The sequence below is a fragment of the Myotis myotis genome, unplaced genomic scaffold (genome assembly GCF_014108235.1).
Source record: "Myotis myotis isolate mMyoMyo1 unplaced genomic scaffold, mMyoMyo1.p scaffold_m19_p_7, whole genome shotgun sequence".
In the NCBI taxonomy this organism is placed as follows: domain Eukaryota; kingdom Metazoa; phylum Chordata; class Mammalia; order Chiroptera; family Vespertilionidae; genus Myotis; species Myotis myotis.
Genome location: NW_023416379.1, coordinates 52,811,744 through 52,883,352, shown reverse-complemented (window position 1 = coordinate 52,883,352; position 71,609 = coordinate 52,811,744). Strand labels below are relative to the sequence as shown.

The following is a 71,609-nucleotide window of genomic DNA, read 5'->3' as shown; positions in this document are numbered from 1 at the left end:
GTACCCCTGAAACGTCAGAGGGTACTTCTGGCCTTGGTTTTCCAATGTGTTTAATCTGTCAATTTTGTTGTTTAGCCGAAATCCTCTTGAATGACATTGAATGATTCTTTCCTTCCTCTTTAACTTTTGGGGGATTGTGTGAATGGATTAATGGCTTCTAGATGGCATTCACCATCTCTGAGACTTCCAGAGAGAAGTCAAAACTCGAACTGGCTACACAACTGAAACTGATTTGTTGGTATTTTGTGGTATAAATGTGGACCGTTTCTATCTGGATGAGACATAGGTCAAAAGTCCTGTCCTAGGATGTGAGAAAGGGAGGCCTCCACATCTGTTCCTGTCTGCTCAAGATCCCAAGACTGTAAAGGTACTTGTTCACTAAAAGGGTGTAAATGTTTATTTGATGTTTGTATGTCTACTTGGGTATAATTATTTGTTCATATAAATGTGGAAGTATATTCTGTGCTAGGTTGGGATTTTGGAATTCTGGGGTAGATTTAAAAGGTATTTGTGGCTTTTCTAATCTGATTGGGACATTTAAGGGTGGGGCTCACAGTTCCTCAGGGCAGAGATTCCATGGGCCCTTCCCCCTGCCTGTGCTGAATTAAATAATGCAGGCCAGTGTCATTTAGCTTGCTGGTTAAAGGAAAACAATGGGCCTTAGAATCTGTAAAGGTGGGCGGGAATGAAGCTGGTCTAATGTACCTGTTGCTGCTAGCAAAGGAGGGGCTGATACCCACTTCTAGCACACTCCCTTGAAAGAGGCCTGGTTGCTGCTCTGCCAAAAAGGGAACTGGTAGAAAGACAAGAAAGCAGAGCCCTGTAACTGATAAACAGGGTTCCATCAGGACTTTGAAGTTCTCCAAGAGAGGAGGACTCTTTCCTTGAGAGGGCTCCAGAGGGCGCACGAGGACATTTGGTCGCGCCTCCGCGCCATCTATGGGACCAGCCCAACCCCAACTCCTCATCAGCACAGACCAGGAGATTGGGTCTACATCAGAAGGTACTGCTGGGAGACCCTAGAGCCACGTTGGAAGGGTGTGGTGCTGAAGACCCCCACCGCTCTCAAGGTAGACGGCGTCACGACCTGGGTCCATCCGGAAAGACTTCATCACCAAATAGAGCGTCGATCGAGATCCACGCAACCCGCTCAAGCTCAAGCTACGGCGTGCTCGACCTGCGTGATGCTGGTAACATTAAATAGATTTAGATAATGCCTGCGCCTTCATGGACACGGCTCCAAAATGACAAGGACAATTCATAGGATCACATGTCTAGTATCATGTTTTATTGTATTGATATGTTATATTGACCTTTGATTCTTTTGCAGGTTTGACTGTATGTTGGCTGTCCTGGAAGGGAGCTGTGTGGGGTGACCCCCAAAAGTAAAGGGTGTCTAGCTGCCAAGAGGACAAGTGCCCAACTGGGCAGGGAAGGGTGCCCATCAGGTTTTGGTCTCTGTTGAGAGATAGCTAACAGTTGACAGCCTGTAATACTGTCTTGTAGGCCTGAGTCACCATGCCCATGTCAGGGGTAGTAAAGCTGGAAAAAGCCTGTTTAGACTAGAAAGTCCGAGGCATGGACCAACAATTACTGTTTTGTTTTAAATCCATGAAAAGAAATTAGCAAGGAAAGTCAGAAAATCTTAGAGTAAATCAGTATGTTTTTCTCCTTATGTAATTCCTCCGAAATCTGGCAATGCTAAGTAAGTACGTTTCTTTGCATAGATTCAGTAAGACTGGTGCCTAGTAGTGGTTTTATTAACGGAAAACTTTGACTGGAGTATCATGTTTTAAAGAGCCCTATCTGAGCTCTAAAGACTTGAAGCCACTAAGAATGCCACGAAGAAAGCCTGGTATCCTGCCTGGGAGCCCTGAAGACGGCTGGCGCTGGAGCGTCAGGCCCATGCCCTACCATCACTGGCGGTTGGTAAGAGTAGAAGGGGAGCAGTAAAGATGCCTCTGCATCCCTGCAGAACCCCCACACACTCTGGGCCGCAACGAGTAGGAGGGCTACTGAGATGGGCCTTAAAGCCTGGAGCATGGGCTCAGGTGGAGTTGCTACAGGTGAGGGATTCACCTAACTCAGCAGATACTGCAGGCAGGCCTGATGGCAGCTGGATGGCTTGGCTTCCTGGCCCTACGGGGCACATTAAGGTTCAACCATGAAATTCCAGCAAAGGTAGTCAGTTACCATTCTTGTTGTGTTTATGCAAACATCAGGACAGTATAATCTTTATTTGGCTTTTTAATAGCCATGGAGGAATTTTAAGAAGAAAAATCCTATTTCAATAGAAGTTGTTAAAGCTAAAATGGTTTCTTTCCCTTCCACCGGACCATTTGTTAAGTGTATAAAATAGCTCAGTTGATAGTTCTGTGTGCTCACTACGGGCCCCTAGCGACGGTGAAATAAAAGTGCAGTCCGTCTCATGATTGAGCCGGAAGTTCCAAGACAAGGGGGGAATGATGGGGCAGAGGCCATTTGCTCAGACTTGCGCCTGGCCAATCGGCAGGGTCACAGCCAGCTCCCCTCCCCTCACTATGAAAGCCCGGATTTTCACATGGGTCGCACTCGGTTTTCGGTCGCTGCGTCGACTGGAGGTCCGGGTCGGGTTAGCTAACTCAATAAAGGACCTCCTGCTTTTGCATCGGACTGACTCCCTGGCATGGTTTCTTGGGGATCTTGAATTCTGGGCATAACACCAGAAAGAAAGAAAAAAACATTATTGAGAGATATCAAGTGAGTCTATTTGAAACCAAGTGGAGTGCTTACAATACTAGTTTAGTAGGTGTCTTCCACCAGATACCTCATTTTAAAAGGTTTTTCCCATTAATAAGCAAAGGAGCATTTTCTACATGCAGTTGTAAATGGTTGTTTGCAACATTATTAAAATCATTTTTACTGCTGCTTTCTAAAAAATTATGTATTTTCTTGGAGATCCAATTTGCTACCATAGCTTTGAATTATCTGACTTTCCTTCCTTCCTCCCTCCCCCGCCCCCTCCCCCCCCAAAAATTACAGCTATTGGTATTAGGGATGAGGAACAAGAAACCTACTTTGTATTGTGCTTTTGCTTTATTTGCATGGATTACATTTCTTTTTTCCTTTTTTTTTTTTTTGTAATAAAGGTGTTTTAAAATTAGCAACAAAATTTACAACTCATATTTCTTACTCCTTAGTTCTGATGAACAGATGAGCGTGACAAGAGATATTTCAATTTCTAAATTTAGTCCTAAAGGAAACACCTGCAACTAAGATGAAACTGGGTTGCTCATTGGTGAAAGAACAGGTCCTTCATGATATACCAGCAGAAAGCTTGGGCACAGCTGTATCTTCTGCTCTCTCTGTCTGAGTCCTCTCCTAATAGCTCTTCTGTGCTACTCTGTTTATGCCTTTTTTGTGTCTCCATATCCTGTTGAAGTATGGTAGCAACCATCTCAGGTAGAAACTGTAGTTTAACTCTAATCCTGCTGTTTGGCTTAACAATAGAAAAGTTATTTTGATTTTCTGAATTGTATACATCATCCCATTCAATTGAATGACTATCCCATTGATTGTTATCTTACTGGTTTTAGAAGCACATTCCTCTGTACCTGGGAAACAGGATAGCACAATTATCCTAAATTGTCTTAGTGGACACAGATAATGTGTTCCAGTTGACTCAGTGGTCCCAAGACCAGGACAGCACAATTACTCTAAATTACCTCGATGGCTCTAGATAATGAGTTCCTGGCAACTCAGTGGTCTCAAGACCTGAGGGCTCTAGATAAGGTGTTCCTGTCAACCCAGAGGTCCCAGATACTGTGTTTCTATCAACTCAGCGATCCAGAGACCCAAAACTGTAATTAACATGTTTAATTCTGCTTCTGTAAACTGCTTTTTTGCGAACCAGGTTCCTCATTCCAAACCCTGGGATGTAATCAATACCTTTGTGATTTTTGCCTATATAAACCTGGTTTTTCGACCATCTTGTTACTATGAGATTTGGGAATGACCCCTCATAATCCCGGATTGCAATAAATGTGACTCTTTAATTTGACTTCTTGAGGCGTCCTTCTGTGATTCGCGGGGTACTTTACAACACTGTCACCCCAGAGAATTTGTCATTCTTTGGACTCTTTTTGTCCATTTGCTGATTGATGAAACTTGGTCACCTACTATTTAGCCTGAATAGCTTAGAACTATTCCCTACCTTCAAAGTAGTTTTAGTTTCTATCCATTGGAAAGGAAAATGCGAAATGACAAAAAACTAAGAGTTCAATACTTTTAAACAGGTTTGTATTTTATTTACCACAATAGCATCCACAAACTTCCAAAAAACAGTATTTCATAGATATGTGAAACATTCTTCAGTGTACAGAGAATGCTCAGGGCACACATAAATAATGGAACTTCTCAGAGTAATTCTGTAGCCACAGGGCATTTTGGCAATATTATTAATGTCTTTAGAACAAACAGTTCTACTGCTGCTTCCTCTTAAAATCCACTTTACAATACAGGCAAACTTTAAATAATAACCAGCTCATCAACTTCTAAAAAGCAGTCCTGGACTTTCCTACAATGTATTCTTGTAGCACAAAATAACCACAAAGTAGATGTATGCCACTCCATCTGCCTTCTAGCATCTTGTGAGAAAACTGAGACTGTCTAACTTCCCCGGGAGTTGAAGTTAGGTTTTGGTGCAGATGTTCTTAAATGGAAATATATACCTTATATGCCAGAATAGAGAGCAAACTTTTCCCAAATATATCATTCTTCAGGGAAAAAATAAAAGAGCTGCTTTATATTTTCGTCCTTATTTTGTGTTGTTTGAACAAAATGCTTCCCAAGAAGACAACGTTTTGAAGGCACCTCAAGCACTGGAGTTTTCTGTCTTATAAGGATCACATAATGAAATCAGGGGGACCGGTGAAGACATTTATTAATTATTCCTGAGGGTATGACCTTGGAGAACAAGCACTGGAGATTTTTACTAGTTGGCTTTTTAAAAGGTCACTGAAAAGAAGAATATAAGAAGTACTTATTTGTGGAAATTATGAATATGCAGGGGAGAAATCGTCATAATGTTTAAGAAATGGCTCTTGAGACTCAGTAAAATTGCCACCGACAGCATCTTACTCAATTTAAAACATGTTCTATATTAAATAACTAGAAGGGAACTGTTAGATGACTCACAATGTTGTTCTAAGGATGATTTAAAAAACCCTGCTACAGAAGATGCCTGAGAAGAATTTGAACGATTTGAGTGCGGAAAAAGCAACTTTTCTAAATTAATACCATTTTGTATAATTTGTGATATTAAATGTGAATAAGTATTTAAATATATAAATTAATAAGTGGTCTAAATATTCTTTTTAATTATTTAGTTTACATCCATAAAATTGTAGATTAAATAATGCCAATGTTAAAAGCTACATAATCACGTTGGAAAGCGACACTAATTACTTGAGGGTGTGTGTGTGTGAAGGAGAGGAGGAAGCTGACTACAATCCTAGTCCTACACCATTTGCCCTTACCATCCCTCTTAACAACTACAGGCCAAATAATGTCTCCCAAATTATAAGAATTCCCTAGGGTGCTTATTTAAATACAGATTCCCAGACCTCTGCCCAGAGATTCTGATTCAAGAAGACTGGGGTAGGTAGGAATTTGCATTTTTAAGCATCCACAATGACCCTTAGGATCAGGTAACTTTGTAAAACACTGGCCTAGGGCATTAAATTAAACCTTATGACATGAATCAGAAGTGCCATTTCTTATACATTATAAACCTGAGTTACTCCCTCTCCCATCAAGATAGAAAGACATACAGGACTGGTCTTCCCAGTCAGCCCTTTAATGACTGCTTCACATGGAGGGGAAGTGAAAGCCTGATTACCAAGACCACCTCATAGAGGTCTGGGAAAAGTCTGGAGTCCTGGTTATTGACTATCTAGTTGATGAAGGCAAGGCCAGAGGCAGAGAGAATTAGACAGCAGCGAAGGACTTAGGCAATAATGGAAGCTGGAAGCAAACAGAAACAGCTTGTAGGAATGGAATTCTCCATAGTGATGGTGAGGGTTAGCATGGAAGAATCTGAGTTCTTAATTGCTCTACTGTAGTTGGCTATTCAGGGAAGGGCCTTCATTTTTTGCTTTCAGTTTTGGGGGACTAGAAAAATCCCTCTAGCCTCAGCAGCTTCTTGGTATAGATTAAGAAAGCAGGTTGGTCAAGGCCTGAATTTTACTGCTCCCCTTCACCTCATTCCTCCACCCTGAATTTAGAGGCGAGGTCGGCTCCCTTTCTAGGTCGGGGAAGGGGCTTGTGCAGGTGGTTCTTGGGAGTGTCAGAATAGCACACAAGAGCAAACTTATGTGTTCTTGATATTTTATAAGACAAATGTCATCAAATTGACAAAGGATCCCATAGAAGTTAGATATGGACTCATAAGTTACTAAATTCCAAATAAATTATTTATTACTAGAGGCCCAGTGCATGAAATTTGTGCAGGGGGGGAGGTCCCTTCAGCCCAGCCTGCACCCTCTCTAATCCGGTACCAATCTGGTGCCAGCAGTTGGACATCCCTCTTACAATCCGGGACCACTGGCTCCTAAAGGCTCACTTGCCTGCCAGCCTGGTTGCCCCCAACTTCCCCTTCCTGTCGGCCTGGTCATTTCCAACTGCCCCCCCCCCCCCGGCCTGGTCACCCCTTACTGCCCCCCCTGCCAGCCTGGTCGCCCCCAGCTCCCCCCTCCTCCCCCCCCCCCCCAGCCGGCCTGGTCGCCCTTCACTGCCTCCCTGCCAGCCTGGTTGCTCCCAATTGCCCCCCCCTGCCGGCCAGATCACCCCACACAGCCTGCTGTTCAGTCATGCATATTTGCATATTCCTCTATTATTAGTATAGATAGTCAAGGACAGAGTCTATAGTAATAGGTGATCCTCTCAGGACTACACAGCGCACAGGATGCCTCCCACGTTTAATACAACCCAACATACAAAACATCCAAGGGATGGCAATGAAAAGAAAAACTGCTCTGTTAAACAGAGTAGAAAGCCCTAACCAAACGAAAGAAAAATTCAAGAACTTGATCAGCATTTCCCTTATGTTTCTTAAGATCTGAAAAGTAAGAGAAAGAAGGAAAATATTTTAGGCTAGAAAGAAAATCCTCAGGTATCTCTAATCTGGCTAGTGGGTTCACTCTAGCAGTGCTTTACAAATTGCAGGTCAAGACCCATTAGTGAGTTGTGAGATCTTCTTTAAAAGAGAAATGAATGAATTGAATGAATGAATCCTAGACTGGATTGCATGTAGAAAGGATAGTACTTCATGAGGCTTTTAAAAAGTAACATTTGCAAATATGAGTGTGTGATCGCTGGCAAAGTGAACTGTAGTTATTATGGTTCACAACAAAAAGTTTAAAATGCATTTCATAAAAGATTAACTCCTACAGTTCTGTCCCAGGGCAGTTATACCAGTCAAACACTGCTCTGAGTATAAGTTCACATGGTCATTTTGGTTTTTAAGGTAACTTATATTTAAAAAATTAAACACTGAGGACCAGACTCCATCTCAGCTTTAACTGCTAAATCATTTATTGAAATAAAAAACCATAATATTCTACAAAGAAGACCACTGATGGGTATTTACTGGGCTAGTATTAAGGATCTTATTTTGGATTTCGTTTTTGTTTATTTACTTATTTTTAATAATTTTGTTAATTTATATATATATAATTTAAATTTGCTTGTTTGTCTTTATGTAATTGAATTGTTCCTTGTAATAACATGAGAGAATTTGAAGTATCTTTAAAATTATGATAGGGACCATTAAAGCCTATATTTTCACTTTACCATGACATTTAAAAAAAAAAAACCAAAAAACTTCAAAGATACTGGTGGTACAGCTGAAATAAGATCACTGCCTCAACTTTACTTGAATTTATGATAAAAGAAGATATTCCTGAGGACTTGCTAGGCCAAGTTTGGCACATTTTAAAATATCATCCAATCTTTAAAAATTCTAAATGGTCTAAAAAGAAGGTCTGCATTAGCCCCATATTCTATATTCTTAGAAAACCAAGTGGCTATAGAAGGTAATGAAATCTGATTCTTCTCACATCTTCTGTGGTTCCTCATGTCAACATATTAAGAGAACATAAACTTCTTCCTTAAGCAGCACTCATAGTTCCTTGGGGCAAAAAAGATTGAAAAGAGGAGTAACAGTAAAATAAACTTTTAATTAAATCTAATTCTGGAAATGATATGTATTAAATTAACAAAGTATGAACATTAAAATAACTAACATTTTGTCCTAGCCGGTTTTGCTCAGTGGATAGAGCTTTGGCCTGCGGACTGAAGGGTCCTGGGTTTGAGTTCAGTCAAAGGCACATACCTTGCCCTAACCAGTTTGGTTCAGTGGATAGAGCATCGGCCTGCAGACTCAATGGTCCCAGGTTCAATTCCAGTCAAGGGCATGTACCTTGGTTGCGGCACATCCCCAGTAGGGGGTGTGCAGGCGGAAGCTAATCAATGTTTCTCTCTCATCGATGTTTCTAATTCTCTATCCCTCTCCCTTCCTCTCTGTAAAAAATCAATAAAATATATATATATTTTTTAAAGGCACATACCTTGGTTGCAGGCTCCCGGGGGCATTCTGGAGGCAACCAATGTGTCTCTTTCACATCAGTGTTTCTCTCTGTCTCTCCCTCTCCCTTCCACTCTAAAAAACAAAAAAAAAATTTAAAAAAATTAAAAGAAAATTCTCAAGTGAGGATTAAAATAACAAAATAACTAACACTTAAAACTCACACTTTCTAGCTAAGGCTGTGGTAAAGGTGTAACTTGTGAACTTGAGTTGGAGTACCATAATATCTGCAAGTGAAATTGGCACCACATGCTATCTGTATGTGTGTGTGTGTGTATATATATATATATATATATATATATATATATATATGCTTTTAACATAATTTATCTCTTTCCTTAATTACAAGGGAAGGCACTACAATAAACATTTTCACTTCCTCAACCTACTTCTTATAGTATTTAGTCTTACTGTAAATTAACAATATTAAATATAGCTATTGATCTGCTACTGGTTGAACAACTCAACTTCTCAGATGCTAGTTCTAGCTATCCATGGTTTTTGCTAGAGAGGGCAAGTCTTATAGATCTGTTGTGAAAACTATAAGGGCCTATCTAAAATTAAAGTAGTTTATTTTGTTATTTTTACATATTAAAATCCTTCCATCTCCAGTATCTGTCTTTTAGCTATTTTACTAAGTACAATATCTAGCATATAATAGCTGTCCTACTAATAACTGTTGAATGAAAGAAAATTATAATTTCCCTCAGAAAATGACTGACAAAGGAACCAAAATTCACAGATCCTCTTGTTTACCACACTGTGTAGGCATGCTGGTCCAGCTCTGTTAAGGGAGGATGAACCAAGGCTGGAGAGGGAGGTATGGACTGGGGAGACAGGGTCTTACACACTTTATTAAGGACTTTGGCTAATATCTATAATGGGGAGCAAGGAAGGGCATAAGCAAGCGATATGGTTAGAATTGTGGTGGTTTAGAAGGGTCATTCTGCATCTTGTATAGAGAATGGAATGGATGGGTGGATGAGTCGGAGTGACACTGTTAAGAGGCTACTGAGATTCAAATAAGAGGTGATGGTGGTCTAAACAGGATAGTGGCAGAAGAGATGGAGAGAAGAGATTCAATGGAGGTTTGTAAGGCTGAACTGAAAGAAGTAGAGGAGGAGGTGAGCAGGAAGGGGAGTCAAGAGGAATGTGTTTCTAGCAGGGGCTCGGGAGGATAGTCATGCATCACAGATTTAGCAAGAAAGAGGCCAGCTCAATTCTGGACGTTAGATCTGAGGGTCCTCTTACAGAAGAATCCAGCAGAAGCATGCTAGTAGCAATTTTAAATATAGGTCTGAAGGATTAGGATCAAAATGTATCTTTCTGAATTTTAATCCAGATCAGTATTTTATTTTCTATGTTATTGTTACATATATTAAAAACTCAAAGCAAAGGTTGAGTACAGCTGAGATCAACAGCTTATTCTCTCTTGATTTTCTTAGAAAACCAATGGCAGTAAAATGAATTTGAATTTTCTTCTGATATTTAAATACTCTGTTAATATTATTTTGGGCACTAGTTATTAACTGGATTTGTTGACTTTCTTCTCTTAGTGAAGCACATTTAGAAGACTGGTCCTATTGATTCTCATGTACGGAAAGGTATTTTAAATATCTCAGCACCTCAGCCTTCACAAACCCAGACAACAGTAAATCCTACAAAGCAAGTCCCCCTTTTCATATTTGTGAAAGGAGGGCATTTAAGGGGACATTTGATAAGGCTGCTTAGAGGAATAGTGGACTCTTGAGTCCGACTCCAGACCTTGTGTCTTACTAGTAATATGATCTTGACTAAATTATTTAATCTCTTTGGACTCAGTTACCTTATCTGTAAAATAGAAGTGATAATAGTACCTACCTCTTGGGTTTATAAGTTATGTAAACACACATAAGAGCAGCATTTGGTATACTGTGTGTACTCAATATCTAGTATCCTATCTAATAAAAGAGAAACATGGTAATTAGCGTACAACCGCTACCCTTCCCATTGGCTAATCAGGGCAATGTGCAAATTAACTGCCAGCCAAGATGGCGGCCGGCAGCCAGGCAGCTTAAAGCGAGCATGAGGCTTGCTTGCTTCAGTGACGGAGGACTCCAAGGTTCCCCGCCTGTCCCCGCCTGCCGCTGCAGGCCTCTGAGCTGCAACTCTAAGCAACTATGTTACAAATATAGAAGCTAAACAAAACCCCAGAAACCTGCTTCAGTCCAGTCGGGCTTCAGCCAGCAGGATCGCAACATTGTTTCAAATACAGAAGGTAAACAAAGGCCAGAAACCTGCTTTCAGCAGCGGAGGCCTAAGAGCTGGAGCCAAGCCTCAAAGCTAAAGCTGGCCCAGAATTAAAAAAAAAAAGGAGCGGTTGGGAGCTTCAGTCACCCGCCAGCCTGAAAACAGCCCTCAGCCCCTCACCCAGACTGGCCAGGCACCCCAGTGGGGACCCCCACACTGATCCAGGACACCCTTCAGGGCAAACCAGCCAGCCCCCCACCTGAGCACCAGGCCTCTATCCTATATAGTAAAAGGGTAATATGCTTCCCAGTACCGGGATCAGTGGAGCCGAGAGGCCTCCCGGCACCAGGATCAGTGTGACAGGGGGCAGCGCCCAAACCCCCTGATCGCCCTACGGCTCCATGTGTGACAGGGGGTGGGGCCACAACCTCCCTATCTGCCCTGCTCTGTTCGTGACAGGGTGCAGCGCCCCAACCCCCTGATCAGCCCTGCTGTGTGTGTGATGGGGGCAGCGCCCCAACCCCCTGATCGGCCCTGCTCTGTGACGGGGTAGAGCCATAACCTCCCCATTGGCCCTGCCCTGAGTGTGAGATTGGCAGCGCCCCAACCCCCTGATCGGCCCTGTTCTGTGGGTGATAGAGGGTGGTGCCCCAACCCCCTGATCCGCCCTGCTCTGTGTGTGACAGGGGGCGGGGCCACAATCTCCCTATCTGCCCTGCTCTGTTCGTGACAGGGGAAGGTGCCCCAACCCCCTGATCAGCTCTGCTCTGTGCCTGATAGGGGGAGCTCCCCATCCCCATGATCGCCCTGCGGCTCTGTGCGTGACAGGGTACGGAGCCCCAACCCTCCTGATGGGCCCTGCTCTGTGCGTGACAGGGTATGGAGCCCCAACCCCCCTGATGGGCCCTGCTCTGTGCGTGATAGGGGGCAGCGCCCCAACCCCCTGATTGGCCCTGCTCTGTGCATGACGGGGTGGCGCCGCAACCTCCCCATCAACCCTGCCTTGAGTGTGACAGGGGGTGGTGCCCCAACCCCCCAATTGGCCCTACCCTGAGCGTGACTGAGGGTGGCATCGCAACCTCCCAATCTGCCCTGCTCTGTGCATGACAGGGGGTGGCGCCCCAACTCCCCAATCGGCCCTGCTCTGAGCCCGACCAGGGGCTGCACCTAGGGATTGGGCCTGCCCTCTGCCACCCGGGAGCAGGCCTAAGCCAGCAGGTCGTTATCTCCTGAGGGGTCCCAGACTGCGAGAGGGCAGAGGCCGGGCTGAGGGATCCCCCCGCCCCCCCGAGTGCACAAATTTTTGTGCACCGGGCCTCTAGTCTATATAATAAAGAGCCAGGGTTATAATGACCGAAGGCTTGACCAGACCGGGTGCCCCGACCCAACACTGTCTAGGGGCTGTGGATCAGGCCTGGAGAGAGGCCTGCAGAAAGAGAGGCAGGGTCTGATCTGTAGCCTCTGTGGCAGCCATTGATCAGAACTTACCTCTCTTTCTCTCCCAGTCTGGCCAACAGCCACACATCCATTTCTCTCCAGGCCTCCACCGTGGCTGCTGATCAGCCTTGCCTTTCTGATCAGGCCCCATTGATAGGCCCAGAGATGCTGACTGGCATAGAAACTGACCAATCAGAACCAAATCTGAGTCAACTGTGAGCAGCCAATGGCTGCCTAGGAGGCGGAGCTTTTGACGCTGACTGGCATAGAAACTGACCAATCAGAAACAAATTGGCTGGCAGAGGAGGGTAGTTGGGGGTGAGATTAGGCCTGCAGGGGAGGGCAGTTAGGGGTGATCAGGCAGGCAGAGGCAGTCAGGGGTGATCAGGCTGGCAAAGGAGAGCAGTTAGGGGCGAGATCAGGCCAGCAGGGGAGGGCAGTTGGGGGCAACCAGACTGGCAAGGAAGGACAGTTAGGGGTGATCAGGTAGGCAGAGGCTGTTGGGGGTGAGATCAGGCTGGCAGGGGAGGGCAGTTTGGGGTGATCAGGCAGGCAGGCAGAGAGGTTAGGAGCAATCAGGCAGGCAGGCAGAGGGGTTAGGGGTAATCAGGCAGGCAGGCAGGTGAGTGGTTAGGAGCCAGCGGTCCCAGATTGTGAGAGGGGTGTCCAACCAGTGGCCAGACATCCCCCGAGGAGTCCCCGATTGGAGTGGGTGCAGGCTGGGCTAAGGGAACCCCCCTCCTCTGCGCACAAATTTCGTGCACCGGGCCTCTAGTTATTAAACAATTCTGTTAAGGACAATGTTTTCTTCCTCCTAAACTCAACATCACTACTGATTTAAAAACCTTGTAAATAATTACTTCAGATCAGGTTTTCCATCAGAAACAGGATTTCATATATAAGATATAACGCCTAATGTTAGCTCTAAGAACTCTTAGGTTATCTGTACAAGTCATGAAAGAGTGGAATCTTATTAAGCAAGGAGCGATAAGGTGCACTGTTAGGGAGAGAATTTCCGGAGATCTAAGGATCAGAGCCAGAGTAGCAGAATGAATATCTGAAGTTTACTGAAATAACAGTTCTATCATCTGCACAGGCAAATCACCATCAAAAATATAAAGAGATAAGAGGGTTTAAAACAATAAAAACAAAAGTGCAAATCCAATATAAATAGAGTGATTTATCCTCATTTCCACAAGCAAGGCCAATATAGCAGTAATATACATGTATGGTAAACAACCTCATAAATATGGAAGACCATACTTCCTTTTCACCAAAGAGACCATTCCACTCCCTGAAAGATTAGTTATGAATATGCTTAAAATAAAATGAGAGCTTAGCATAGCATGAGCATATGACACAAACTTTTAAGTCAGCAGTTAACATTTGTGAAAGCAATGATTTAACAATGGTTTATAAATGACTATCATTTAAAGTAAAACTTAATACTATATTTGATTATAAATTACACTCAGTCCATATAAGTTGAATGCATACCATACTTTAATAATCAAGACAGTTGGCTGTTTTTCTGAAGTACATTTCAAACAGTTAGCATATAACCCGTATATAACAATATTGCTGTGTTTTTAGTCATCTCATATTTAAGGGTCCAAAATACATTGTGTTCACAAAATAACACTGTCCATGAATGTCAACAGTTTTTTATTTATATTCCTTCAAAAACACTCTACCCTGGTCATTCACACTAATCTGCATAACTGGAAATAAGCAAAGATGCTAGGTAATTCACAGAGTCTCACCTCCACATAGAAGTTCTAACTGCCCTAGAAACCTATAGATCAAGTTGTCAACCTTTGAAAATGAGCAAAAATGTTCCAGAGCAGTCACTGTAGCCATGTATTTGGGCTTTATATTTATAGCATTGGATTTGTGACCTAAATGTGGCCATAGACATCACAGTAAGCTAAGTCCCATATCAAAAATAAAATGCAAGCCCTAGCAGGTTTGGCTCAGTGGATAGAGCATTGGCCTGTGGACTGAAGGGTCCCAGGTTCAATTCTGGCCAAGGGCACATGCCTGGGTTGCGGGCTTGATCCCCAGTAGGGGGCATACAGGAGGCAGCCAATCAATGATTCTCTCTCATCATTGATGTTTCTCTCCCTCTCCCTTCCTCTCTGCAGCCAACACAAAAATCTATTTTTTTTTAAATGCAAAAGTAATTGAGAGATTTTGTAATTTCAATAGCACAGACTTCAAAAAGTTGGACGCTGAGACATAACTCCTACATCTCTCTTTAAATAAGAGGTCACTGCCATACTTACAGGTTTGAGGCAGTCATCTATATATTAGTGTGTGATGAATCAAAGAGTACACTTAGTACCATGAACTTGGGTCCTTATGCCATAGCATTAATTTTGCCTTTCCCCCAAAGAATCATTTGCTCTTGAAGTAATAGGCTCTTAAGGCACATTTTAACAACAAAAAAAATCATAGCTTGGCCAGTGTGGCTCAGTGGTTGAATGCCAACCCATGAACCAAGAGGTCACCGGTTCAATTCCCAGTCAGGGCACATGCCTGGGTTGCTGGCTCGATCCACAGTAAGGGGTATGCAGGAGGCAGCTGATCGATGATGTTTCTATCTCTTTATCCCTTTCCCTTCCTCTCTCTCTAAAAATCAATAAAAATCTATTTTAAAAAACTCATGATATACCCAGCTCAAAAATGGAAGCTCCTCTTGGTTACAATAATATACATATGTACCTAAGTAATGTGTGATTTATCAGATAGGCAAATGTCTCTATCTTGAGGATAAAGTCACATTAGAAAAGCAATTCTTTGTTGCTTACTCTAAAAAGAAACATTATAAAAACGAGAGAATTAGATTTATAAGAATAATCCACCTATCGTATACCAGGCCTGTTGGCAAAGGTCAAACAGGATATAGGTCTGGAAATTAGAGAAAAAAACTTCCTTAGAACCCCAGGATACTATACACCCAATTTTCTGAGCAAAAATTATGAGGCAGTTGGTGCTCTTTCATGATTTTTAGAAGTTTTCTTCCAAAATGCACAGCCTCTTGGGAGGGCTCAAATCTTAAATCCCAAGCAGCTACCATTTTAAACTGCAGCTGCCAGCCTCAAAGGAACAGGACTTGAGGAGAGGAAGGAGAAAGGATAGAAAGAAGTCACAGGTAGAAGTGGGATCATTTCAAGGACAAGTTGCGCTAGGAACTTGATACATTTTGCTAGGAGCAGCTTTGATATCCCTATGAGCCTCTGATAAAAGAAAAGAATATTATTTTCTAATACCCACAAGCATGCCATAGGTACCAACCCTTGGGATAGACCCAGAATTATCTACTTGGATTATCTACTTGGAATGGTTTGGGGTGGGGGTAGATTTAGGAACCTCTTAACTTGCTATTAGTCTAAAGTAAATATAAGTGAGAGAATTTCACAAAAACAAATACATAGCTAACTGTAATGCCTCCTCTGGCCAGCCCCTTCCCACTGAACTTGAGGGCTTTTCAGCTGTGCAGAGCATGCTGCTGGCAAGCTGAGCTCTAGTTCAGCCGTAAGATAGGAACAGGCAGAGTCTACAAGGTACACTGTCACAAATGAGAACATTACTCAAGGTGACCAATGTGCCCAACAGGATTCAATTCTACGGTAGAGATCTGAGACGTCCTCTGTGATCATGGAGCAATAAAAATAGCTGGTCCTAAATAAACATTTCAAATGCTGCACAATAACAGGCCCATTTCACAGGGGCCAAACATACAGAATTGTGTATCTATTTTTATATCTGCAGTTGTCAATCACCTACATTTGGGAAACCACGTGTCCTCTGATGTTACTCTAGCCTGGGTGGCAGGTACAAAAAGCCTCCAGAGTCCCTGCAATTCAATGACATTCTTATTTGTCTCCAGTGATCGGCACCATTTTGGAAATCTGGTCCCAAAGGTACTAAAGAACAGTAATACAGCAAAAAGAAACCACCTCTCTGTATAAAATGATTATAGAGATGTGTGTTGAGGTAAAGAGCTTTGTAAAAACTGTTGAGTAGGGAAGCACTGCCAAAGCTATAGAAATTTTTAGATAAGTTTGGTGCTAATATTATTCATCAAAACTCCCGTTTAAGTATATTAGTTACAAACAAGGGACAGTTCTCATTGCTCCTACAGCTTGCTGCCCCAATCTGTACCATCTCCACTGAAAAATGATTTTTTTTCCTCAACAACTGGTAGCAAAGATTCCCAAGTTTATAAAAGTCATTGCTAATGCATTACTTTTTTAATTTCTGATTGCCATAGCTAAGAACTACAGTATGCATGTCCTTCACACCAAGTACAGAAAAAGCTTACAAAAGTTTTATCAAAGTTTAGTTCAATGAAAAAGTGCAAAATATATACAGTTCCTGGCAGTTCTCACACAGGATTGTTCTGACTACAGACCATAAAAGTGTACATTTATGTCATGAAATTACAGTGGATTTAACTTCACTATTAGTATACAAGTTTTTGCTTCAAAGTGCTTGCTTTATTTAAAAAAGAAAAGATCAAAAGGGTCACAGGATTTTTATTTTTACAACAAATTTATGTTCTGTGTCCCAATCTCTTCTTCCTCTTCCTTTAGTGCAACACAGTGCAGCAGCCTCACTGAAAGGCCTGATTTCAAAAGGTGTTCCTGAAACCTCACCTACAGCAGCACTCTAGGGGTCCCGTTGGGGGTGGTTCCTTTTTTCTTCTGCAGTTGATTCTGAACCTTTCTCGATTTCACCACCTTCATTCTCACCTCAAAAACTTCATGGATGGCCTTCCGGAAGCAATGAAAATTATAGTCAATAAGCCCTGGAGAAGAAAGCCAAAAATATTTAGCAATGTCACATAGAAAGAAATAATATCCATCTTTTCATGTCGACCATGACAAGGATCAACCAGTAGGGGGCAGTAGAGAAGCGGCCTTAACATAAGATCCAAAGACTGAATGGGGGAAGTCTGCAGCTGGTCCTCAGGAATCGCAGGCAAGATCTTGTGAATGTGTATTTTTCACTAAGAAAAGTTCCCAGAGTATATACCACATTTTCAAAGGTGTCTATGACCCAACACATTTGAAGAGCCAAGTGAACACATTTTTTTGACCTTTCAGAATTAAAGATTTTTTACAATGAAGTTATTATCTTCAATGAAATACTTATTACTTTTCCCTAGAAGGCATTATTAAATTGACTCTATGTGGAGGGAGACCCTGACTTGGAGTGTGGCTGAGATAACAAAGCCACTGTATCAATCAAGTAATCAATCAATATTTACGGGATGTATATTATAAGTAATCAATCAATATTTACGGGATGTATATTATAAGTAATCAATCAATATTTACGGGATGTATATTGTATTTAAACCATTGTCATAAGTCCTGGGGAAGGCCCAGTCCCTGGTTTTACCAGTAGAGTGATAGCAGTCAACTCAAGCTCAGGAATTCAACAACCAATGACACTCTCAGTTCTTCAATATCATGTAAATTTAAAATGGATAATACTTTCAACAATAAAGATTTTTTTTTAATGGAGAAACAGTAGGGTAGAATCTTACTGTATTTTCAGAAATTAATTAGTAGTACAAAAATAGAATAAAAGAGAATGCAAAGTCTTAAGTGTATTTTTCATCCTCACCACTAGTTTATTAGTGTTGTGGCTAATGTTTACACTAATTAAAATAGGCAGTTGGTCCTTATTTACTATCTTTAACTTATTAAAACAACTAGCCTAACCATTATTTCCATCCACTAAGGTGATGCTTCCAGAAACCCAAAGAAAGAATTGAAATTCCAGCCAAGGACTGAAACTTCAAACTAGTTATACAAGTGCGAGCGAACTGGAGGAACCCCCACCTCAGCTTCCAGGAGCAGGAAACCTTCGGAGCAGCGCCCTCTGCTGCTTCTGCAGTGGTAGTGGCCACGCATCCAGTTTGAGAAAAATAAAACCAATGAGGCAATAAGGCAGAAGTAAGAAACAAAGCAGCATAAGGCAGAAATGAAAAACAAAGCACAAAGAAGAGATGTTACTTAGTGGGAATTTGGAAATGAGATGTTAGAACAACCTTACAAATCTCTGCCTATCATATGTGCAACTAACTGCCTTAGGAAGAAAGCTCAGCTTGACTGCTTCAATGGGACGAGTGAATCAAATACTCAACGTGGGAAATTGCAGAGACATCCTATTGATAGTTTTTGACAAATCTTAACTTAGTCATCTTTGCACATTTTTAAATGTGCAAAATTTTAAAAACAGTAATCTTGCTGCATGTGGAGTTTTAAAAGTAAAATGGTAAAAATTCACAACTGGGGTTTTCAAAGGAAGTAAGCACTCAGAAAAAGAGTTTGCTATTTATTTCAACCCTTTCATTGAAAATACAAGAGTGACATGAACAGAATAAGGACTACCTTCCCCACCATACCCAGTTGTAGGATGGTCCCACACCTTTCTCTGGTTCAGTGGTTCTCACCCTAGCTGGGCATTAAAAATATCCAAGGAAGTTCAAAAATATTAACAAACCCCAGGCCTCCCTCCCAGGAATTCTATTCTAATTACATGGAAGAGGACCCAGATGTCCGTATTTTTTAACTGCCTCCCATCCCAAGGTGCCTATAATGTGCATCTAGGGCGGAGTGTCCTGCATCTGCTTTCAATTCTATCTCCTCTGCCAAAGCTGTCACAGGGACCCTTAATGAAAACTCAGATGAAGACAAACATGGAGAAAAGCTAATCACCAAGTGTTGATTATCAGCACCAATAGGACTCAGCAATACAAAATTAAAGCAACAAAATAAATCAAACTACTCCATGCATTTATAAGCCTAAGTTCTTTTTAAAGACAGCTGCCTAATAGATAAGATGTCCACCTCATCTGGTTTGCCCAGTTTTACTGGAGGTCTACTGTCCCATGAACCCCCATGGTCCCAGACAAACAGAGATGGTTGGTCACCGTAAAAAAAGCGTGCATGTTTAACATGATGGGGTTACACCCAGTCTGCCTATTTATTTACATTTATTAGTTATGACATTAACACCTAAGTTTCTATTTAGTTTAAGAAGTTCTACAAAGTCTGCCTAGCCACAGTGAAGGTTATAATTAGTGGGCAAGAGTGTGAGAAGAAACAGGAGTTGCACAGTTTGAAAGCATGTATTAATGACAAAGGGACAGGTAGGGAATTTCCAGTGGAAAAACTGGCAGAAACTACCTTAGCCAAGTCAACATCAGCGTCACCAGCAACAAGACACCATTAACCACTTGATGTGATGCAAAGAGAAAGACACACATCATTTCTGTGTGGTGTTTTTTAAATATACTTTTATTGATTTCAGAAAGGAAGGGAGAGGGAGAGAGAGAGAGAGAAACATCAATGATAAGAGAGAGAATCATCAATTGGCTGCCTCCTACATGACCCCCACTGGGGATCAAGAGCCTGAAACCCAGGCATGTGCCCTGACTAGGAATGGAACCGTGACCCCCTGGTTCATAAGTCAACATTCAACCACTGAGCCACGCTGGCCAGGACTGTGTGGTGTTCTAACCAAAGTGCATTATCTCATTCCAACTGTGTGAAAAATCTCAGACAAGCCCAGTCTGAGGGACAGTCTACAAAATAACTGGTCAGTGCTCTTCAAAAGTGTTAAGACCATGGAAGACAAATTGTCACAGATAGGAGGAGACCAGGAGAAATAGCAACTAAATCAATTTTGGATCCTGAAGCGGAAAACGGGTATTTTTGGAAAAACTGGTGAACTCTGCACAGGTCTGTAGTTTCATTGATAGCATTATACTGATGTCAATTCCCTAGTTTTGAAAACTGTGCTATAGTATGTAAGATGCTAACATTTGGGGAAGCTGGATGAGGAGTATATGTAAATCACAGTTTTAAGAAGTTTTTGGAAGTCTAAAATTGGTTCAAAATTATTCCTTTTAGAAACTGCCACCATCCTAGATGGTTGGGGGGCTGTAGTTGTACTATTTGTATAACTTTTATTAGCTTCCAAAATCAACATGAAATATTAATCATCAGATATAAATTCTGGAGTATCTTTAACCAAGAAAATATACATATAATGGTTTTAAACAATATACAACACTGATCCCAAAGAGAGAGAACCACAGGAATCTTTAGGCCTGACTGCCATACACTGGCGGTATGACGTTATATTGGGGGAAATCTCTTATGTCCTGAGTCTGGGTAAAATCATCTGTAATTGAGAATGAAACAAGGTATGGTCCTATCTTCAAAATTCCATGGATTTATTATATAATCTGTTCTTACTTTCAGCAAGATGAAAATAAAAAGTAAAAGATTAACACCATTTAATTAAAAATTTTACAGGACAAGGACACAAAAGGCAATTTGGTTGGCAATAGTAGGTAAATATGGGGAAAATACATGCATAACTTCAGTAAGAAGCAAGGAAATGTAAACTTAAATGATATACCAGTTTTCAATAATCAATTTTTTAAATAGTTTATTGATTTTTAGAGAGAGAGGAAGGGAGAAGAGAGAAATATCAATGTGAGAGCAGAACATCGGTTGGCTGCCTCCTGTATGCCCCCCCCCCCCCCACCGGAGATAGAGCTGCAACCTGGGTATGTGCCCTGACTGAGAATCAAACACCCAACCAACTGAGCCACACTGGCCAGGGCTCAATTATCATTTTTGTTGTTGCTGTTAATCCTCACCCGAGGATATTTTTCCATTGATTTTTAGAGAGAGTGGAAGAAAGGGGGAAAGAGAGAGAGAGAAACATCAATTGGTTGCCTCGTGCACTTGCCCCAACTAGGACCAGGGACTGAGCCTGCAACCTGCAACTGAGGTGCATGCCCTTTACCAGAATCAAACCCGGGACAACTCCAGTCCACAGACCAATGCTCTATCCACTGAGCCAAAGTGGCTAGGGCTCAATTATAAATTTTTAATGCTAATACTCAATATTGAAACTACAAGCAAAATTGACACGCTCATATTCTCTTAGTAGCGTAAACCCATAAAGTCTTTCTAAAGGACATTTTGGTAACGATGCATTAGAAGCCACCAAAACATGCCTACCCTTTGATCTAAGTAATTCCATTCGTTGAAAGCTTTTCCTGAGGAAACAACCAAAGATGTACAAAAATATTTAGTGCAAAGAGGGTCATCATAGATTATTCATAACATCAAAATCTAAAAATGATGTGGAAAAAAGATTTAGTAAGTTGGAAAGATGTCTATAATAATTTAAGTGAAGGTTATAAAGTAGGATTTATCATACAATCTCCTATATAAAGATAATAGATATATATGTGAAAAAGGCTGGAAAGTGATACAGAAAATATTGAGGATCTGAGTGAGAAGTTTATCAGTAATTATTTCTTTTTTGCTTATTTGTTATTTATAAATTTTCTAAGCGAATCTATTGCTTTTATAATTTAAAAAAATCTAAATTATGTTTTCATGCTCAATGAATTTGAAAACAACAGGATATAAAACTATATAGACAATCACCTGACCCCACTTTTGTTGGAAGGAAAGAACAGGTGAAGGAAGAGAGGAAGGAAAGGAGAAAGAAAGCGCATTTCTGAAATTTAGCATGGGGTTTAACTCTAAATGGTGGAATTGAGTGGTTTTATTTTGTTTTTGTTATACATTCCTAAATTTTCTAAGTATTTTTAAAATAAACACGTATCGCTTTATAAGGAAAAAAGGCTTTTTCAGTCAATGTTATTATTGCCACTTTGTTGGGAATATTTTTACCAAACAAATTGGTAAATCATTTCCTAGTTGCAAAAAATTCATAGCAGCAGCAGTAAGGTATTACCCAGATTAGGTAGCAAGAGAAAAAATGAATATTTTTATGAGGTTAATTGCTTTGGTTTTAAAATAAAACTAAAAAGATATCTGGTGATATTATTATTAAGTGTTTTCATGTCTTCTGTTTTCAGGATCATGGTGCCATCTCTGTGTTTTGAGGACTAAAGAATACAGAGGCTGAACACAAGTTAAATACCGTCTAGCTTTGATGTTGTATGAGTCCCCTCCTTCACATGGGAGTACAAGTGGTCACATGTCCCTAAAACCTTCGGGAGGTGTGGCCCAAGAGGGAGGCCACGGCCCTCGCTGTAGGCTGGGGGCCTCCCCTTGGTAAGGAACTCTACAGACGGGCAGCACCCCAGCTAGCTGCACCCGCAGGAAACCTGAGGCCCCTGGTGGATGGTTGCGTCCACTTCCACCTCACAGCAGCTTTCACTAGAGGGCAGGCTGGTTCACGGGTCTCCAAAGCTGACTGATCAAGGGGGCCTGTGACTCAAGTCTACAAACTTCAAGAGGCACGCTGCTCCCCACCCACATTCAACAGGCAGTGAAGACAGTATTAGTCTGAATCACACACACATAATTACCTTTTCTTTCAAAGCTTTCCTCTCTGACAAAGCAAACAAGAGCCAGGAACTTTGTCACCTCTTTTAAATAAAGAACTGTGGTATTATTCAGCTTTATAATGGCTGTTGATTCCTTGTCATAGGGGGTTCCTGCTCCGTCTTCTTTGAGACTAAATGGGGACAGAAACCAAAACACATATTTGACCATCGAGAAAGAACTATAAATTGTAACCCGACAACAGAAACCAGCTTTAACACAGAATGATTTACTTCTTTGAATGTATTAAAACTAGCCTACCCATTCAGATCTTTCAGCTAAAGATCTCAGAAACACACAATCACAAGAATGTAGAGTGTATGACAGTCACTTTCCTACTGACACAAGGAGTGGCTGTTGTGGCAGCTGGGCAACCCCCCACACACCTGCAGAACACAGGTGAGGGACTGCGGGCTTAGTTCTCCCCCACTCCGTGGCCCTCAAGCGTTTCTCATAATCAAATAACCAGGCTGTCAAAGGCACGGTCTGAGGAAAGACCAAGGACTGAAGAACTGTTCCAAATGAAAGAAGACTAAAGACACATGACAGCCAAATGCTGAATTAGAGGTTGAATTGCAGGGGAAAACTGATATAAAAGGTAGAAGTGGGACCACTGGTAAAATTTGAATATGGACTGTATATTAGATAATCGAGTGAAGTAGCCATGCTAAATATGCTTACTTGGATCATTAAACTGTAAAGAATGTCCTTGTTCTTAAGAGAGAGATGCTCAAGTAACGAGGATCAAAGAACCATGATGTCTGCAACTTACTCCCGAATAGTTCAGAACAAACAAACAAACAATATGGAATAGAAATAGAGGGAGATAGCAAATAGGGCAAATTGATAAAAATGGTGAATCCCAATGAAGGTTTATAGGAATTCATTGTACTATCCTTGCACATTTTCTGTAGGTTTGAAATCTTTTTAAAATAAAAAGTTAATAGATTAGTCTAATTTTTTTGTTTTATTTTTATTTTTTCATTGAATTTATTGGGGTGACATTTGTTAATAAAATTATATAGATTTCAGGTGTAGCATTCTATAATATATCATCTGTACATTGTATTGTGTGTTCACCACCCCAAGTCAAGTCACCTTCCATCACCATTGAGCACCTTTATACCCTCTTCTACCTTCCCCAACCTTCTTTCCCACTGGTAATCTGTTGCCTATGTCTAGGAGTGGTGTTTTCTGTTTTCTTTTATTTTGCTTAATCCCTACACCTTTTCGCCCAGCCCTGCAACTCCCCTCCCCTCTGACAGCGATCAGTCTGTTCTCTATGAGTTTTTTTTCTGTTTTGTTAAGTTTATTTTGTTCATTAGATTCCACACTGAGTGAAATCATATGGTACTTGTCTTTCTCTGACTGGCTTATTTCACTTGGCCGCAGACACAGATGACTTGGGTTTGTATCCCAGCTTACTTACTTACTATGGGCAAGTTAAGTAACTTCTTTGAGCCTCAATTTCCTCATCTGTATTCTAACAGTAATTACTTCAAAGTTTCCTAATGTAATGAAATAATACATATATAGCACCGAGAATAGTGCTGAGACCATGTAGTATGCATAATGAATGTTAACTGCTATTATTATTATTATGACTTTATCGGGGAGAAATACATTTTCCTCCGTGCTCAAGGTTCTTCTGACTGGTCTAATAAATACACATTAGACAGATGAGCAAGAGGAAATAACCAAATTTAATATCTACATAGTATGGGAACCCTGCATACATGAGAGAATCAGAGACCCCACATGCAGGAGAGGTATGTTCGTTGAGGTCGTGGTATTTTGTGGAAGAGCCAAACTCAAGGGGCCAAAGAGCCGCATGTAGCTCGCGAGCCATGGTTTGCCGACAACTGTCTTTGCCGGTTCGGCTCAGTGGATAGAGCGTCCGCCTGCGGACTGAAGGGTCCCAGGTTTTTCAGCCAAGGGCACGTGCCTGGGTTGCGGGCTCGATCCCCCGTAGGGGGCGTGCAGGAGGCAGCTGATCAATGATTCTCTCTCATCTGTGATGTTTCTATCTCTCTATCCCTCTCCCTTCCTCTCTGAAATCAATAAAAATATATATTTTTTAAAAAAGGTTATCACCGGTAGTCTTTTATTATATGCAAGGCCCCTAATTCAAGTTCTTCTAGGTAGTTAAGGGTGGGGCAGAAATTTATCTTGAACCGGAGGCTAAAGTTGCCTTTAGCTCAAGAAACAACCTGCATACCACAGAGACATATCTTGGGGTGACTAGTTCTGAGTCCCCACAGCCTTAATGACTGAAACTGGACCCTTCGAAACACTGATGTAATCAAAGAATTATGCATCCTTTCCTCATGGGCAAAGGAGCACTTCCCTGTACCTCTTCCCCTTATGTGAAACCATGCATACATTTTCTGATTTATTTTTGCTTCCCAAACATAAATACTTGACCAGAAATCTGATTTAATTGTAATTTTGCTAAATAAGCCTTATTAATACACTAGAGGTCTGATGCACGAAAGCCGTGCAAGGGGCTTGGCCCTCGCAGCTGCCTGAGGCAACGGTGGCAGCTGCCTCAGCCCTTACAGGCCCTCGCAGGCCCTCGCAGGCCCTCGCAGTCCCGGCTTCATCTGGAAGGTCGTCCAGTCTAATTAGCATATTACACTTTTATTATTATAGATAAGCATACTAACTCAGCTGCTGATGATCCTTACCATTTTGTGTAGTAAGAGCCAGCATTTACTAAACATGTATTCTGTGATGGGCACCGTTCCTGGTTCTTACTATGCATTATATTGTCTGGCACAAGAATCCTCAGTGCTGAGGAACTGAGGTGAGGTTGGGAAAATAAGATAACTTGGTCAAAACTGATGATGGGGGTACAGCCAGGACTGCAAACTCATCTAATTTTAGAGTTAAGCAATGAAGAAACCTGCATTTAAAATTTCCAAATAAATATACTACTACTAGAGGCCCAGTGCATGAAAATTCATGCACTGGAGGGGGGTTCCCTCAGCCTGGCTGCCCCCTCTCACAGTCCAGGTGCCCTCAGGGGCGGGAGGCAAACCGGTGATCAGGGGAAGGCGACGCCCTATCACACCTCTGTTGCTGCCACTGCTGGCAGTGCAAGCCTCAGCCGGCCCTGGTTACCTGAGCCTCCGGCGGCCCTCAGAGGCTGGGAAGCCGCCATCTGAGGCTTGCCTATGCCTCGGGCCGGCCCTAGGTGGCTAGGGGACTGAGGGGCTGGGGGACTCCGGAGGCAGGCACGCGGAGCGGCCAGGTCCGCCTGGGGCCAGGCCTGGCCTTGCCGCACCTGCCACCCCGCCGGGGCTGAGGGGGCTGGGCGCCGTCATCTTGTGGCTGTGGGTGCCATCATCTTTGAGGGCAAGGCAGTCAATTAGCATATTCCCTCCTTATTGGCTGTGGGCACCACCATCTTTGCAACAGCGTGAGGTTCAATTAGCATATTCTCTCTTTATTAGATAGGATGCTATATAGATAGTGGTTTTTTTACACAGGAAAATTCTTGTGATAATGTTAAGTGAAAAAAGCAGGATATAATGTTAAATATACAAAGTGACCACATTATCCTAAAAATTACACAACAGTAAGAATAAAATATATAAAAATGTTAGTGATTGTTACTAGGTGATAAGATTGTGGCTATTTTAATGTTATTCTTTATAGTTTTACATATTTTCTGCAATGAACATGGGTTACATTCACATTCAGAAAAAGTAAACATTAAACAAATTGGAAAAAGAAAGGCCAAAAATATTACAAGTAGAAACTGGTGAGTTTTTACGACTACAACAACTATTTTCTATTACTTATATTGCCATCTACATAAAAACACATGAGGATGGCTTTGTGTTTTAACGTGTGTGTGTGTGTATATGTGTGTGTGTGTGTGTGTGCAGAGCTGACTAGCCGTAGCAGAAGCTCAGCTGAGATTCCTGAGCAGTGCACTGAGGTACCAGGTCACCTGCTTCTAACCCCTACTGGTCTCCAGGGAGCAGCTGGGAACTGGCAGGGAGCCTGCTTCCTAGGCTGCCGCACACATCGCTAGCCCTCCCCCTCTTAGCTGGGCTGGCTCCTTGCCTGGCCAGCAAATGTCTGAGGAAAACCACAGGGCCATTTGTGACCAAGACTGGTTCTCACTGAACCTGGTAGGTTCTCAGGAACACTGCACTCTACACAGGAAAACAATGTGATGGCAGGATCCAGCTCCCTCCTCCTCTCAACGCTGCCCATGTTTGTTTCAGCTGGGTAAAAGTAACTCTGATCAACATCCTTACAAGAACTACTTACCACTTACGTCTAGTTAGCTTATGGCACAATCATGATTATGCATATTGTTAAATATGAACCAGATCAGTTGTGTTGTTCATTGTATTTGATTACCACAGCAATCTAGACTATAATCAGAGTACATTCAGCTTCCGTGGCTATTTCAAGGTCATTCACTTTACAGTTTAAAAATAACTGTAGGGAAATAATCTTAGGAAACATGGCCTATTTCTAAAGCCGAATGGCAGTGTTTGATAATGATAATGATGATGATGATGATGATAGCAGCTACATTTATCCAGGGTTTACCAGGTGAAACCTAATTATTTCTTTCTCACTATAGTCCTGTGAAGATTCACTTTCCCGTTTTCATAACAGAAGGCACTGTGTTTTCATGTGTATTAGTATGTATAACAGAGTTAACAGAGAATCTAAACTGAGTTGGCAAAGGATTTTCAAACAGTGGAAGACAGAAATGGCGAGACGAGACTGTCACGGAAGAGGAGGTTGTATAAAGCAGGTCACAGTGAGTAAAGAGGACGATGAACAAAAGCTTCAAGTAATCAATGATTGGATGAAGACATAAATCCAACATAAACAGACAACTTGGTATCTTAATAAGATAAACAAATTAGTTCATACCCATTCATTCTGTATGACACCCATTCAGCAAATTTATAATTATGTGGAATTGTTTCTATGTCTGGTAACACAATCAACTTTCCCCACTCCTTATTTATTTTATGATTTTAAGTGTAAAAAACTATTTTCTAAGAATGTAAGACCTTAATAGTAAACAGGCAATGCTGTTTGCTTAGTTTTAAAATTCCCTGCTGCTCACAATAAAAAATAATCAAAAAGAATATTGTTGAAGGGATCATTTTGTAAGTTATGTAAATGTCTAATCACTATGCTAACCACCTGAAACTATAATATTTAATGTCAACTGTAATTGAATAATAAGAATAAAAGTATATTTTAAAAACAACAACCCAGTAGTTATCTCCTATAATGAAGAAGATAATAGAACTGTTGTTAACATGAGATATTTAGAGTTCAATGATCCTATTAGTCTGTCCCAAGTATATAAGACATTATAGTATGATGACAGATTTTCAGTAGAGAAACTCCAGGAATCAGTTAGGCTGAAGTTCAAATTCTAGTTCCAGCCCTTATTGACAGTGTGAGCAAAGATTAGAAACATAACCAGTGTAAACCTCAGTTTTCCCATCCTTAAAGTGGGGGTAGTAATTCCTGCCTCATGGAGTAGAGGAGAATTAAATGATATAATATGTGCAATGAGATTCTTAGCATAATGCCAGGAATTTACGCAATAATTATTTGTTGTTATTATTATTGCATGCTAAATGGTATATTTATTTACAGAGCTCAGTCATTTAAAACAAAAGTATTAAAATCAAATAAGTAAATGCAAAATGTCTCAAAGGTTCTGAAAGAGAAGCATGGCTTGATTTTTAGCCTTTAAGAATGCCTTACTTACCCATAAATACAAGAGATGTCAATCACCACATCAATCATATCACAGCAGAGCTCATAGGTTTGCATATCTACTGGGGTGCTATCAGTTGCAATATAAATTTTACTGACCACATCAAATAGAAATGCCTTTTCAATTCCAGAATTCTGAAACAAAAAGAAGATGCTGACTTAAAGCAACAGCTGATTTCAAACCAGGTCATGGTTCTATAAAACGACATGCCATCCTCTATGTGAAAAATAAACAAGCAAAAATTAAGTTACTGTAATTTTAGGTTGTTCCATGTTATTACAATTTAAACCTCACTGTCATATACTTCTTTATAATGGACTTGCATAGAAAATGAAAAGTGGAATTATCCAAATTATTTTCTGTAGGCAAACAAACTGAGTGGTGGCCGAGTAAAAACACTAATTATACTGATTTTAAATTTAAAAATAAATTTAAGAAATCTAAACAAGCAAATTCCAAACTGTGCGGTGAGGATTCATGTGCGTACAACCAACAGGTCTGCCTTAATGCTACTCCGCAGAGCTGGACGAGAGCTGGTGGTTTATAGGACTCATTCAGTGTTAACAGTTTATATCTTATCGCCAAACCAACTTTTATATCCTCTACCTCTGGTAAGGCTCTATTAACATTGAATGATTGCCTACAATTTGAATAAACACTCCAATTATATCATTAAAATACAGGCATCCATTTTGGGAGTTAAAATTTAAAGGGCCTAAAATAATCTCTGGATCAACCTCCAAAAGTACATACTTTGTGACCTTGAAATGCTGCTGTAAAAAGTAAGCAGAAATAAGATCGTTTTCATTCTTGCAATGTTATTCTTAAATTCTGCAAATGACGCTCACAGGATGATATTATTTACTTACAGAGATAAAGATGTTTAGCAAGTTCTCCAGGGTGGGGAGTTGTGGAATTAGTTTCTGAACCACTTTGCTAAAAGCTTCAAATATTGAATGATCATATATGCTTGTCAGATAAAAGCTGAAAGAGGAAACAATATTTCATTACATTTTCCCCTTGACTGGGGAATAGACTGCTTAGGCTGTCATAACACCAGTACTTGCCTTCTGTATCTACACTCCTTAGGCACACATTCAGAAATTGAAACAGCCTTGGTAAAAACTGAACATGTCTTAACGGGCCATTTCCTCCCAACACCCAAAAAACAAGAACTGTGTCCATTCTCATCTGCTGACTGGCTGGAGTGGAAAGCTTAAAAACAGAATGTAGTGCTCACTTTGGCGGCACATACACTAAAATTGGAACGATACAGAGAAGATTAGCATGCCCCTGCGCAAGGATGACATGCAAATTTGTGAAGCGTTCCATATTAAAAAAAAAAAATGCACTGTCTGTGTCCATACCAGCTTCCTTATATTCTGCAAGAGAATGCATACCAGGTCATCTATACACACACCTCATGGGCTAGTAACAGTGACATTATTCATATTGAAGTACCTACGTTTTTCATTTTCCACAAAAAATGATGAAGTGGTTTTCCTGAGCATTTCTATTTGAATTATCTTCAGAGTTAGAACCTATCATATTTATCAAGAACTGTAAACTTCAGCTTCAATTAACCTCCTGGATTATGTCCATGGATTTTATGTTATGTGTTTCTCAAATAGGGGAGGAACCTTAGCTTTGACCACTTATTTAAAAAAGAAATTTATTATTTTTAAACCCCACTCTTTTTCCCAAAGATTAGAATTGTCACGTGGAAAGCTTGTTTTACCCAAATACCATCCCAATGTCCACAGTCCGAAATAGGGTGAACCACTTGTGGTGACTTTGGACCCCAACTCTGCTTTTTCCGTCCATGACAGGGATCCCTGAGGGGTTTCTGTTCTCACCTGAGGTGAATCTTTTCTAACCCAGCGTCTGCGAGGTCATCGTTTGCCCGCTGATGAATATCTCTTTGGGTTTCAATTTTGTGGTCGTCGGACAGACCATCCACTTTGTGGATGAACACCTCGAAGTTGATGTCGGTGTTCACTTTGTAGGCCCTGGTCACCGTGAGGTGCAGCCGGGCCAGGGCCTCCATGTAGTCGTCCTGGGAACAAAGGCACCGTCCTGTCAGGGGAGGCGGCTTCGCTTTCGAAACTCTGCTCAGCTGCCTTTCACATACCTCCCCAGCTTTACTGAGGGATGCTTGACAAATAGACATCGCATATACTTAAAGTGCACAATAGGAGGCCCTGGCCGGGTAGCTCAGCTGGATAGAGCAGAGTCCCCATAAGGCAACCTAGAGGGTTCGATATCCAATCAAGACACATACAAGAACCAACCAAGGAACACATAAAAAAGTGGAACAACAAACGTTATGTTTCTCTCTCTCCTTTCCCCACCCCCTCAAAAAAAAAATCAATAAATAAGAAAAAAAAGTGTGCAATGGGATGTTTTGATAAAAGGCACATGTTGTGAAATGATACCCTCACTCAAGCTAACTAACTTTCCCAGCACCTTGCCTCACAGGGAACCATGTTTTTCCTTCCCATATTCTTTCTTTCTTTTTAATATATTTCTTTATTGATTTCAGAGAGGAAGAGAGACGAAGAGATAGATAGAAACATCGATGAGAGAGAATCATTGATCGGCTGCCTCCTGCATGCCCCCTACTGGGGATTGAGCCCACAACCCAGCACACTCCCTACTGGGGATCAACACGCAACCCAGGCATGTGCCCTTGGCCAGAATCGAACTTGGGACCCTTCAGTCCGCAGGCCGACGCTCTATCTACTGAGCCAACAGCTAGGGCTCCACATTCTTTCTTAATTTGGAAACCATCTGCGTACAACGTCCAAAAATATTTTTCAAAAGCCCAATGAAAGCTGGTTTTATAGAATTTAAGATCGAAAATGTAAGTTTTGTTAACAAGGAGATGAAAAAGAAAGACCAGAAAAACCAGCTGTAGGCTCTTATGGCTATCTTGGTGACAGTCATAAAGATCAGAGCTGCAGTTCTGTGAATCGAAAATTCACAAAGGTCACCTAGGACCTCCTCTGGAATACAATTCCTTCCAGATTTTTTAATCTCTTGGTCAACTGTGATGAGCAGTTAGAGATGAAAATATGATATGGGTCACTGGGGAAGGAGCCAGGAGGAAAAACTTTTAAGAACCACTGGTCTAGAGCAGCCAAATTGGGCCCATGCCTGATGTTGTTTGTAAGTCAAGTTTTATTGGAGCATAGCCACACTCATTTGTTTACATAGCATCTATGCTGCTTTCATGCTACAATGGCAGCTGAGTAGTTTTTCTCTGTGGAAATGGTATAGCCTGCAAAGTCTGAAATATTTACCATCTGGCCCTTCATAGAATATGTCTACAATCATTGCCCCAAGTAAAACAATACTATTTTCCTCCTTCCTACAGATGATACCTATCCTATATAATAAAAGGGTAATATGCAAATTGACCCTAATGGCAGAAAGACCAGAACGACTGCTGGACCAGTCACTATGAGGCACACTGACCCCTTCCTGGTCCCTTTCTCCGGATGGCAGGCTCTGATTGCCTGATGGCCACCCGTGGTGGGGGCGGGGCCAGCGAGCAGGCGGGAACAGCTGACCTCTCGGTCCCTTCCCCAGCCGTCAGGCACCGATCACCTGATGGTGAACAGAGAACCGAGGATGGGTTGTGGCGAGGAACAGGCTGGCTGTGGGCAGCTAGGGAAGATGGCCCTGGTGGCAGGCCAGGCCTAGGGACCATACCCACGCATGAATTTCATGCACTGGGCCTCTAGTATAATAATATAATAAACACCTATATACTATGTATCTCTTTGCTTAAGAAATCAAACATTAGCCCTGGTCGGTGTGGCTCAGTTGGTTGAGTGTTGTTCCATGCACCAAAAGGTTGCTGGTTCAATTCCTGATCAGGGCACATGCCTGGGTTGTAGGTTCATTTGCAGGAGGCAGCTTATCAATGTTTCTCTCTTACACAGCGATTTTCTCTCTCTCTCTCTCTCTTTCTCTCTCTCTCTCTCCCTCCTTCCCTCCCTCCCTCTTCCTTTTTCTAAAATCAGTAAAAATATTTAAAAAGAAATCAAACATTAGATACTGAAGCCCTGTGTGTTTCTCCCCCTCCTCCCTTCTATTCCATCACTCTACCCCCTACCCTCCAGAGGTAGCACTACCCCAAGTTTAGTGTCTATTCTCACTCGTCTCTTGATACATTACTACATACATATCTACCTTTAAACAATATACACAATTCACTTTCGTTGTTCTAAATTTTATAAAAATATCATTACATGTATATTATAGTTTGCCTTTTTCACCCAACATTATGTCAGTGAGATTCACCTACATTGAAGTGTATAACTCTTTTTAAAAATATATATATTTTTTATTGATTTCAGAGAGGAGGGGAGAGGGAGAGAGAGATAGAAATATCAATGATGAGCGAGAATTATCGATTGGCTGCCTACAGCACACACCCCAACTGGGGATCAAGCCCACAACTATGACATGTGCCCTGACTAGGAATCAAACTGTGACCTTCTGGTTCACAGACTGATGCTTAACCACTGAGCCATGCCGGCCAGGCCATAACTCCTTCTAACAGCTCTATAAAGTTTCATTGTATGGATGGTCTATAATTTATCATTGTTGATAACTGTTGATGGACATTCAGAATGTTTCCAGACAGTAATAATGTGGACAGTCTCATACATGCATCTTTGTGTCTGTTTGTGAGTTTTGGGGGGCTTACCCTGAAGGCCAACCTGTTGGGTCCTAGGAAGGAGCACCTTGAATTTGACTAGATAATGTGTAAGAGCACTGGATGCTCCAGTCCCTCACCAACACTCAGCGTTGTCAGATGTCTTAATTATTGCCAACTTGAAGGTATGAGCAGGTCTTACTGTTACAGCAAAGAAAGGAAAGGGATCTGCAGGACAGAATTCAAAGGACTTTTCACCCCTATTCTGACTCCAAACTTGGACCAATACAGGAAGCCAATAAGACAGGGGATGTTCTGGCATTCTTCTAGGTAAATCAAAATATTAAAGACAGCCGAAACCGGTTTGGCTCAGTGGATAGAGCATCGGCCTGCGGACTGAGGGGTCCCAGGTTCGATTCCGGTCAAGGGCATGTACCTGGGCTGCGGGCACATCCCCAGTGGGAGATGTGCAGGAGGCAGCTGATCGATGTTTCTCTCCCATCAATGTTTCTAACTCTCTATCTCTCTCCCTTCCTCTCTGTAAAAAATCAATAAAATATATTTTAAAAAAAATATTAAAGACAATGATAAGAAACTGTGAAGAGAGACAAACAGCACATGGACTCTTCTCATCCTCACACTCTAAAGAGTCATTTAAAATGAAAGTTGGAATTTGGGGCACTGGGCTAGCAGATTAAGCATTTTGGAAAAATTCTAGATGAGTAATTTGTAGCACTTTTTTTTAAGACCTTAAAGTATCTCAAATAAAAACTAAAGTTATTACTGCATAATTCCACATATGTGAAATTCTAGAAAAGGCAAACTAGTCTATAGTGACAGAGAGCACATCAGCAGTCCTGGAGCTGGGGTTCGGGGGACTGGCTGAGGAATGACATGAAGGGATGCTTTGGGGTGGTAGAAATATTCTACATCTTGATTGTGAGCTAGTCACAGGGTATAGACCTTGATCAAACTCACTGAACTGTTCACCTAAAGCGAGGGTGTTTTATTATATGTCTATTCACCTCAAAAAAAAGTGTTACTGCTTATGTCTATAACATAAGGAAGAGGGGAGTTAAAGAGACAGACCTGTGAGCACAACTAGCCAATGTCAAGAGAGCATTCCAGTCGCAAAGGATTAGAAATTGCTACTCTAACCTCCCTGCCAAGTATATAAAATGGCCTGATTACCAACTAACTGATGTGGTAGTATGTAGCTACAAGAATTACAAATGACATTAAAAAGAAAAATATACTTGGTTTATTAGAGCAGAGGGACTGTGGATGATTTTTCCTACTGTGTTTGTTACCCTCTTCTACGACAAAAATAAAAACTATAATGCCTAGTGTCAATCCAAATTAAATCTAGGAATTATAGATGTGTGTGTCCCCCAGGCACAGGTGGAATGGCTGCAGGGGGCCGAAGCGGGGCCTGGAGATGTGATGCATCTGTGGGCTCTGCCGGGGGTTTGGGGGTTCATACATCTAGGTCGAGGGAAAGAGCTCTCAATGCTTTCATTCTCTTTTATTTTACAACATTCTGTGAGGACACATTTTCTCCTTGGTGATATAATTATCTGGCAATCCTCTGACTGTGAGGAATTCACAAGCAAAAAATAAAAATATGAGGCGTCCCACGCACAGAGCACTGCTTAGAAATAAAGAAAATGACTGGAGTGCTGCTGAGGTACTTCCCTAACGTGTGCTCCTCTTTCAGTCTTGTAATCACATCCTGCAAAGATTCCCACAAATACAATTTTCACAGCCTGCTTCCAGCAGAAACGTGTATTAGACTCTGAAGCTGCTGATTTAATTACTTTATATATTTTTAGTAAACGACAGTTCTCAACAATGTTTTTCCTAACCTTTTTTAAAAGTATAACTTAAAAAAATGAATTTTGCAAGCATCCGTTTATCTTTCTTACAGCTAAAAAATAAATAACAACAACAAAAATAAACAAAAAATACATTTACCAACCCAAACTGAAGGTCCATTTCCATGTTCAAGTAGAAATCAAACCAAATTATGGTTGCAATGTTTAAAAATAGGTAAGTGTACCTATTTTAGCCCCATTATAACCATCGTACAAACACCTGAGATGGGTTTGTTTTGGAAATTTAAATTCTTGCTAGGGAAGCACAACATGGTATTGAAGTATTTACTTACTAAGCCACTGTCTTGAAATCAGGAATCATCTGGTTGGAATCCATGGGCTGCCACTACCTAGTACACCAACTACAGAAACAGTGGCCATGTGACTTAGGGGAAAATAGAGCTTAGAGGAGACGGATGAGCATGACATCCCTGGAGCCTCACCTCCCATGCAGCAGCGCGGACACACTCTGGCCGCTCCTGTCCAGCTCCAGACTCCCTAATTTATGGTGCTGGCAGATCTGAGACAGAAAGGCAGGGATACTGCCAAGGCCACAGATGGGCCAGAAAACAGGTCAGTAAAAGTGGGACAGCCAGGAACGCAGCGACTGACGCAGGCCCCGGACCTGATGCAGCTTCTACAAGCACGCACCTCTGGATGGGTCCAAGGGAGGAGAGGCACTGCTGTCCCTAGACCAGGCATTGGAATGTAAAGTCTCCCCTCTATACCCCACCACAAAATAAAGAACCCTCTCTAACCATATGGCTAACCTCCCTTTTATACAGTAGACGTACAAAATGCAGTCGCTGGAAACGAAAAGGCTTTAGTTGAGAATTTCATTATTCTATTGAACATCTAGTTCCGTGAACGCTCTCTGGCATGAGCAGTCTTCTCGGAGAATGGTTTTCCAAGCATGGGCTTAGACCCATTATGACTGAGGCTTCACATCCCTTCCCCGCTAACCACACTGGTGCTCCTGCAAGGGCTGGGAGCGCTCGGCCCACCTGTCTCACTGTGGGTCCACAGTTTCAGGAAAATGTCTGGACCTGCCCAGCCGGTGTGGCTCAGTGGTTGAGCATCAACCTATGAACCAGGCGATCATGGTGCAATTCCTGGTCAGGGCACATGTCTGGGCTGCAGGCTCAATCTCCATTAATGTTTCTATCTCTCTCTCCCTCTCCCTCTCCCTCTCCCTCTCCCTTACTCTCTGAAATCAATAAAAATATGTATTTTTTTTAAAAGTCGGGACCTGAATTTGGGGTTGGTTTAGCGCATTCCTGTAGGACTTGTTGCCTTTTATTCCCCCACAGCTGCAAAAAAGAGCCCTTGGAAGGGCCTGGGGCTGGGCCACATGTCATAGACACTTTCTAAGATACTTGGACATGGAGAGTTTGAAGGGCCTCAAGGTCTCAATCCTGCTGCCTGTACTTTTTCATTTTTTTTTTCTTTTTAAAATATATTTGTATTGATTTCAGAGAGGAAGGGAGAGGGAGAGAGAGACAGAAACATCAATCATGAGAGAATCATCAATCGGCTGCCTCCTGCATGCCCCCCACTGGGGACTGAGCTGCAACCAGGTATGTGTCCTGACCAGAATCGAATTGTGACCTCCTGGTTCATAGGTCAACGCTCAACCACTGAGCCACCTCAGCCGGGCTGTACTCTTTCTTATACTGACCTGCCTCAGACACACCAATGGTCCCACTGCTTTCTTTCCCCATCTCCCCTTTAACAGGGGCTCAGGGTATAAAATCCCAGGGTGCCAAAGTAACAATTCAGAAGGCTGGTTTGAATAACTGAGAGAGTGACTCTATGCCTGGGTACTAAGTCAAAGGGTTCCCAATTCTTTGCTCTCAGCAAAGTTGAAGAAGAACCAATCAGCATGTCTACTAAAAATAATTTTTTTGTGATAGAAAACTGGGCAATTTAGAGAATATAACTTAGAAGGAGTGTAAATAATTGAGTGAATGCTATCCCAAAACTCACCCTATCTCTACCCCTACATACTTATGTGAGCAAGGCTTCTCAGTGCTTATATCTATGCAAACAAAAATAGAATCGATGTCAAATCTTGTCTTACTCAAGCATGGACACATGAATTAAGTGGGAAAATATTCATCTTCTTAAGAGAGACAATTATATCTCAAATTTTACTTTTTATATTTAAGTCACCTATAAAATACACAATACTTATGCTGTCTTTATTAATGTGCACTAGCAATAATTACGATAATTTTAATTCAGAAGAAAACATTTCATACTTGGAACTTTAACTTCACGGGAAACCGATTAAAAGGTAAACTTACACACATGTTTTTGTTGCCCAGAACCTGCTGAGAGCACCAGAGGGGGGACCCATAACTGCTGTCTGTGGCCTGCACAGTGGTCCCTCCATCTGTGAGGCTTCCGAGATCTGTGCTTTGCTGAGACGTACACAACTACGCAGCCCCCTAACATCACCCCGTGGTGGTCAGGGTTGCATGAAGGGAGACTTCTTTGCAAACCCTGAGAGCCCCAACTGAGAAATGCCGGTTTGGTAGAGAGGCCTATTCTCAAGTCCGAAAGCCAAACCCCAAACCGAAACGATCACAAAGGAAATTGTTTAGACCAAGGGGAACAACTGTCTATGTGGGGGGGAGGGCCTGCTGTCCCACTGTACCCAAGACCGGCTTTACCTGGGAGTCTATGACAAATATCAGGGCTCCTGTTCCCCGGAAGATCATCTCATAGTCAAATGTAGGGTCAAAAAAGTCAATCTGTCCTGGGAAGTCCCAAATCTGAAAATTCACAAAGGAGCTGTTGGAAACATCTTCCCGGCAGATCTTATTCGTGCTCTCCAAGAACAGGGTTTCGTTGGGAGACATTTTGTGAAAGACCACTTTCTGAATCGACGACTTGCCGCTCCTCCTCAGGCCCATGAGCAGGATCCTCGGCTTCACCTCAGTGCTGAAGGGATCGCTGAAGTCCAGGACTGCAGAAAACCACAAAACAAAAATGAGGGCGAGCCGCTTTCACAGCGGTTAATTCGACGAGTTTCACTTCCACCTCAGATGTGATTTATGATTCACAGACAATTCGACTTTTCCAAATATGGGGAGTGCTAACTACATCACCCCACTCATTGAGGGGCCAGCTTTTGGTAAGTGCAAAACACTGAAAAAATGCTATTTCACTACCTCTCATACCATCCTGGGGGAGGGCAGTGAGGGGTGGGGAGAAAACCTGTACAATTCCACGTCATCAGCAAGGAATCTAGAGGGTGAAGAGTAGAGGTTTCCTGGAGCCAACTGCCCAAGAAAAGAATCTGGTGTTAGCATTCCAAAGCAATGCCTTTCATCAGGGTCTCTATGAACAAAAGAGATGCTTGTTTATTTACCATCAGAGAAATACTCATCCCAACCACTATGAGATGCACTCCACACCCACGAAGACAGCTACAATAAAAAAGTCAGATAATAATAAGTGTTGGTGAGGCTGTGGATAAACTGGCACCCTCCTACACTGCTGGTGAGAATGTAAAATGGCGTGCTTTGAAAAAAGAAAAAAAAGTTTGGCAGTTCCTCAAAAGACTGAGTCACCCTATGGCCCAGCAATTCCACGTCGAGGAATATATTCAAAGATATGAAAACATATGTGCAAGCAAAAACCTGTACATGAATGTTCACAGCAGCAGTGTTCATAATAGCCAAAAAGTAGAAACAATACAATGGCCATCAACTTATGATTGGATTAACAGATGTTGTATATAAAAAAGGAACAAAGTACTGATATATGCCACGATATGGGTAAACACTGAAAGTGAAAGAAGCCAGATACAAAAGGTCACGTACTGTTTGATTCCATTTATAAGAAACGTCCAGAATAGATAAATTCAGAAATAAAAGATACTTTGTGGTTGCCAGGGGCTACAGGGAAGAGAAATGGGAAGTGACTGTTAATGGGCATGTGGTTTCTTTGGAGTAATAAAAATGTTCTAGAATTAAATAGGAATGATGATTACATACCTTTGTGAATATATTAAAACCACTCATTTGTATACTTTAAAAGGGCAAATATTATATGTGAAATATATCTCAATTTTGTAAAAACGGCTTCATGAATGACCAAAATAAATAAAATAATGCATAATAATGAAGCTTGGAGAAAGGTCAAGAAAGGAAACCAACATTTTAAGAAAAAAGGCAGAATATAGGCAAATATGGAGATCTAAATATATTAAATTATTTTTCCAAATTTCTATTTGGTTCCTTCTGAACTACTCTTATGTCTTTCTCAGTCCCTTACTCGAATCTAAGCCTACTCAAATAGAGACTGAAAAGTAATCCTTTACTTCCCTATTGTAACTAACATTTTTTCCCAAAACACACCAATACTTGATAATTTTACTTAATTTCACTTATATAATATTTTTATGTTTGAATTTGCAAGAGCTGTAGGTAAACAAAAAAAATTTTGAGTAGAACAATAATGAATAAAGCAAGCAGGTACAGATGTACACAAAACCACCCTATTGTAAGCAACATCTCAGCCCATCCTACCCAAATATACTTCTCCAGTTCTACTTAATCCAATCCAACAAACTGGTGATGATCTATGATAGAAGCAGTGATAGGGATGTAAATTACCCAAAGGTCACCAGCTTTCTTCTTCATCAGTGACTATATGCTACCCATCCGCAGTATTGACATTACAAGTCAATCTTAGCAAAACCAGGGCATGAATTAAAAAAGAAAACAGGTCCTGGCCGATTTGCCTCAATTATTAGAGCGCTGGCCCTTGGACCAAAGGATCGCAGGTTCAATTCCCAGTCAAGGGCACATACCTGGTTGCATATTCAATCCCCAGCCCGGTTGGGGTGCATCAGGAGACAACCAATCGATGTGTCTCTCTTACAATGGTATTTCTTTTTCTTTCTCTCTCTCTCTCTCTCCTCTCTCTCTCTCTCTCTCTCTCTCTCTCTCTCTCTCTCTCTCTCTCTCTCTAAATAATGAGTGAGGATTAGCGAAACCAAAAAAGGAAAGAATACAGGATTTTCAGTTTCAAAAGTATCAGACTAATAACATGTCACAGTCTTCACCTCTCCATATTAAATCCCTAAAAGTAAAAGAGGGTAATCGTGAAGTAGAAAGTCAAACCCTCTCAGAATACAGGGAGTACAAATAGTGGGATAGTGCACTGGAAGGTGTGAAATGAAAAGTAAAGTGACATCAGAAATACGACTCAGAAGTCCCACTCTGTGCCACGGGAAATCCAAAAGAAGAAAATACAGAATATACGGGAAAGCAATATTTAACTAAATAATAGATAAGCCTTTCCCAAACTAAGAAAGGATAAAACTCAAAAGGAACAAAGAGAGAAATGTAAACAGAAATAAGCCCACACCTACAATAAGCATAGGAAAACTTCAAAACATTAAGAATAGTAATAAAATCCTGCAAACTATCAGAAGAGGAAAACAATTACCTACAAAGAAATCAGAAAGGCATCAGACTTCTTAACAACACGGTTAACAACACGGGGTACAAGAAGAGAAGGGACTAGAACAGGATCTTTAAAGAACTGAAGGAAAATATCTTTGAACTCAGATCTATATACCCATTGGTGGAGTCCTTGCCCAGAGCCTTAGCCACCAATCAAATGGCATTCAACAAAAACTACAACAATAAAAAGGGTAGAGACTAGAAAATATCAAGAGTACATCATGCATACTAAGAGTAAATATGGCTAGGTTTATTTACTAGTATACATCTGTGGGTGCTGCTTCACAATATAAGTGTATTTTTTATTGTGGACCACAGTTAAAAAAAAAAAACCGTTTTATAGGCCACTGCTGTTGATCAGGAGAGGTTTCCTGCCTCAGAAAGGACTGCTGACAAAAATCTCCCCTCTTATCTTACTCTCCTACCATTTCCTCGAGTATCTCGGCTTCTGAAACCCTCTGGGGTTTCTCAGAAGGTCTGATTCCACTCTGGGAGTGGGAAGCAGGGAGTTTACATCAGGAAGGTAAACAACGCGCCTCCTGGCCTCCTGGGGAGGTCTGGGCTCTCTCCGCCATTTCCCTGAGCATCGCCCACTTACTCAAGTTTAATAGGAACCTAAGCAGGGTGAAAAGTGTGAAGAGAATGAAGGTTGATTGCTGTGAAAGGGCGGACAGAAAGGGCTAGTACCTAAAAAGGCAATCGGAAAGGAACTACAGGATCTGGGATTAGATGGAGCCCCACAGAGGGCTCTTTAAAAGTGTCAGCAGGGCTGGGAGAAAGCGCAGGAGTGAGGTGAAATTTACAAGAGGGCAGTTTGTTCTGTTTCATAAAGGTTCCCTGAAAGTCCGCCAAGCGTTAGACAGGGCTAAGCCAGGGGCTGTAGACACAAAGAAAAGATTCATCCTTCAGTGATTAGAGGGGAAAATAGACAAGAAAAACTGACAATTCGCTGCTATCTAGGTGTATGGGTTCAGAAAGAGGGTGCCTGGAGATAGAACATCCGAGTCTTAAAGAAGAGGAGGCATAAGAGAAATGAAGGGGAAATAGCACCAGAAAGAGATTTCGGCACTCCTGGAATTTAGGGAATGCAGTTCAAAGGGAAAAAAAAAAAAAAGGCTCTGCACTATCCACTGGTTTCCCACAGCATATACACTAAAATCCAAATGCCTTCTGCCTTCAAAAGGCCCCAGGTGGGCTACCCTCATCCCGTGCCTGGTTCATCTTCCCCACTAGCTCCTGATGCTACAGCCACACTGGCCTTCCAACGGCAATTTTACCTCCTCTGATGGAATCTAGGCTCCATCGCTTCCTAATAACCCTGTGTCTTCTTAATAATACTTACCACTATAAAAATTATCTTTCTACTTCATGTCTGTCTTCTTGTTTAATTGTCTGTCCCTCTCATACACACACAAAATACAATGTAGAGAAGTAACAGACTAGCTCATGAATTAGATGCTGGGAAGTTTGGATTCTACTCTGAAAGCCATAAAGAAATCACTAAGGCTTTTAAGGGGAGACTAACATGATCAGATTTACACTTAAGTAAGTTCACTCTGGAAACAGAATCCTTAGAGGGAGTCAATGTGTAGCTAGGGATGGGGTTTAGAATAAGTCACTGAGGCATGGAAATTATTTTCAGCTAAAGGCACTTGAGTTCCTGATCCTTTATTTGCCTATAGCAGAGCCTCCCAAAAGAACTCCTTGTCATAAAGCTCCCAGGAGCAACTCTAATCTCCTGTTAGAAGATTAAAGGCTGAGACTGAGCCAAGAAGAGAAGTCTGCTCCACACCCAGACATTTTCCCAAAACTATGTCCCACCTATTCTGCTATGGGCCCATTTATTTTTCCAAAAAGTCTTGTTTTTCCATAAGTGCCCTTTCACCAACCCCAAGAACTCAGGCATGGCCTGTGGAAAATGGCAAAAGGAATGTATTCATGAGAAGTTCAAATCAACTCAATTGTATCAGGTGACCCATGGGACATGCAGGACCAAGAAAAAAGGCTCCGAGTTCCCAATCTGACAGAGCACTCACCAGGCTATTTGAAGTTGTTGAGTCCGGGCTGCCTGCTGACCTGTGGCTCAGATGAGAGAAGGGATCTGGAAGTTCAGAAGGGCCCTAAGACTGAGGTTGCAGACAGGTTTGAAGTGGGAATTCAGGTTGCCAAGACTGTCCATGCATTGTCTGTCTTTTTTGTCCCTGATTTTCTTGGCTGAGTGTGAGGACACATTTGGGTTTTAGCCTTGGCCACCAACAAAAAGCTCAAGCCAACCTGCTCTTGTCACCCAGCAGTTACCATTACTGACCACCTCCCTAGCAGGCAGTGTCATCTCTAAACTTCAAGTTGATAACGTTTGTTCTTTACTGATGTGAAAAACGGAGGCTTCAGGGCTTATCACAATAAATACTCAATAGTTGTTTGCTGGTTGGGATGACTGAATGAAAGTGACTGAGCAGCATTTGAAGATAACGGAAAGCTTTAAAAAGAAACTTTATATCTGGCTTTGGCCTAGGCCAGCACCTGGGTATCAAGAGGATGAGTTTTCTGCCTAAGGAAAGTTTATCTAGCCTGTCAGGGGCACTGAACATACCTCACCTACTTTGCCCTGGGTCCTGTCACTATCAAATTTTCCCAAGCAGCCCAGCTTTGTAAGTAGACTGCTGGCGATCCCAGGGAAATACATTCCCCCGAGAAACAGTATTATGGGAGGAGTTTCCTAACCCTGACATTCTCAGTCTTTAACCCCTGCAGGCTAATTACTTAATCAGTAACTGGCAAAGCCCAGTCAGAAACCTTTAGGCCTTGGAAATACAAAAAGAAGGGAGAGAAAGATGGATCATGTGCTGGAGTACAAGGCCACCTGGGCGCCAGGCCTGGCTCATCTGCGGGTTGGGAATATCACAACAAAGGAGGAGCTGGAAGTCAGGAATTGAAGGGCAATGTGTCCCTCCTTATATACTTCTAACAAGGTTGGCCCCGCCTCCCAGAGCCCAAGGGGTCTCTCTGAGGAGGAGACATGGAAAGAAATTCACTTCATAAGTTGTGAAGTGGATTTATAGATGTATCATACAACTGAGAGCTATTATAATTAAGTTCTCCAAGAGGTGACACCTTTAAACAGACCCAAAATGGGAAAATAAAACAAAGATTTAATGAAAGAATATCTTACATATCTTCATATTTTCAGGGCCAGAATAACATGGTAGCAAAGAGATGGCAAGTTGAATAGTTTAAAAAGTACTGGGTTAGTGCTAGACTGGGGTTCAAGTCCCAGCTCTGTCCTTTATCAGCTGTGTGAGCCTCTACATGTCCCCTAGCCCCTGAGTCATTATTTATTCATCTATCAGTCTCTATCAGCATGTGAGTACACACACACACAAAACCCTTCTTTTTCCCCCCACCCCAGCCCAAGCCTAGGTAGGTTAAAGAGAAGGTCTATTTTGTGGAATGTGGCCACAGTGAAAGGCTCACTCAGCCATAAGGGCAAGTTAGCATTTCTTCCTTATTAGTATTCTGTGGGGTCAACAAAGCCTAAAGGTTCTATTTATTTATAGTTTTAGGAAGAGTCCTTGATTCTATTTGCAACATTATCTATGGGCCTTTGTATTTCTGATCAATGGAACTACTTATACATTCAAGGCCCAGGGGTTTAGTAAGAAATTCCAACCCAAGTGGAAATTAAATACATGCATAGTAATAGTACCATCAACAAGAGACTGCAACATCATGAAGACTCACTGTCCATCTGATTAACTACATCGTATGGAGAATTAAATGCAAATAAGACATTCTCAAAGGCATAAATGTGATTTTTATTTATATGTGAAGACCAAATCTTTATAAAATCCTCTCACATCACACTGGCAAGTAACTAAAAAAGCATGATTCCCTCTACGAATATTTCCTTAAAATATGTATCCAGTAACATTTCTAATGTATTCTGCTCTACCAATGTTCCTGCAAAAAGGGAAATTTGTTCTTGTGCACTTTTTTTAAACAATCACTTTGAGAGTGATTGAGGTTGGTTTTGTGTAGTCCTCTATTTTATACACTGCGACACCGAGGTGAGTCTGACCCAGAAGTCCTCCGGAGGAGAAGTCGACCGGGTCCCTGTACGCTTTAGACCAGGAGTGAAAACTCTGTGTCTGAGTGTCAGGGCAGTACCAGGGAAAACCACTCTCATAAGAGAGCTTTAAGGCTTTTGCCGAAGAGAGAGAATAAAAAGGGGTTAAAAAAAAAAAGGTAAGGAAGAATAAAGGAGATAGAGAAGAAAAATGAGCAGGAAGTGAAATGTGTCACCTAGAGCTATGGGTGTGGGAGACTGAATAAAGCAAACAGTGAACTCTGAGAGAGACACAGTCGCCAAGGGCTCTGTGCAGAGAGACACACACACCTTATCCAGAACTTGATGTTTCTGCCTCTTATTTCTTTCTATTAGACTACCCTATGTCTGTTCTAATATTAAAATGGGAGATCTCTGATAAGAATAGAGAATCAAGGTTCTATGATACACTGAATCATTGTTTACAAAACATGATATAAAACTATGCTCTCTGCTCTGGCTGGTGTTGCTCATGGTTAGAGCGTCTGCCGGGGCACCGAAGGGTCCCAGGTTCGATCCCTGGCACGAGTGGGGCGTGTGCAGGAGGCAACCAATCACTGTGTCTCTTTCACATGACTTTTTCTCTTTCTCTCTCTTCCTCCTCCTCCCTTCCACGCTCTCTAAAAATCAATGGAAAAAATATCCTCCGGTGAGGATTAAATATATATATATATATATATATATATATATACACACACACACACTTTTTAATTGTATGCATTCAAACAAGCACTGTGCCTAAAGGTGGCCTTGGTTATATCATTTAAAACTATTCTGTATTTACATCTATTCCAACTCTTACATATCTTCATATTTTCAGGGCCAGAAGAAAACCCAAGAGATTAGCTATGGAAGGCTGTAGCAATCCCAACTCCTTTTGGACAAGGCAGAACTATAAGGAAAGGGGTTTATATTTTCACAAACTTGACCCTCTCCTACACCTCGCTCAGTTCTACACCATGTTGTGGCTGCACTAAAGTCCCCTGGTATCTCTGGCATATCGGGAGAACAATGATCTCTGCTTACTCTCAAGGAACTGCAAGAAGATGAATTCACTAATAATTTTTAAATCATTTTAAGTGGGAAAACTTGACACTAATGATTAATAGACATGAATTGCTGGAGTCACAGCATTTACACCCATCAAGGAAATACCACCTGCTGACCTTGGATGTGTGTGTTTGTGTGTGTGTGTGTGTGTGTGTGCACGCACGCCTCCACTAACCACCTAAACTGTCACTTCCTCAGACCCTAAGAGAGTACACAGGCTGCCATGGAAACAAATCTGCACTCAGCTGGACTGTGGGTGAGCAGCTGTCTTAGCCAGGTTTCCCTTAAATATTGGGACTTTGGGGAAAAAACAATTTCACTTTTTTATTACATATGGTCTTTTCATTGCTTTCCTTATTAGTTTTTAAAGCGCAGCAGTTTCCTAAAGATTTAAAGTCCATCTGTCAAAGAACAATCATTACTTTTGATGCAATTGTTTCCAATGGCTTAATTATTTACTGCACGGCAGTTTTATCTGGAGCATGGAAGTTGAAGGTGAGACAGATTCACCTATCTCTGATTAAATGCCCTGAAAGGGGTGTTGAGAGGTGCCCAAATACGTCCTTAAGAGAACGAAAGTACCAGAGAACACTCCTGGTATTCATGAATCAAGTCTGGAGTGCAAGCCAGGGAAGTGCAATTTAAGTCTCACCTTAGCTGCACTACGTTTTCAAACCTACAAGACACTCGGTTTAAGAATAAAATTAGAGGTTCCTTATAAGACTATGGGAAATGAAAATCACACTATCCACCTTCAATCCACTTTCTTTTGCACAGCGATGCAAGTCAGTCAAGCATCCCACCCACCAGGGTAGATTTCTGAACTCATGGAAAAAGCCCCAGGTTTCCACTGAGCTCAGCACTAAACCAAGTCTAGTAAGAAAGTGAAGGGGGAGGAGCATTCATTAGAGACAGGCATTGCTCATTGTTCAAACTGCACTACATCCATCTTTTCTCAGAGTGAGTCCCTCTCCATCCCCACCTTGCCCCCTCAACCCCTTTTTTAAGTTTGAGGGCAGGTATATGTAAATTTTACCAAAAATAACACAGGGTTATAATGCAACATGTGTCCAGGTCACATTAAAAATCAAGATGACCCTTTGGTGGCACCAGGAATGGAAGTCACAACTCCTAACCTCTTCCCTCACCCCAACTCCCAGGAACCATATCAGCTGGCATGACTGTTGTCAGGGACAGTCTTTGCTAGAATTGCTGACCAAGGAGCCTATCTGCTACTCTAGAAAGCAAATGTTCTGACAGAGATTCAGGCCTAAAGCCCCAAATCAAAACCGGGAACACGTGAAAAGAACAGGAGCCTGAAATAATAGAGGAAGTCTTCTGAGAACAGACCACCTCCCCACAGCAGGCCCACGTGGAGAAAGGCCCTGCTTCAGTGAGATCTGAGGCAGCAAATTTCCATTTGTGGGTCCTCTTACCACATAAGTATACTCAATGCGTTTATTTTATAGCAATATTCTAGGTTGAGCAAAGAACTCACAAGGGAGGATTTTATCAGTGAAGTAATCAAAAGGATCAGTTCTGGACGGGTTTGCCTTTAGGTTAGGTGCCCTGGGGAGCATCCAGGCCCTGGGGAAGCCCACCCCTGAGGCAAAGCTTTACTTTCACTTCAATTTCAAGTCCCCAAATCAGTTTTTAAAATGCCCCTTTAAAAGGCCGCAGAATAAACAGGTCGTCTGGCCCCCAGGACAGTATCAAACTACAGGGCTGTTCTTTCCCATAGTCTCTTTCTCATTTTTCTTTTTTTAGAGTATCACAAATACACCCTATTGTGTGGCTACCATTTCAAATACCTTGCCAATACAACCACATTCTGAATCTCTCAAGTCTCCCAAGAAACTAGGAGGAGCCAACAAATGCAATTTGAATAATAATGAAGTGACAGAACAATTTAATTACCCAAGGTAGCCCTAGGGCAGTGGTTCTCAACCTTGGCTGCACATTAGAATCACCGGGGAATCTGGTGATTCTCCAACAAAAGGGTTGAACGCCTTCATCTACAAAAGTGTAACCACGTGCTCAACTGTGGGACCAATTATGGAGAGTGCAGACGAACGAAGTGCACAGGTGCCCACACCAGTTACAGCAAATGGGGAATTAGCACAAATCCTCCCAGGAGACAGACCACGATGAAAAAGGGTGACTTGGAAAGCTTCTCTCATCTACCAGGCTCAAGGTTTAGTTCACTTTCTTCCCTTTGATTCACTGAATGCAGCACTTACCATAAACAAAATAATGAAACTGTTCTCCCGACAAAGGCTTTGAACAGGGAATTTAAAGTAAGTTCAATGAATTCCAATAAAAGTTCTTCAAAATCAACGGTCACAAAGGTACTTTCATCCCCCACAATTTCGTCAAAGTGCAAATGTTTAAAATTAGTTCCTTCTTTGGATGCACACAGCTTCACCTTGATGTTATGTTTAACAGCCTTCTTCGATTGACCTTTTCAAGTGACCTTACAATAAAGAACTTTTCCCTTGCTTTGGAGAAAAACAAAAAAAGATGAACCTTTCTGGAAGCCTAAAAAACTCTCAGCTTCCTTAGGCCTTAAGTATTAAATACAGGACACCCCCCCCACACACACACACACACACAGGCTGAACAATTGTTAAATCCCGCTTCATCAACAGTAAACAGTTGACTTCTGAGTGGCTGTATTTCCCCACCACGCGCTCTCTCCAGGACAGGCAGTCATGCCCAGGTGGTGACACTGAGCGCAGATAAGGTGTCCTAACAACCGTGTTTGCCTGGATCCGGGAAACCCTCTGCCACTGGGCAACTCGCACATCACCTGGGTGCATCTCCGTGGGTGCCCCTAAGCCGCAGATCTGGGCGGCCCCAGGACCCCTCCCGCGACGACACGGGGCAAGACTGACACCCGCAGCTGCTGACGACCCTGCCAGTCACGTTGCCGCCGGCTGCCTTTTTTAGCCACGACATCTGACCTCAGCTTCAACAGCAGCATTCAGGGAGAGGTCCCAGGGCGAGCCCGGCGGTCCCCTTCCCTCCCCAACCCCCAGATCCTGCTGAGAGCTCGAGTGAGAGGTGGGGGAGGTACCCGCCCTGGAGCGGGCCAGCGAGCGCGCGTTTCCCCAACCCAGACTCTTCCACTCTCTGCTCTCCCCACTGATCCCGGTCCCCCCATCGCCGCTTGCACCCGGGCTCCCCCATTTTGCAGCTTGCCGTCGCTCCTCTGGCGCCCTCCCCACCCCCACCCCGCAACTCCGTTCTCCTGGATTCCCTCCAAGTCCGCGGCCCGCGCGCTCGGCCCGGCCGGGGGCGGGAAGACAGAGGCGGGACGGGGTGCCGGCTCAGGACGCGCGGGGCTAGGGGCCGGCAGGGGACCCCGCGCTCACCTCCCTCCTCCGCCCCGCTGTCCGGGTCGGCATCCGAGGAGTCGGGCCCGTCCCCGTAGTCCGCCAGCCCCACCAGCTCATCCTCCTCCTCGTCTTCCTCGTCTTCCAGCTGCGGCTTCCCCAGCACCTGGCTCATCGCGCCCACCGTGCGGCGGCCGGGGGTGGCGAGTTCCGGGCGAGGGGCTCAGCCTCCTCCTGGCCGCTCGCAACCTCTCTGAATTGGGGTTTTGTCTGGAGCGCGGCGGGAGCCGGCGGAGGCGGGGGGCGCGAGTTCCCCCGGCGGGCGGCCTCCGGGGCTGGGTCCCGCGGTTCTCTGCGCGCCCGGAGCCCCCTCGCCGCCCCTCCCGCCGGCCGGCGGAGGACTCAACCGGAGCGCGGCAGTTCCTCCCCGAGGAGGGAGAGAGACTGCGTGACCCAAGTCACCTGACACACACTGTCACACACTCACTCACACACACATGCACACACACCCCGCACGGGTGCGCGCGCGTTCTCCCGGGCGCAGGCACCGCTCGGCGGGCGCAGGGCTGAGGACGCGCACACACTCCTGGAGGGTGGGAAGCAAGACGGCGCCGAGCCCTCCGCCCACCCAGAAGCGCACACGGACACACGCGGGGTACTCCCGGGCCCGGGTGCAGGCACCTACCAGGGCTGCGCGCCAGAGGCCCCCAGGCGCCGCTTCTGCACGTGGTCCCCGCACAGGCGAGCGAGCCGGGGGCCTGCAGACTCTGAGGACCTTCCCTCCACCCACGTCCGACCCACACACCCTACTTTGGGCAGCCATCTCCGGCTTTTAATCCTTGGGGAGGGCTCCCGTCCCAAGTGCCCCCCTAACACTGCTGTGCCTGGGTTCCCACCCATAGCAGCGTTCCTAGCACGCCCTGTGGATGCTGAAGCGCCCAAGAAGAAAACTCAAGAGAAATGCACTGCAGAGGCAGTCTCCATCGCAATTGCCTTTCAGTGTGTCTTCATGGTTCTAAGTGCTTCCCACCAAGAATATTAAAAAATCAGGCCTACCCAGATGTAAACGTTTCTGGAAAAATAGCCTGCCTCCTGGCTGCCTGGACTGACTAATTCCTCTGCAGTGTTTTGGAAAAGGCTCAGGTATAACACACCCGGGGGCTACTCATGGCCATCTCATCCTGTCTCATTGCATAGACTGTAATCTCATTTCTCACAATTAAATGTTTCGAGGCTTTTGTGTGGGGTCGGGGAGACGGTGTCTGCGTGAGGGGAGACAATTCTCTTATAGGAATAGCAACAATATGGGGGTGAAACTAAAGCCTGCATTCCTCCACAAGCTTTTCATCACAGGACATAGTGTACCCACCCTTTCTGGATACTGCAGAAAATCACGTGAATGAACTGCCTCTGTCGAGAACAATAAGAAATAAATCCAACTGGCTAGCCTGGTGATACAGATCCTACAGGTGCCAGCAGCTCAGCAGGTGGTGTGGGGGAGGAGAAGAGGAAGAAGGAAGCTGAGGCTGAGGCTCTTGGAGCCCAAGGGTGCTGTCTTTGTAGGGAACATTTGTTCAGCACCTACTATATGCCAGGGGCTGAGGGGGAGCGGCGGGGTGGGCGGGGGACAGCAAGACCCCTTGATGCTCAGAACAGTGTGCCTGCCATGGAAGAGCCCTCAGCCTAGCAAATTATGACTCATGCTCTGGATTTTGTATTGGTTGTGAATGTTGAAGATGAATACAAACACCTTCTAGGAGGCGGCTGCTTTTTAATGGAAAGGTTTTCAGATTTTCCAGGTGGAGTAGTATAAGTTGACATGACTGTATCGATCAAGATCCTTCCCAGGAGGAAAATAGATGGCACATACAAAGATTTTAACCTAAAAGGCTTTCTGTAAAGGGACCATTTACAGGGGTGGGGTGTGGACGGAGTTTAGGGAATCAGCCAGAGCTTCGCAACAGTGGGAAGAGATAATCATGCCTTCAAATAGTAGGAGTAAGGAAGGGCACTAGCATCCTGGAGAAGGGACACAAAATAGGAGCTGCCACTGATGAGGAGGCTGCCAGTACCAGAGCCATCTCATGTAGAAGAGAAGCAGTGGAAAGAAATACCCTGGCCTCTCTCTCCTCCCACCCTCCACTCTCCTGGAAGTGCCTCCCGCAGGCCAAACCCAACTGGAAGACAGAGGTCCTAGGAACTGGGAACCTAGTCCAGGACACAGAGATTGGCCAGGGAGGGCAGAAAGTGGGTCCAAGGGCCCGACTGGCGTGGCTCAATGGTTGAGCATCGGCCCATGAACCAGGGGGTCACGGTTCGGTTCCCGGTCAGGGCACAGGCTCTGGTTGCCGCACATACTCAGTTTGCCGTTGTGGGCTCAGTCTCCAACGGGGGCTGTACAGAAGGCAGCCAATTCGATGTTTCTCTCTATCCCTCTCCCTTCCTCTCTCTAAAATCAATAAAATATATTTTCAAAAAAGAAAGTGGGTCCAAGGGTTGGGCAGGTAGGGTGGGGGGCAAACAATGTAACCAACCAGCACAAGCAGGCTCTACTTGCTCTTATAAGAGGAAGTTTCTCCAGGGGTCATTTTCCTACTCCATTTTCATTCATTCAATCAAAGGAAGTCCCCAGGAGGAAGGGCTCTCCCAGAGTGGGTTTCAAGACTTTCAGCTATCCCAGAACAAACCCACCAGCCTAGCGCAAGGCCTTTGAGCTGGCCTGATTCAAACTACGGAGGACTACTTACGGGGCCCTAGAAGCCAGTCCAAGGTCAGCCCAGACCATGAAAGCATCCCTGGCTGGTTGCCAAGTGTGTGGGCCCCAGGACCCCAGGGGTTCCGGATAGGACAGTTTCTAAGCCAAAAGCCCCACTGTGCTTGAGTCCCAGAAAGAACAGAGATAGCTGATGATCCTCTGCCTTTGCCAAGAAGGGAGAACTTAGGGGCAAACACCAGCAACAGATTGGAGCACACCCTAAGATATCTGAGAATTGGACCATTATTGAGAAAATAAGGGAACAAACTCACAAAAAGTAATAAGATCCAAATCCTCACTAATGTCCCACCTCAAGGTAGATAAAAGAGTCACAGACAGGTTTCAGAGTTTCTAATTACACTGTCGTTTCAGAAATGTACGGTATTGATAAAGTTGGAACAAACACAACAGGAAGGATCTATTGCTTTTCTTTTGCTGATATTTCAATACTGTCAGCTTTCAAATTAGGAATATGTTTTAAAATATCTTAAAAATAGAAGTTCTTAAATTTAAAAGGTCATGTATGTGGATTCTTTCAGAATTTAAATAAAAATAGAAAACCACTACAAATGGAAAACCTTTTGGAAACAGTATAGATTCTGCTCAGTAAATTGGCTATGGCATTGGCCGCTCTCTGGCCTGAGCTCTGGCAATGTCTGTGATGTCTCTCGGGGAGAGTGGGCTCAAGAATGTGAGGATTGCCTGGCCAGTGTGGCTCAGTTGGTTGGGCATTGTCCCATGCACTGAAAGGTTGCCGGTTCCATTCCCAGTCAGGGCACATGCCCAGGTTGTGGGCTCAGCCCTCAGTAGGGGGCCTGCAGGAAGTAGCTGATTGATGTCTCCCTCTCTCTGTCTCTCTCCCTCTCTCTCTCCCTAAACATAATTTTTAAAAAAAGAATGTGAGGATTTATCTATGGGCTACTCATGGTCTTTGCTGTTGTATGTAACCATGGCAGGGTGATATACACATACATAATAGGTGTTTAATAAATATTTAGGAAATGAACAAAAGATAGTACATGGCCAGCTTTCTACACAGAGCTAGCATATATAAATGTTAACTGATTTGAGAATGAGAGAGAGGGAGGGAGGGAGGGAGTGAGAGAGAGAAAGAAAGAGAGAGAGAGAGAGAAGCATTGGTCAGCTGCTTCTGGCACACACCCAAACTAGGGATCAAACCCACATCCCAGGCATGTGCCTTGACTGGGAATCGAGCCAGCAACCTTTAGGTGCATGGGGCAAGGCCCAAGCAACTGAGCCACACTGGCCAAGGCCAGATCTGGTATTCTTTTAAGAGAAACTTTTGGAAGATACATAAGCCAAATTTTCCACTTATTCTAAACCCTGGGAAATGCTACAGTGAGATAAATATGAATTGTGAGCTACTAGAGTACAACCAATGAGCAGCCATGCAAGAGATGATGACTCTTAAGCCTTCATCCCTTCAGTACTGCCTGAAGACTTGAAGGAATTACAATATGACTATTAAATGCTTACTTTATTTTTACCAACTCCTTCTAAAAAATGTTTAACTTTTAGAAATATTTTGTGATATCATGAAAGATGAGCTTTGTTTATTGCCCATTATAATTTTTGTTGTTGTTAATGTTTATTCTCACATGTGGATATTTTTCCATTGGTTTTCAGGAAGAGTGGAAGTGGAGGGGGGAGAGAATCATCAATTTGAAAGAAAGACCTTTATTGATTGCCTCCTGAATGCACCCTGGGGCCAGGGATCAAACCAGAAACCCAGGTTGGCCGGGAATCGAACCCACGACTCTTCAGGGTGCAGGCTGATGCTCTAACCACTTAGCAACACTGGCCAGGGTGCCCATTATAATTTAACCAACTAATGTTTACTGAGATTTTCCATGAATAAGGTCCCATTCCAAAATAATATAAATTTCAAAATATCCCATTAAGTAAGTGATATTATAGTCCTTACTTTACAGAAGAAAACAAGTTAAATAATTTGCACAAGGTAACATATAGAGTGGATGGTGAAACTACTTTGGAACTCAGTCAGACATTAGATATGATTCCTCTTTAATGGCCCAAGCCTAACGTCAGTTAAATTATAGCCATTAAACTGAGAAGAGGGGAGGGAAGTGAAGAGCTTATTCCCAATCTCTTAGGAAGAGTGGGCTCAAGCATGTGAGGACTGCCCTGGCAGGTGTGGCTCCGTTGGCTGGGCATTGCCCCATGCACTGAAAGGTTGCATAGACAATCATTGATATCATTTCTTTTATTAGGAACACAAATAGCAAGTGATTTAGTATCCTTTCTGGATTATATGACTGTATTACACTATATGCTAAGCTAAAGTATAATACTTGTAAGTGTATTTTTGCTTTAAAATTTGAATTTTAAAGGTCGGACGTTTGTGCCCTTATTTTAGTGAATTATTTTGCTGTTGCCAATTAGATGTCTTGTGACAAAAAACGTGAGAGGGTTTTAAAAGAAATCTATACAATTTAGACGGAATAATTGCAGTCCTGAGCAGGGCAGGCAATTAAATACAGCCTGCATCCTGCATCTTAGAGAATTTTGAAGCATCTGATGGCATTGTGCCTGATTCCTGGGGTTCACGTGTTAAAAGCCTTTCAGGCTCTCTTTTTAAATATGTATTTAAAGCTATTAATTTTTTCTTGAAGCAAACAAAGGAAAGAGCCTTGTACAGAATCTTGCTGGACACCTGCTGATCCAGGGAAGCCAACCAAATTTCTCAAGAGAGAGCTCACAGCCTCCGGTTGTGCTAAGACAGTTGATGACCTGATGAAATCATTACAAATCATTAAATCGTCCCACTGAGGCAATCCATCCTTAAATAAATTTTATTAAAATAATGTTGTGACATTTTAAAAACATGCATAAGATAAAATAGTCAAACAGCATAAGAGAATATCCAATAAAAAGTTAGTTTCTCTCCCTCCCCGGACCTACAGCCTCCTGGCTCCCCTCCAGAGAGGGAAGCTCTCTGCTTTTAAATGTGCAAACCATGGCTGTCGCTATTACAGAGACTTATTTTTGATAACTTCATTTCTTTAACAGTCAACAAACATTTTTTTTTTTTTACCATGAAGACAATTAGATTTTCAGGGCTGTGCTTTAAGGGAAATAAACAGAGGGAGGTGAAAGCCTAACTGGGGGTGAGAGGAGCCTGATGCAGATGGGGTGGCCAGAGAAGGCCTCTTTCAAAAGGTGGCACTTGAGTTGACCATAAGAAGGTGAGCACACAGTGGGAGTCAGGACAGAGAGCATCTCAGCAGTTGGAAAAGCCAAGGAGAAGGGGAAGGGCTTGCTGTGGGAGGAACAAAAAGGCCCATGTGATGAGAGGGGGCACAAGAGACAGGTAGTCTGTTCAGTCAGGATAAGCATTTTGGATTTTATTCTAAGTGCTACTGGAAGGCTTGACGGGTTTTAAGAAGGGAGGTGAAATGCATGGTCTACGTTTCTAAAAGCTCATCCATGCCATCCCACAGGCCCTTTTGCAAATGTGACTTTGCCACTTCTCCACCCTAATTTCCCTCCTCTTGAATGTGGGCAGGCTGCGCCTTCTTTAACCTATAGAGTGTGGCAGAAGTGGCAGTGACATTGTACAGCTTCTGAGATTGGGCCATAGACGGCCTTGCTACTTTCTTTTTTACTTTCTTGGAGCCTTGAGCCACCAGGGAGAGAAGTCTGGGCTAGCCGGCTGGAAGGGCCCCAGGGATAGAGAAGCCCTGAAGGATGCTGAGCACAGGAGTAAAAAGATCCCAGCATCTGAGTCATCCCAGCTGAGGGGTCAGACTTGTGAGTGACACCGTCTTGGATTCTCCAGCTCAAATTGCAGCCACCTGAGGCAAGTGCAGCCCACACCACATGGAACAGACTTGCTGTTCCAGCTGATCCCTGCTCAGCCAACCCACGGGATCATGAGTAATAAAATGTCTGTTTTTTTTTAAGCCATTAAGAATTGGGGTGTTTTGTTGTGTTTGGTTTTCTTTTACATAGCAATAGATAACTGATGTACATACTCTGGCTGATGTGAGGAAAATGGATTGTATATTTAAGGTAGAAGCAGAAAAAAACAGTTAGGAAGTCATTGTCATAGTCCAAAAGAGAAATGAGTGAAGAGAGTGGAAATTGAGAGAAGTGGATAGATTGGATATAAATTTTGGCAGTGGAATAGATAGCTTATTTATCATGGATAGTTAGGGGAAGGACTTCTTCCAGGCATTCGGTTTGAGCAACTAGATGTATGGTAATGCCATTTATTGAAATAGCAAGACCCAGGTAAGGAACAGGACTGTGGGTGGGAGGTGAATCAAGGTCCTTGATTTCTAACATTCTAGTTGCTGCATATTGCCATATAATGAATTTTTCCAATTACAAGCCACGAATAAACTAAAGATGACATTATTTTAAAAGATGACATTTGCAATTATCCAAGAAAAGTCCCAAACTTTTTGCTACACATGTAGCAATATGCACTTCTATAGCAAATTAACTTTTTATTTATACCAACTTTTAAGGACAAGCTTCTGATAAATGGTGATATAAATGAAAGCAGAAAACTCTTGATAATGAAGTCAGATGAACAGAGGCATTAAAAGTTCCACATGTCTATAGTCATCTTGGACTTGGAAACCCCTACTGTGGGAAACCACCTATGCTGGGGTGGGCAAACTTTTTGACTCAAAGGCCACAATGGGTTCTTAAACTGGACCGGAGGGCCGGAACAAAAGCATGGATAGAGTGTTTGTGTGAACTAATATAAATTCAAAGTAAACATCATTACATAAAAGGATACGGTCTTTTTTTTTTCAATAGTTTTATTCATTTCAAGCAGCCGGGATCCGGCCTGCGGGCTGTAGTTTGCCCACGGCTGGATTGTCTTCACTAGCAGAGAGGTGTGGACAAGGAACCCTGGAAGGCTGGTGACCCTTGAAGCCCTAGCAAAGGTCAGAGCTGTGCACCCACTGTTCGTCCAGACAATGGTAGCTGAAGCAACTTCCCCATTTACTATTATGTAAATCCTTGCTGATGGGCTAGTCTGCCTGTTACTGGAAATTGCCTGCCTAAGGGCTATGGGTGTATCCCAAACCAATAAAAGGTTGGTGAGGCCTGAGCACCAGTGGAAGTCCTTCCCCTTGAGTTGGACTTACCCGCCTGGCCCCCATTTCCCAAATTAATTCTTTTCTAGTCTCTCTTCATTTTGTGTGCGGCCTTCTCCAGAACCCGAACCCTGAACAGGTACCCTGAATAACGCGGGACGTGAAAAGGGCTACCGAACCTACTTTGGCTGGGAGAGTTATACCAACTTATACATTTAAAGACACAAGAAAGCAGATTCTCTAAAACAAATTACCTTATTAAAAATCCAATAGGCCATAGCCGGTTTGGCTTAGTGGATAGAGCATCAAACTGGGGACTAGGGTCCCGGGTTCGATTCCAGTCAAGGGCACATGCAGGCTGGATTCCCAGTGGGGGGCGTGCAGGAAGCAGCCCACCAATGATTCTCTCTCATCATTAATGTTTCTATCTCCCTCTCCCTTCCTCTCTAAAATCAATAAAAATATACTTTTTAAAAGTCCAAGAGAATGAAATCCAGGAACCGTCATTTATACGTATTGTCACTAAATGTTACCACAAAAGTGGCAGGCACTGTCAGTCAGCTACTTACCAGCCAATCCAAACCCGTCTCCCTGGCCTGCTTCTCAAAGTAGAGATAGGAAAAGTCAGATACTTAAACTCTGAGACTCCTTTATGTCCGGTTAGTAAGAAATAAGGAGGGATCCTGATGGAGAACTTCTAGGAAAGAATTTGCTTCCTGATAAAAGAGGACAATGAATCAGAAGAGCCCCCTGACACCAGCCTTTTTCCACTTTGAACACAGTTGTGTAAGCACCTGCTACCTGAGGTTAAAAAAAAAAAAAAAAAAAAGTCCATGAGGTAACAAGCCTAACTAGACCAAGCCTGTCATGCGAATGGCAGAATACAGAGAGAAAGAGCCTGGATAAACTTGCTGAACTGCTGTAGTCAAACCTGGAAATGCCTACTCCCAAACTTTTTACTTCATGAGAAAATTACAAGTCCATTCCTTAAGCCAGTGCTTCCCCATCTTGTCCAGTCAAGGTGCGCACAGGAAATGATTTGTGTGCCACACTGACTTAAACGGACAAGCTGCTTGCTGGCAAGAGGTGACTGGCCCAGAGACTTTGGCCACCTTAGACTCTGCCCAGCTGCTCTCAAGGCTGAGGGGATCAATAAGGTGGCCATATCTGTAACCCATTTATGGCACACAAGTGATGGTGGGAAATCAACTGGGAAGCTCTGCTTAAGCCCCTGAAGGTAGGGTCTTCTGAATTTTGCAATAGAAATATCCTAGTTGACACAATATATACCTTTTATGAGTGGAGGGGTGAAGGGGGGAGAGGGGGAGCTGTGGAGGGAGGGATGGATGGATGGAACCTTATTATATAACTGGTGGTAAAGTTCAGAAGTTATGCCATGTGGGGAAGCACAGGACTTGGTTGGAAAGTCTATAAGGAGGATTCTCCGAAAAGTGCAGGAAGAATCTGGGGGAAACTTGCCGCAGGCAGCAGCCCCTGCCTTGACTTTTCCAAACAAGTCCGAGCTTCCGGGTGATTTACTGAAATCTCTGTGTAGTCTTTAGACACAACCTTGTAGATGCATGTGCTTTCTCAAGGAGACTTACCCTGCTGATAGTATCTAATAGTTAATTTTAGTTCAAGCTGTTGTTACAATAAAAGCCTAAGGAGGCAGGTGAATGGGGCTACTTGGTTGCTGTAGCCAAGCAGTCCCTTAGCCTCTCTTTCACAGAAACATGTGTCAGAGTAATCCATTCATCCATCGTCGCTCAGGGTCTGCTGGTCAGTCCCAGCAATGCCATATACAGAGGAATCTGGTAAAGGTGTCTCAGGATAATACAGGAAATAAAGGAGGTTTCATATGAAGGAGAACTTGTTTTTGCTTCTCTCAATAGTTATTCTTCTCTCTTCATGAAAACTTTTGGTGCTTTTTACACTGGATGACAGGAGATGAGTGCTCCACCCTCCTTGTCCCAGTGATAGAGGGTCCAGGCTCATGAACTAGGCTTCCTGGGTTCAAAACCTAGCACCACCACTAATTAGCTGTGTGATCTGGACCAAGGTACCTAACCTCTCTATGCCTCAATTTCCTCATGTCTAAACTGGTGATAATGTTATATACCTCAAAGTGTTATGGGAAGAATTAAATCCATTAAACTATGAAAAAGAATTAAAAACAGTAAGCACTCTATAAGTATTAGTTATCATTATCTTCAATTCACAGGCAAGAAAATCAGGTTGGTTGAGTTTGGGCCAGTGGTCCATTCCTGGCCTAATTTCTTCTTTACATAGCACCATGTACTGTTACTCCTTCAGAGCAGTTATTCAGCTGTAATTTAATATTTGATTGACGATTGTATTCATCACTAGACTCTAGGACCATCTGCTTTTGCTCGCCTAGTACAGTGGTCACATTCTCCATGAAGCACAATTCTAGGGCACATCATTTACACTGTATTCTATGTTCAATATGGTAGCTTGATGGTGGTCAAGTCCCAATAAGTACACTGAATTAATGGTCCAATCCTCTATGGCCGGGGGTGCAGTTGGTGGCTGCAGAGGTCTACTCTCATGAGTGAGAGGCAGTTCTTAACAAAAGGGAATAAACTGAAAAGAAACCTCCAAATGTACCCACCGTGTGTCTCGTACATGTACCATGGATACGGGGCTCTGACTAATTTCATGTGTCTTCTCCTTCTGGGATCATTCTGGGATCCCAGCTGAAGCGGCAGCCTCTGTTTGGGCATGATATTCTCATGGCAGAAGGCAAAAGCTCAAGGCAGGTGGAAGAAGCATAAAGTCACAACGTATTTAAAGCTTCTGCTCCAACATGGTCAACGCAAGTCACACAAGCCTCAAACCAGGGGCAGAGGAGGCTACGCCACTATAGGAAAGCATGGCAGAGGTGGGAAGGGAATAAAAAGTTGTAAATGAATAATGCAGTTCACCACATAGATCCACTGCAATCAATTCCAAACCAAAATCCCAAAATTCTCATGGGACCTGATAAGCTAATTCTAAAATGTCTATGGATGAGTGGAAGGCTAAGAATACTTGAAACCCTTATGAAGGTGAAACAACAACAATGAAGTAAGGGTAGAACTTCTATGATCGGAGGATTTAATACAAAACCACATATTTTCAGACAGTATGGTAATAGCTTAAGGATAGGCAAATGGGACAAAATAGAAAATCTAAACCGACTCATATATACATGCAAACCCATTATAACGCAGCTCTGGTATTGCAAATGAGAAGAGAAGTGAATTTCAGATGAAGTATAGACTTAAATGTGAAATCAAAACTTTTAGAAAAGAATATTAAAGAACATTTTTATATCCTCAGGGTCAGGAAAGATTTCTCAAAACATATGAAACAGGGTAAAAGAGAAAACAAGAATAGTTATTAAACACTAAAGATTTTTGATCGAACTGCTTATTAGGGAAATACAAATCACAGCCATAATGAGAAATTATTTTACACCTCCTCTACCCTCCCCCCTACACACACAAAACAAGCACTGGCAGAGAGGTGGAGCAAGGGGACTGTCCTGTACTGCTGATGGGAATGACAATTGATATAACTAGTTTAGAAAACAATTAAGCCTCTCCAGGTAAATTTGAACACATACATATCTTAACACCCAATCACTTCTACATATATATTCTAAGAACTCTTGCACACATGCATCAGGATAAATATTTAATAATGCTCATAGCTACAACAGCAAAAACTGGAGCCAACCCAATGTCCCAAATTAGACTGGACAAATTGTGGTATCTTCTTACAATGAAATATTGTATATCAGAGAAGCTGCATAGCTGAATCGTAGAAAGAGAATGCTGAATGAAAAAAGTAAGTTGCATAGGAGTCACATAGAATGATTCCCTTTACAAAAAGTTCAAAACCAGGCAAAACTGAACAACGTCATGTTTAGGGACACTAAGTATATTCAAGGAAAGAAAATCATTACCACAGATTCAGGTGGTTTCTTCTGGAGGAGAAGGAGGATGTGATCATGGAAGGGCACGTGGAAGATTTCTTGAGTGGAAGCCTTAGCAAGGGCAGTTTCAGGGAGTAGAATGGCTAGAAGCCAGACTAGCGGGCTGAAGGATAAACTGAAGCTATCAACATAAAAGACAGCTAAGACAGTCAACTCATTAAAGAAATGTTGCTGGCAATTTGAGATTATTTCTCACGAAGCAGTTAAAGTTATTGGCAGAGCAGACTTCTTTCTCAAGAGGCAGAAGGAGGGGCTGGTGGGGTAGACTTATGAGACTGACTGTGATTGAGCTGAGCAGAACGGTGAGAACGGAACTGCAGGCTGGGAGCCTTTCTCATATGGAGGGGGGGTTTAGGATTGTCCTTTCATTAGTTGCCCAAGAACTGAGTGCCCACTTGGAGATAAGCAAGCAAGATCTCCAAGCAGCCCTATGCGCTGCTTGCTTTGGCACTCGTGAGGTCCCCCTGCCAGGAATTCCCATTCATCAAGGTCTGGGAACAAATGCAGACCAGTCAGCTCCCAAGAGCGCTCACATATCTTACAGGCTGGCTTGGGCATTCTGTTCCTTTCAGCAGAATTAATGTGTGATTACTCTGACTGCTCATAAATGTAACTTAAAACTCCATCTCACTGTGACTTTATGATGAGGCTATAAAAGCCTCCCACAGGAATGGAGCACTTTGGATCTTTGAAAGTTTATTGAAGAAACTAACTAGGAAAACTCTTGAATTTGGAAAAGTATAACAATAAATGATCTGGTTGAAAGGTCATGCATACATACCTTGATTTTGGGGGGTTTCCACCTAGAACTCCCTAGTGACCTGTCCACAGAGAAATTCAGGGGACCGGATGGGCAGGGGAAGGAAATGTGTTCTAATAGCTCTAGATGTGTGTGTGTGTGTGTGTGTGTGTGTGTGACAGAGGTGGGGAACAAATCTGAAGGAGGCAGCTCTGATTAGGGGTGGGGGAAGTTCCGAAGCACTTATCCTTCCCTGGTTTGGGTAGAGGTTTTTTTTGGATTTTCCCTGCCTAATGTTCCCTGAAGGAGAGAGGGAGACAAATATCTTAAGAAAAAGGAGATCCTGCTCCCCCGCCCCGCCCCCGCCCCCAACCAGGCCTATTTCAGAGAGGATAAGGAAAAAGGTTCAAAATAAGCTTGTCCGGAAGAGTTCTATGTTTGGAGAGCAGACACCTGCCCTGCTTCTTGAAAAGGTTGAGGTCCCGTTTATTCATACATTTGCTCAACGATAATTTATCGAGTGCTCACTGTGTTCGGGAACTCGTCTAGATACTGAAGAAGTAACTGAAAAACACAAAAACAGGAGTTAATGGCATGCCAAGTGTGCTTTGAATATAGGAGTCAGGAAGGCTCACGGGTTTTGCCTGCTTCATCGGCTGGCTCCGTCCAGCTGTTTGGAATAAAGGCTTGCTTTCCCCTCCCCAGCCCGCTGGGTCAGTCGGCGTTGACGTTCGCTTCCTCTGAGCGACCACAGCTCCGTGAACTACGAGGATACCGAACACCCACTGGCCGCGGGCTGAGGGATGGTTTCTCCTCCCAATTCCCTTCTCCCTCCCATAGTCCTCCGGCAACCGCTGCCCGGAAAACCTCACCCCGCGCAGCTCCCTTTCCTCCCACTCTGCGAAGGAGACCTCTCGGTCCTGGGCAAAGGAGTAGCGGCCCATCTGTGAGCGGGCTGCCGACCACGGCCCCACCTCCCCGGGCCCCCACCGTGCCCCGCCGGCCGCTGCGGGGCGCTGCGGCCCCAGCTTAGGAGCCGCGGGCGGGGCGGGGCGGGGCGGGGCGGAGGGTCCAGCCGGCGGCGCGGCGGGCGCGGCCACAGGTAAGTTGGAGCGGGGAGCGCAGCCTGGAGAGCGGGCGGCTGGAGGCGGCGGCGCGGGGCGGCGCCGAGGCCCAGGGGCCGCCGGAGCCAGCGGGAGCCCGTCCCCAGCATCTCCCTTCACCCCAACCCTGTCCCTGGCATCAGTTCCTGCAGCGCGGACGTCCAGCGCAGGAGAAAAAGGTACCGTGCGTTCTGCGCGCCGGCGCCCCCACTCCCGGGGACCTCTGATCTGGGGGGTCCGACGCCGGAGATGGGGGCGCCCCAGACCGCTGTCTGCTTGGGGAAGAGACTCAAACGGAACGCGTTGCCTTCTTTCCTGCGGCCTCTGGGAAAGCCAGGGCCGGAGGGGGTCTTCCTGGGGCCCCTTCCTTATCGCTTTGCTTTGGTTACCTCCCTAGAATATAGACTGGGGGGTTGGGGTTGGGGAGCGGGGAGCAGAGAACTTTCTCGCCTTTGCTCGCCCCCCTCCTCTTTCTTGAGTGAGTTCAAAGAGTTTGAAGTCAGTGGTGATGGTGGAGTTGCGGGGTCACCAGCTATGGCTCCCGGACGCGGAGTGCAGGCGCAGAGGAGGGTCCCCTCTTGTCGCCTGGCGCTCCGCGCTGTCCTCGGGCCTTCAGGCCGGCTTCAGAGTGACCAGGCTGGGCCCGGGCGCGCCGCAGTCCGCCCCCCTTCCCCCCGCCGGAGTGGAGCAGGCGCGGGGGCGGGGGGCGGGGGCTGTCCTGCCCCGGGAAGACCGCGCTGGCCGGGGCTCAGCCTTCAGATGTGGCTCGCGCACTCTTGCCTTGGGAATTTCGGTGCGGCGCCTCCCGTAGTTTGGGGGGCGGGAGGGGAGGAAGCGGAGCGCTGTTTGTCACCAGAGAGGGGCTCCAGTTTCGTAAAGCTGGTCCAGAACGGTTTCCCTGAGCCTGGGGGAGATGGTTCAGGTAGTGGTGAAGAAATCCGCTTTGGGACAGTCCTGATGCCACCACTTGTTCGGTGTGTGCTTTTGGGAAGCCCACTTATGTGAAGTTCGGGTTTTAGAACGGTAAATTGGGTGTATAATGCATAACCCGGTAGTATCGTGGAAATGAAATGATGCGAGTAAAATGCCTGGCGTACTGCTCTGAAACGTTAGGCATTCCTTTTGTGAACCAGTTGGTTGGTGATACTCACTCGTGTTTAGGTCAATGGAAATAACCTGGGCAATGAAGACACACACCTGGGTCCACTGATTGCCCCTGAGGGAGGCTCTTCCAGCCTTAAAATAGCAATAGTAACCTATTGTTCTTACCCTTAGTAGGTGCAGCTATACATGTTTAGCTTCTATCATTCCTGGCAGGTGCTTAGCATATGAACAACAAATACATTTTTTTAAATTAAGGTATAAATTAAAATCGAAAGAGTTTTCTATCCTCTGTGTCATAAGTGGGGAGGAGAGAGAAGAGGATGAAGAAGAATAAAAGAGAGAAAAGAACAACTACTTGCATATTGTTGGAAGGTATAGATCAAGGGTGATAAGAAATGCTAATTTGTTGCCCTGGTCAGTGTGGCTCAGTTGATTGAGTGTTGTCCCTTGAGCTGAAAGGTCGCTGGTTCAATTCCTGGTCAGGGCACATGCCTACGTTGCGGGCTTGATGCCTGGTAAGGGTGCACACGGAAGGCAACTGGTGGATGTTCCTCTCTCTCCCTTCCTCTCTCTCTAAAAATCAATAAAAATATATATTAAAAAAGGAAATGCTAATTTGTTAACTCTTTGTTTGTGGTTAGTAACACCAAAGGTAATCACAGCTTTCCACTTAAACTCATCAACTCCTCCATAGCCCATCCAGATAAGCATATGCTGAAGTAAAAGCAGATGGGTTGTGATCCAACTGTGCTTAGAGCAGTGGTTCTCAACCTTGGCTGCACATTAGAATCACCTGGGAATCTTTTTAAAATCCTGATTTCTGGGCCTCATCCTCTGGAAATTCTGTTTCTTTGTTACTAATGTTGTGGCCTCACCCCATAACAAAGAAACAGAATTTCTGGAGGATGAGGCCCAGCAATCAGGATTTTAAAAAGATTCCCAGGTGATTCTAATGTGCAGCCAAGGTTGAGAACCACTGGCTTAGAGACAAGGCACACCTCCAACTCCTAAGGCCCTTCTATATAGAAATTCTGGTGTTGCTGCTGTGAAATACACATTCAGAAAGTATAAAACTTAGAGGTACAATTTAAAGAATAAGAACAGAACACACACCCAAGTATCCATCACCCCGCTGAAGAATTGGAGCATGTCCAGGTCCTTGGATCCCCTAGTACCCCTCCCCATGGCATCTACTCACTTATTCTCCCCCATAAGGAACCACTAGTTTGGATTTGTGCTCATTTCCCTTTGATTTTCGCACTTAATATTTGATATGTGTTGATCCAGAGAAAGAAGATAACTACCAAGAAGGACTCCTGGTAGCTAACTGGACTCAAATTAAAAAACAGAGCCTGGCAGCTGTTTCTAAACAGTGGGAGAAGCCTGCACTAAATTACCTGCCTCCTGCATTGAACTGCTTGCCTGCATTGTATTCCTGCCACCTGAGCCATCCCTTATAAAGGAGTTCTTGGAATTGTATTTCAGCCAATAGGACTGAGACTTTCCCTGTCCAATAGAAACTGCACAGCTATATACACATTAGCATATTTACTGACCAATCAGAGCAGCTCTATTTTGACCAATCAGGATGGTGCTTTTTGGCCCAATCAAACTGAAGATTTGGAGCCCTCATTTGCATGAGGGTGGATCAATCAGGGATCAGGGATAGAGACTTCTCTCTATATAAGTCAGCTCCCCCCAAATCCCCCCTCAGTGCATGTCCTTCACTTTCTCTTGTCACTGAGGGCTGGGGTTTTCCCAGGGTGGAGCTGAAGCTGAGACACAGGTGTCTCTGAAGAGCAGGGTAGAGCTTTCAAGCCAGAGAGGGACCTCATGGGAGGCCGGGCCTCACAGCTGTGCTATTTCATGATTGAGTTAACACTATTGAGCTCACAGCTGTGCTGTTCTCACAGCTCTGCTGTGTCACAATTGAGCTCTTTACACTGAATAGAATTTTCGATTTTCTTCTTCACCACACCCCAAATTGGGGATTCCTGTTGGCACCAAACTTGCTTTAATGACCATTGGTTGACATATGGACAACTCTGGGGGAGGGAAGTTTCCAAGCTAGGATTTATACAATACCCTGGAGCAGTCTTATCGAAATTAAGAGCAATTATTGAGAGTATGGTGAAAACCACAGAAAAGCTGAATGTATCAAAGTACTGGGATGGGGCAGTCTCTGAAGTCCCTGCTCCCCCCCCCCCCACCTTGGCACAGGCGCCCCCTTTCCTTGCTGCAGAGGGGTGTGTTCTCTCTGTGTAGGGGAAGCCCAGTCTCTTTCAACATGGCTTGGAGCCTATAATTTTAAAAGCTCTGCTCGAGTCCCTAAGAATTGGAAAAAAAACAGTAATTTGCATGCATGTGTCTTAGAATTTTTTTTATATATATACAAATTATCCAGGGGACATTGTTTGGGATTTGAAGGAGTAAGCTGTTTGAGAGTGACCTTTAAAAATGGTTCTAACACAAATTCTTCTTTTTCTGATTATGATGTTTGTGTTATGGACTTTGTTTCAAGTCATTTCTTTAGGGTCACCCAGTGCTCACAACTCTGTCACTTGTTAAAACAGAGATTCCTAAACTTGGTTCCTGTGCCCTAGTATCTCAGTAATTTTTTCGAACTGCCCTAGGTTAAGTAGTAGTTAGGCTCAGACAACGTAATAAGTGCTTGTGCCCAAACAACATAGAAGATGTTTGAAAAAATAATACACATAATTGAAAGAACAACATTTTAAAAATATAATTCTTAATATAACCACAATTAGCAACAAGATGTGTCTGTACTACTTTTCAAATCTTTCGATCTGACTGGATCCCATCACTCTCATTTCCTGTTCCACATTAATTTTTCTGCAGCACCTGCTTTTTATCACTGCAACCACTGAAAACCCAAACTTTGCAAAGATATGATGCCATTGATATGAATGCAATGTGATCTGATGTGGAGGCTGTGAACTACCTCCAGTTTGTAGGTTCAGCAGTGTCCAACATGTTAAGTACACTACGTATGTTTTCCTTGAAATGTTTAAATATCCTAAGTTGCCCCTATGGGTTTACTACAGCACTCACAGTACTGGTGTTCAGTTTGCGAATTGCTGGGCAAAGGAAAGGTCTGCTTGAAATGGCCCCAGGTTAAACTTCTATGTGGAGTAGGCTGTATGGTTTTCTCATCTATATAAAATGGAATGTCTAAAGCCTCCTTGTAGGGTCATTAAGAGGATTAAAGTAGATAATGTATTTATTAAAAGGCATCTATGAAAGTCCTGGAATATAACAGTCTCAAGAAAATGGTAGCTTCTCCCCCCTTCCCCCGAAGTTTATTTAGAAAATTACAGAGGTTGCAGAAGAGAACCAGCCGGGTTGTGTAGGCTCAGGAAACAAGTTACAGAGGCAGGAGAAGGGCTCTTGGAGTTTAGAAGAGAGAAAGGTAGAGGTACCACCCCTGAGGTGGAGAAGAGGGGGAAGAGAAGGGCACAACGGGTGTGCCCCGGAGAGGGCGAGCTTGCTGGTGGCTTTTTTATGATTGCTAAATATCCTATCTAATAAAAGAGAAACATGGTAATTAGTGTACATCCGCTACCCTTCCCATTGGCTAATCAGGGTGATATGCAAATTAACTGCCAGCCAAGATGGCAGCCGGCAGCCAGGCAGCTTGAAACTAACATGAGGCTTGCTTGCTTCAGTGATGGAGGAAACCAACGTTCCCCGCCTGCCTTGTCGGCCTCTGAGCTTGCAGTTTGAAACATTGTTACAAATATAGAAGCTAAACAAAACCCCAGAAACCTGCTTTCAGCCTGCCGGGATCTCAGAGCTGGAGTTGATACAGTGTTTCGATTATAGAACCCAAACAAACCAGATACCTGCTTTCAGCAGCAGAGGCCTCAGAGCTGTAGCCAGAGCTAAAGCTGGCCCAGAATAAAAAAGAAAAAGAAAAAAAGGAGCAGTTGGGAGCTTCAGTCACCCGCCAGCCTGAAAACAGCCCTCAGCCCCTCACCCAGACTGGCCAGGCACCCCAGTGGGGACCTCCACCCTGAAGGGTGTGTGACCAGCTGAAAACAGCCATCATCCCCTCACCCAGGCTGGCCAGGCACCCCAGTGGGGACCCCCACCCTGATCCAGGACACCCTTCAGGGCAAACCAGCCGGCCCCAACCTGTGCACCAGGCCTCTATCCTATATAGTAAAAGGGTAATATGCCTCCCAGCACCGGGATCAGCGGAACCGCGAGGCCTCCCAGCACCGGGATCAGCAGAGCTGAGAGGCCTCCCGGCACCGGGATCAGTGTGACAGGGGGCAGTGCCTAAACCCCCTGATCGCCCTGCGGCTCTGTGTGTGACAGGGGGCAAGGCCACAACCTCCCTATCCGCCCTGCTCTGTTCGTGACAGGGGAAGGCGCCCCAACCCCCTGATCAGCCCTGCTCTGTGCCTGATAGGGGGGAGCTCCCCAACCCCCTGATCGCCCTGCGGCTCTGTGTGTGACAGGGTGCAGCGCCCCAACCCCCTGATCGGCCCTGCTCTGTGTGTGACAGGGTGCGGCGCCCCAACCCCCCACCCCCCACGGGCCCTGCTCTATGTGAGACGGGGTAGAGCCATAACCTCCCCATCGGCCCTGCCCTGAGTGTGACAGTGGCGGCCCCCCAACCCCCTGATCTGCCCTGCTCTGTGCGTGACAGGGTACGGAGCCCCAACCCCCCTGATGGGCCCTGCTCTGTGAGTGACAGGGGGCAGCGCCCCAACCCCCTGCTTAGCCCTGCTCTGTGCGTGACAGGGGGTGGTGCCGCAACCTCCCCATCAACCCTGCCTTGAGTGTGACAGGGGGCGGTGCCCCAACCCCCCAATCGGCCCTACCCTGAGCGTGACTGAGGGTGGCATCACAACCTCCCGATCCACCCTGCTCTGTGCATGACAGGGGGCAGTGCCCCAACTCCCCAATCGGCCCTGCTCTGAGCCCGACCAGGGGCTGCATCTAGGGATTGGGCCTGCCCTCTGCCACCCGGGAGCAGGCCTAAGCCAGCAGGTCGTTATCTCCCGAGGGGTCCCAGACTGCGAGAGGGCACAGGCCGGGCTGAGGGACGCCCCCCTCCCCCCTGAGTGCACAAATTTTTGTGCACCGGGCCTCTAGTACTAAATAAATGCCCAGTAATAGGTTCTATATATATATATATATATATATATATATATATATATCATTGTCCCTATTTAAGAAGAGCCAGGGCCTGAAATCTCAATCTTCGCAAATAAGTTATGAAGTAGTACACATTATAAATGATTTATCATTTTTCAAATAGCAAACTGTGACGCACCACTGTGGCAGGCACTGATTTTTCAGGCCATTATTGTGGTGCTCATTTTCCCTTGCCAATATGTGCCCTGGTGTGGGAGGAGCTCATAACTGACCGGAGGCCTGAGCCTGGACCAGTGCACTTCTGAGTTCAGGAGGAAGGTACTTTGTCTTGGGAAGTTTGGACCTGGGTCCCAGGCCCAAAAATGTTTCGAGTAGGATTTAATTTATGTAGATACTTACAGTATAGAGAGACAGATCATCTTTGCAGATGAAACAGTTATGTTCAACGGCACCACAAATATTTCCTCTCAATAAGTGGTACCTGTTAACCCTCCCAGGAAAGCTGACTTGAATAAGGATGTTGCAGATGACTGTCATGGTGCCTTGTAGAAAGCATAGACCTTCCCTCCCCTGCCCTGTTATTGTCCAGGCCTAAGCTAGGACCTGGTGATATATTAACAATTTGTGAGAATACACTGAAACGTCATATTTTCCTCGTGTGGTTGTTATTTTTAATGTTGCTTTCTTCCAGTATTTATTGTTGGGAAGCCTGTACAGAATCACAGGTGATGCTTACAAGTTGAAATAAATATGGGTGGATACAATTTTTATCTGTTTGTTTTATTTGTTTATCCTAATGTTTTTCCCCCCTCTATAAAAAATTGAATATTTGTGTGGAGAAACAATGTGATTCTTGTTAACAAATGTTTCCTTTTTTCCATTTGATGCCCATAAATTGTCAGTTGCTTTTTTAATTTTTATTTTAAGGATAATTCTAATGGTTGTGTTATCAGTGGTGTTTGTAGTAAAATTGGACCTTGGTTCTTGAGTTTGGCAAAGAAAGATTTCAGAGCCAAGAACTCAAATTATAAGAGTAAGTTTATTTAGAAAGTTACAGAGGTAGTAGAAGTGAGCTAGTTGGGCTGAGTAGACTCAGGAAACCAAGTTACAGAAGCAAAAGAAGGACCCTTGGAGCTTAGGAGAGAGAAAGACAAGGTAACGCACTTGTGGGGAAGAAGAGGGAAAAGGGACAGGCAGGAGCGTGCTCCCCAGAGGAAGAGTCCCATCGGCATTTTATTTATTTATATTTATTTATTTATTTATTTTTTTTGTTAATCCTCAGCCGAGGATATTTTTCCATTGGTTTTCAGAGAGAGTGGAAGGGAGGGGGAGAGAGACAGAGAGAGAAACGTCAGTGTGAGAGAGACACATCATCAATTGGTTGACTCCTATATTCCCCTAACCAGGGCTGGGGATTGAGCCTGTAGTCCCCTGCAACCCAGGTATGTGCTCTTGGCCAGAATCAAACCCGGGACCCTTCAATCCACAGGCTGACGCTCTATCTACTGAGCCAAACTGACTAGGGCTATTTTTAACATATTGTGCCTTTTTAATCTTTCTTTGGTTTAGACCAGTGGTCGGCAAACTCATTAGTCAACAGAGCCAAATATCAACAGTACAACGATTGAAATTCCTTTTGAGAGCCAAATTTTTTAAACTTAAACTCTATAGGTAGGTACATTGTTATTAACTTAATTAGGGTACTCCTAAGGCTTAGGAAGAGCCACACTCAAGGGGCCAAAGAGCCGCAGTTTGCCGACCACGGGTTTAGACTGATTATATCTAATTTCCAACATCTTATTGTTTAGATAATAAAATGTGGGTTAGAATGAATTCTTTCCCCTTTTTTGTCTGCTACTCTTTTACCTAGAACATTGACAAAATTTGAACATCCATTTAAGTATTAGAATCTGATATTCTAGACACAAAGTACTTTGGGAAATGCTTGACTCAGTGTTTTCATGTAAAACTAGGAAGAGTGGCTGAAACCGGTTTGGCTCAGTGGATAGAGCATCGACCTGTGGACTGAAAGGTCCCAGGTTCGTTTCCGGTCAAGGGCATGTACCTTGGTTGCGGGCACATCCCCAGTGGGAAGTGTGCAGGAGGCGGCTGGTCGATGTTTCTCTCTCATCGATGTTTCTAACTCTCTATCTCTCTCCTTTCCTCTCTGTGAAAACTCAATAAAATATATTAAAACAAAAAAACAAAAAAAAACTAGGAAGAGTGTATAAGGATTAAAACATTTAAATTTAGGAGTTGCTTGACAACTGAATGGACTTAACTCAGTTTCTACATCACTGATTTGTCCTCAGTTCAAAAATGGAGAAGATTATGAAAAATCTTTCTGTCCATGATGGTAAACAAACAAAAAAAAGTGAACTTAATGGAGATTAGCAAATAGTAACAAGAATAGAGTAGCTTAAACTAAATCAATCTTAATAGCTAAACAGGAACCAGCAAGGCCTTTTTGTTGTTTTTGTTTTGTAAAGGACATGTGCTTTGAGATATGTTTCTAAAATTAATAGAAACAAAAGGATAAGGTCCACTTTCCTTACAGATAGGAAGTAGACAAAAGATGAATAAAGAACTTAGTTCTCTTGAGGTTGTGACCTTTTCCACATTAGCTTTAGGGACGTTGCTCTCTGTCTTCTGGTCGAGTTGGATGAGGCTGTGGAGGTGGAGGAGCACATCCTGGGCCTTGGAAGACAGAAGG

At 43.5% G+C, this 71,609-nt stretch overlaps 2 protein-coding genes and 1 non-coding gene across 4 annotated transcripts in view; 2 read left to right on the top strand and 1 right to left on the bottom strand.

Annotated features, from left to right (window-relative positions):
• Window positions 1-16,600: 16,600 nt before the first annotated feature.
• On the bottom strand, window positions 16,601-49,427 carry RRAGD (Ras related GTP binding D). Its single transcript, XM_036317535.1, has 7 exons — window positions 49,012-49,427; window positions 37,678-37,973; window positions 30,319-30,518; window positions 29,332-29,446; window positions 28,454-28,596; window positions 22,674-22,822; window positions 16,601-17,102 (listed from the first exon to the last, which is right to left on the bottom strand). The coding sequence occupies exons 1-7, from the start codon at window positions 49,145-49,147 to the stop codon at window positions 16,951-16,953; spliced, it is 1,191 nt and encodes a 396-aa protein (XP_036173428.1). The 5' UTR covers window positions 49,148-49,427; the 3' UTR covers window positions 16,601-16,950.
• LOC118660942 lies at window positions 29,695-29,800 on the top strand. Its single transcript, XR_004969105.1, has one exon. It is a non-coding gene; the product is annotated as a U6 spliceosomal RNA (small nuclear RNA).
• A 13,250-nt stretch (window positions 49,428-62,677) lies between the features above and the next one.
• Window positions 62,678-71,609, top strand: part of ANKRD6 (ankyrin repeat domain 6) — a 156,077-nt gene continuing 147,145 nt past the window's right edge. For both annotated transcript variants that reach the window (XM_036317724.1, XM_036317722.1), the window contains exon 1: window positions 62,678-62,844. The gene's annotated coding sequence lies outside the window, so the exon portion shown is untranslated. The remainder of the gene's footprint in view (window positions 62,845-71,609) is intronic.

Coding starts and splice junctions, on each gene's coding strand:
- RRAGD (XM_036317535.1), bottom strand. CDS start 49,147: ATGAGCCAGGTGCTGGGGAAGCCGCAGCTGGAAGACGAGGAAGACGAG. Junction 28,597..29,331: donor TGCTAAACATCTTTATCTCT/GTAAGTAAATAA, acceptor TTTTTGTTTCAG/AATTCTGGAATTGAAAAGGC. Junction 22,823..28,453: donor GACATCTCTTGTATTTATGG/GTAAGTAAGGCA, acceptor GTCCCCATTTAG/TCTCAAAGAAGACGGAGCAG.